Below are 72089 nucleotides of genomic sequence, written 5' to 3' on the forward strand. Positions count from 1 at the left end.
TTACTGTCCTTGTAAATTACAAACTGTCCTGTACAGAACTGCTTTATGGTCCGGGTAACATCCATAAGGTCCTGTAAAGGAGTGATACTACTGCTCTTGCAACTCCATGTAGTTCTGTAAAGAAGGGCTGATGCCTCTGTCCTTGCAAAGCCCATGCTGTCCTGTAGAGGCCTAAGACTACTGTCCTGTTAAACTCCATCCTGGGTAATAATGGTACTGTGTTCATGAGCTTGAGTTAGTCCTGTAAAGAATTGGTTACATTCCATGTAAAGTACACACTGCCCTGCAAAGAACTGTTGTAATTGTCCTTGTAAAGTTCATATGCGCTTGTAATAGACTGACGCTGCTGCTCCTTTAAACTCAATTTAAATTTTCATGAGACCTTACAGGAAAACTCCCCTTTTCAGCTGGGCCATTAGGATACAGCTCCTAGTGGCACTGAGTTTCCATACGCCCATAGTTATTGATTCCCTGGTATCAGCAGCTCCCGGGTAAGGAAATACCCGCCCATTTTCTGGGCTTAATTCTTACTCACCCGGGAATCAATGGCAAAGGACTCGAACAATATTGGAACTTGCCCTAATGGATGTAAGTAATCATTCATTGTGTGTGATGAAGAGAAGAAACTGGTTTACTACACCTCAGTCTGCCTTCCTTCATCAGTGCCAGAGAGAAGCATCACTGAGACTAAACTGATTTACTGCACCTCAGTCTGCCCTCCTGCATCAGTGCCAAAGAGAAGCATCACTGACACTAAACTGATTTACTGAACCTCAGTCTGCCCTCCTGCATCAGTGCCAGGGAAGCAGCACTAATGAACTGATTTACCACACCTCAGTCTGCCTTCCTGCATCAGTGCCAGAGAGAAGCATCACTGAGACTAAACTGATTTACTGCACCTCAGTCTGTCTTCCTTCATCAGTGCCAGAGAGAAGCATCACTGAGACTAAACTGATTTACCACACCTCAGTCTGCCCTCCTGCGTCAGTGCCAAGGAAAGCATCACTAAGACTAAACTGATTTACCACACCTCAGTCTGCCTCCCTTCATCAGTGCCAGAGAAAACATCACTAATAATAAACTGATGTAATGCACCTCAGTCTGCCTCCCTTCATCAGTGCCAGAGAAAACATTACTAATAATAAACTGATGTAATGCACCTCAGTCTGCCCTCCTTCATCAGTGCCAGAGAAAACATCACTAATAATAAACTGATGTAATGCACCTCAGTCTGCCTCCCTTCCTCAGTGCCAGAGAAAACATCACTAATAATAAACTGATATAATGCACCTCAGTCTGCCTCCCTTCATCAGTGCCAGAGAAAACATCACTAATAATAAACTGATGTAATGCACCTCAGTCTGCCTTCCTGCATCATTGCCAGAGAAAGCATCACTAATAATAAACTGGTGTAATGCACCTCAGTCTGCCTTCCTGCATCATTGCCAGAGAAAGCATCACTAATAAGGAACTGATTTACTGCACCTCAGTCTGCCTTCCTGCATCAGTGCCAGAGAGAAGCGTCACTAATAATAAACTGATTTACTCCACCTCAGTCTGCCTTCCTTCATCAGTGCCACAGAAGCATCACTAATAATAAACTGATTTACAGCACCTCAGTCTGCCTTCCTTCATCAGTGCCACGGAAGCATCACTGAGACTAAACAGATTTACCACACCTCAGTCTGCCTTCCTTCATCAGTGCCAAGGAAAGCATCACTAATAAACTGATTTACCACACCTCAGTCTGCCTTCCTGCATCAGTGCCAGAGAAAACATCACTAATAATAAACTGATGTAATGCACCTCAGTCTGCCTCCCTTCATCAGTGCCAGAGAAAGCATCACTAATAATAAACTGATGTAATGCACCTCAGTCTGCCTTCCTTCATCATTGCCGGAGAAAGCATCACTAATAATAAACTGATTTACAGCACCTCAGTCTGCCTTCCTGCATCAGTGCCACGGAAGCATCACTGAGACTAAACAGATTTACCACACCTCAGTCTGCCGTCCTGCATCAGTGCCAGAGAGAAGCATCACTGAGACTAAACTGATTTACCACACCTCAGTCTGCCTTCCTGCATCAGTGCCAGAGAGAAGCATCACTGAGACTAAACTGATTTACTGCACCTCAGTCTGTCTTCCTTCATCAGTGCCAGAGAGAAGCATCACTGAGACTAAACTGATTTACCACACCTCAGTCTGCCCTCCTGCGTCAGTGCCAAGGAAAGCATCACTAAGGCTAAACTGATTTACCACACCTCAGTCTGCCTCCCTTCATCAGTGCCAGAGAAAACATCACTAATAATAAACTGATGTAATGCACCTCAGTCTGCCTCCCTTCATCAGTGCCAGAGAAAACATTACTAATAATAAACTGATGTAATGCACCTCAGTCTGCCCTCCTTCATCAGTGCCAGAGAAAACATCACTAATAATAAACTGATGTAATGCACCTCAGTCTGCCTCCCTTCCTCAGTGCCAGAGAAAACATCACTAATAATAAACTGATGTAATGCACCTCAGTCTGCCTCCCTTCATCAGTGCCAGAGAAAACATCACTAATAATAAACTGATGTAATGCACCTCAGTCTGCCTTCCTGCATCATTGCCAGAGAAAGCATCACTAATAATAAACTGGTGTAATGCACCACAGTCTGCCTTCCTGCATCATTGCCAGAGAAAGCATCACTAATAATAAACTGATTTACTGCACCTCAGTCTGCCTTCCTGCATCAGTGCCAGAGAGAAGCGTCACTAATAATAAACTGATTTACTCCACCTCAGTCTGCCGTCCTGCATCAGTGCCAGAGAGAAGCATCACTGAGACTAAACTGATTTACCACACCTCAGTCTGCCGTCCTGCATCAGTGCCAGAGAGAAGCATCACTGAGACTAAACTGATTTACCACACCTCAGTCTGCCGTCCTGCATCAGTGCCAGAGAGAAGCATCACTGAGACTAAACTGATTTACCGCACCTCAGTCTGCCTCCCTTCATCAGTGCCAGAGAAAGCATCACTAATAATAAACTGATGTAATGCACCTCAGTCTGCCTCCCTTCATCAGTGCCAGAGAAAGCATCACTAATAATAAACTGATGTAATGCACCTCAGTCTGCCTTCCTTCATCATTGCCGGAGAAAGCATCACTAATAATAAACTGATTTACAGCACCTCAGTCTGCCTTCCTGCATCAGTGCCACGGAAGCATCACTGAGACTAAACAGATTTACCACACCTCAGTCTGCCGTCCTGCATCAGTGCCAGAGAGAAGCATCACTGAGACTAAACTGATTTACCACACCTCAGTCTGCCTTCCTGCATCAGTGCCAGGGAAGCATCCCTGAGACAGAAATACCAAATGTCATGCGAGAGGACGATGTGCAGAACTTTCCACATATCAAATATAGGAAACTTCGGACAAACTGCAGTACTTCCTTCACTCCGGAGGGGGTGTTAGCAAGAGTGGGGCCTGCTACAGAAGGACGTCTGGAGCCCCTGCCAATACCCGTCACATCATTTCAGCGGCATGTTGGCTGTTTACATGTTAGAACACTGGAATGTTGGGGCCCCCTTTGAAAACAATGGAGTGCTATGGTAGGAGCCTGGAGCTCCAACATTCCAACACTTTCATTCGCGGTTGTTGCTGTGAACAATGGCCTCAGGAGGCTCTGCAGGCCTTTGTTTTATTTATTAGAACATTGGAATGTTGCAAGCTCCATTGGAGACAATGGAGTGCTCTGAGCCTTTATTGTCTGGTAAAAGCCGGGAGCTCCAACATTCCAATGTTCTTTGTTCACAGCAACAGCTGTGAACAAAAGGCCTCATGGAGCCCGAGGGGCTTCCAGTCCCCTCTGCTCCGTGAGGACTTTGTTTTATTTATTACAACATTCTGCCCTCTAGTAGCAGAATGTTCTATTAGCTTTATAGCCCTTGCCTTCGGCTCAGGCCTTTAACAAGGAAGCAGATCTTTAATGGCCGTTATAGCCCACCATGGCGGACTCAAAGGCTATATTAGAACATAATGCCCTCTAGTAGCAGAATGTTCTAATAGCCTTCTAGCCCTCCGTAGCTCCGCTATACTGGGATTAAAGTCCCGCTCCCTTGTTAAAGGTCTGAGCTAAATGCTGGAGCAGGCCTTTAATGGCCAGTATAGCTCACTACGGTGGGCTGTAAGGCTATATTAGAACATGACATAATTTTTAACACTATTGAGGACTTGATGTGCACTATTGCCTAGTTGAAGTCTGATAACCCACCTGAGTCTAGGGCTGCAGGCCCCAGACTCTCCCATCACTTGGTGGGGTCCGCAGGGCATTGGGGCTCCCTTCTGTGGAAAGGGTTGACAGGACACTGTCCGGCATTTTCCATGTTCCCTCATTATTTGGTAAAAAGGGCGGGGGAGAGTTGAGGGGGGCGAGGTGGACTTTAAGATTGAAACTTCATCACAGAATGGGAAAAGATGTACTTTAGCTGGAAATTATTCCAATAGGAACCACCGATAACTCGAGCCAAGACTCGCACATTCACAGAATTTTTGCAAAGCTTCGTCTTAAGTTCTGTAACAAACGGTGCCTTAAACGAAGTGCCAATGGAGAATACAAACTATTTAGGGGTGGGTGAAGTTGTAACTCAGATGGCGTTTTGAATGTTATATCAAATAATCCTCGGGCAGTGCTTAATTTGTAAATAAAAACGTGCCGGTGCCCAAAGTCCTCCTCTTCAATACGCGGCTGCTGAAATTAAATGTTCGGACACGGAATACTGAGGCAGCGTAATCCTGAAGCCATCTCGGGCCTCTTCAATCCAATTACAGCCACTCCCTGTCCCTTCAGCTCACACTTGCAGCTTTCTGCTTTCTCCCATTGTGACGCCTTTTCGTTTTTTACTTCCTCTGTCTGTCCCAAATGTGTCTTTTGCTTGCAATATATGTTTGAGGCAGAAAATTAAGAGCCGGCCCTCAGAAATAAGTGCCGGTGCTCCGCACCTGAAACCACAAGCACCAATGAAGCACTGTCCTTGGGTGAAATTGATACTTTTTGCAGGTGAAAGTCCCACACAAAAGCCATTTGCAGGATGTTTTCAACAAAATACTGTACTGGAAATTTAGTCGGCTATTGGTGGATTACTCCCCCACAAAAAAAAAAACTGTTTGTGGATCTTGTGTACACTATTAAAAAACTTAACAAACTTCATGACATTTTCTACATTTTATATGCAGTTTCACGCAGTTTGCAGAAATAATGCCCTCCAGTATGTCACTACTCCAGTTTTTATACTTAACTTGTTACTTTTAAACTCTTCAAACATAAGACCTAACCTAGGCATAGGACAGTAAACATATTTCTACAAAATAAAAAATTCGGAAAGCTGGTTCTGCAACAAATATATCGGTCAAATGAAAACCCCGATTAGACAGCTTTTCTTAGCAGAAGAAAATGCGACGTTTATTTTAGTAATATAATGTAAACAGCTCCCCCTCGTGGTTTGAAACTGTCACCAAATTAAAATAGAAAAGAGGCGCATTGGGAAAAAGTTGAGAACAATATGAGGCAGAGTGGCAGACATTGTGAATGGAATGGGAGGCAATTCCATGAAGGGCCAGAAATAACTTCTCAAACATAGTTGACGAGGAGAGAGAAGAGATAATAACTTCAAAGAAACTTTGATAGAGACAGGAAAGAAAGGGGAAGAGTGTGAAACAGAAAAATGTTTTTCTCAGGGAAGAGGGCAGACACAAACGTTTACGAAATGTACCGTTTCAATTAATCTTACAATTACTTTGTGAGTTGGTCCCAAGACATCTAAATTAGGAGCACAATGGGAATATTCAGTGACTGTTCATATAGAAAAGATTGTGCCCTCTTTGCATTTTTACTACTAGGGAGTTGAACATTTAGGGCTGATTCACAAAGGTGTTTATCAGCACCTAAAGTGACATGGGCACCATGAACCCCCACTTCAGCAGCGTGAATAGGGGTGAGTGCCACTGGGTAGCTCTCTGCAACTTAAAGTATTTAAATTGTTTACATCTCCTTTTAATTTGATCCGAGATAGAACTCCTGATGAACTCATGGCACTGAAACCTCTTAGGGCAAGATGCACCCAGCTCATCACATCACCTAAAGCAAAGAACTATACCGTTACCATCAATGAAGCCACCAAACAGCAGCATGACATTTTTAAAGTCAATCAAGCACTTCATCAACCTCCTGTCAGACCCACCTGTCGCTCACTAAACAGAAAATTGAAATGCCTTCAGTGAAAAAATGCAGAATATCCCACAGAATTTCAGTAACATCAAGTCTGTTCCAAATCTTACAGCCAACTCCTTCCCATAGAATCCTGCAATGGTCATCCTTCAAAGTCCTATCGCTTGCATATCTCGTTGACATACTCAGTGCCCTGAAAGCCACTTCTCATTAAAACTAACTAGTTACTGAATGACTACCCGTCTAGCTTCAGCTCAACTGCAGTGCGGATACCGCTACCTTACACAACGTAGATGATGCCGTCCTGACCACAGATGACGATGATCCCAGTCTCCTGATATTGCTGGACGTCTCAGCTGCTTTGAACATACTCAACCATCCCACCGCCATAGGCAACCAGGAGTCTCAAATGGGATTCACTGTAAAATCCACTGGTTCTTGCCTTACTTTTCCATCAGACACCAGTTTATTTACATGGGCACCGGCAGGTCCAAAGGATCCCTGTCGCCTACATAGTCACTCGGGATTCAAAACTATCCCCTGTCCTTTTCAGCTTCTACATAGAGCTACTTGGTGCTCCACTCCCAGATAACAGCATTAATATGCAAATGATATATAACTCTACTTGAAATTCTCCTGTTCTTCAGACACCCAGTGCCTCAAACAATGCCTGTATATCCGCCAGCCCTGGATGTCCAGCACTTGCCTGAAGCTCAACCCAACCAAGGCAGAATTCTTGCTATATCTCCCAAGAACAAGAAACAGTACAAACGTGGCTCAGTAAGATGTACTTTGACGACCTCAAACCCCAACTTTCAGTGAATGCCGAACCACTTGGATTTACCTCGGCCTCCAACCCCACCCTCAAGGAACACAAGTTAAAAAAAAAAGCCTGCTACCAGCTCTCTCTTCTACAGAAAGTGAAACGATTTCTTCAGAAAGTGAATCAAGAACTTCAGTTCAGCCCTCCATGCTGTTGTCTCTTGATGGCAGTAATACCCTGCTCCATGGCCTCCTAAATTCCACATTGGTACCCCTGCAGGGCATCCTGCACATACCAGAAAATCTCATCCAGAGCGGTAAGAGGTATGATCACATCACCCCCATGCTGATGGAACTCTACGTGCTCACCCTGCTGGCCCGCACCGACTTCAAAACCAGTTGCATCGTTTGCAAAGCCATCACGATCAAAACCCCCACTACAAGCTTAGCTTTCAAACAAGTTCCACATCTCTGGTGGTTCTTGGCACACCCACAGGTGGGAGACAGTCAGGCTCAAGATCAAGAAGTGTAAAAAAGAAAAAAAGGGAACATGCCTTTTCCATCTATGCACTCAGCATCTAAAATATCATCCGGTATCCATCAGAACTTCCTCACAACTGCTCCAATTGAGGAAATAGTTGAAGGTGAACCTCTACACTACACCGTAATACCGTCCACAAACCAGACACTTCTTGCATCGCTTGTTGACTTTAAGCTTATCCTTGACCTTGTACAGCGCCTTACTGCCTTTTGGATGGTTAAACGGTTCAAAAATACAACCTACACACATACATACATAGCCAACAACCTCTGGGCTTCACTGCAACAAGAGCCGCTGTCACTATACTGAAACTGTAGCGTAAAGTGTGTCAATGTGAATCCCACCTCAATTAGTCAATGAGGATTCTTAGTAGTGATGTCACCAGCAGAAGAGTGTTGCAGAGAATAATTTTACATATTGCATAATTTTGTACTGTTGAACAATTATGTACAGTGGTGGATATCAGTCAATCCTAAATTACAAATATCAGGATCTATCACAAAAGGACACATGAGCCTGTAATACATGAGGTACACGGGATGCACAACGGTGCCCTCACGGTCTGTGCGGCAGAGGCAGTTTCATATTGCAGAAAGGGTTGCAGAAGCTTGTGTGGCCCCTTCTGTAATACAGATCATGCCCGTGCACGTATAGCATCTGCATGACCCTAAGAGGACAGTTCCCTCTTTTTTATATGCGCATAGCGGAGGAGGTTAAGCACTCGCCTCTGCGCTGTACTGTATAATGGGCAAAGGCGCAGAGGTGAAGAAAACGTCAGGTGGTGTATTAACTGGGGGGAAACACCCGGAAGAACGAGTCCGGAACCACAAGGTTGTGAAAAATGAAAGCAAAACAACGCTTTCGTTTTCCACGACTTCCTGGTTTTGGTACCTTAACGACGCATGTCTGAACAACATACACGCATGGTTAAGGTACAGAAGTGAGTCAGAGTGGACGTGGTGAGGGAGGAGGTAAGTTGGGCTGGGACTGGGGCTGTTTTTGGGGGGGGCGGCTGGGGGTGATTAGGGTTTGGGGGGGCAGGGTTTAGGTTTTAGGGGCGGGGTGGGGAATCGGGGTAGTTTTAGTTTTTGGGGTGGGGGCTGGGGTTGATTAGGGTTTGGGGGGAGGGGTGGGTTAGGGTTTAGGTTTAAGTGGTGGGGTGGAAGCATGTTGGGTCGTGCATGCTGATTGCTAATGCCTTTAGCAGGAATGCGTTTACAATGGTAAAATCGGTGTAAACTCATTTGTGGTAAAGGCATTAGTGGTTAGAACGAGGTCGTTGTTCCGACCTCGTTGTTGATCCACGGGTGGTTTAGGCACCCGTGGTTCTGAGATATAACCAACTGTGGGCTTCAAAAAGGTCATGCAAAGTTGTGTACCCCATGTGTGTCCCAGAAAGAGGAAAAGGAGTCACATGGACCTGCCCAAGTCCCCTGGCAGGTGGGTGCAGTCACTCAATGCCCCCTCTTCAGGGGGTTACTGTCCCCCTTTGTAAAGCAGGCCAGGTGCCCCCTGCTCTGTGAAAGAAGGAACTTCAGTCAGCCAATCTGCCTTTCGCTCATGAACTTCCCTCTGGGCAGAAGCGTGTTTGCAGCTGCCCTTGGGGCAGCGGATTATCTGTAATAGGGCACACTAACCATGCCTCTCCCCAGAGCACCAATTTAAAGGTGTGCCACGACACCTTCCAGGCAGTGCACCCTATACTTAAAGTAATCCCTGGTGTCTAGAATCTAATGAGAGGAGGGGCAGCAGCGAAGACTCAGAAGAAATGTCTAAGCTTGGTTTTGAATGGCAGAAGAGAAGGGTTGGTGCAGAAGAGAGTCGGGTGCTTTGAATGGACTGAGGGAGACTGGGCCAGCGTGCTAACTTTTTTGAAGACTGTGATTTCAAGAAGCAGAGTGTCAAAGTTACAAAGTAGTAGAGCACCTCCTGAAATCTTCAGTTTCCTAGCCAGATAGTGAGAGGGGTCTCAAAGGATGAGTATGTGGTCAAGCCATCCAAGTTTGTGTGTGGAGCTGCCCTCAATTGGAAGCCCTTTAAAAAAGATTTGCATGGGAGTGACGTGTTCAAAAAGACCTATTTCTCAAATCTGGCTTGCAGCTGCATGCAAGGAGGACTTAAAAAGAGTGGGGTGTATTTTTGTAATGCCTGAGAGGATGGCATTTCCATAGTTTGATCTAGAAAGTGCAAGAGATTGGTCTATGTCTTTAAGGTGCTGTCCAGTGACAAAAAGTTTGATCTCCTTCAGGAGTCTGAGCTGGTGATTAGCATTGCTTGCTATGGTGTCAATGTGATTGTGAAGGTTAAGGCAATTGCTAAGGAAGAACTCAAGAGATTTAGGGGCTGATTTAGAGATTGATGGACAAGTTAATCTGTTGCAAAAGTGATGCAGGACCCGGTCAATCAAACTCTCGATTTTGCCGCCTCATTTAGAGAAGGACAGGCCTTGAGCTTTCTGTCAATAGAGCCCTGTTAAGTCCGTCAATGGAAAACTTCCTCCAAAGGCCCAGTGGAGTAGGGGTTACTGGAGAAAGGGAATTACACTGTCTGCTCTATTTAGCATGCACAGTGTGATGTCCTTCTTTGACTGTTTGGACGTCACCACCAGGAAAAACTTGTCAGTGAGGCACAGAAAAAAATAATGACCCCCCACACCTTTGGGGAAAACTTCCATGTTTCTAATGTTATTAATGTTTATATTTTTCAAAAACAAACTCCCTAAAAACCTCCCACTTTGGGAGTGTGTTCTTGAAAAACTAAAATGTTAATACTAATGGACACCCATCAAAAGCAAGGGTGGCTCTCCATCAGGTGTTTTGCACCTTGGTGGGAACTGTTCTGATGGTGGTTCCTTTCAACGTGCAGAGATGACTGCTGAGATAGCGGTCATCTTTAGATTTAAAAGACGGGCATACCTGTTGGTGGACTTACAGCCCTCCACCACCCTGATGGACTATAATCTGTCCACAAAAGCCTAGATCAGATCCTTAGAGGTTTCAACAATTTTTATGGTGCAGCTGTAGACATTGGCGATCCAATTCCAACCTCACTGGATCAGGATGCAAGATGATTTTGGTGAAAAGAGTAGCAACCAAGAAGGATTGCATTTCAAGTGTGAGCAGTCAGCCAACACTGTATATGATTGCCAGCAGCAGACAGTAGGGAGTTGTCAGCAGAGGCAAATAGAAGGGTCCAGAACTCCAGGAGTAGATGTAGGAGCACTGGTTCCTTTAAGGAACATGAACTCATTTTATAAAAGGTTTCTCATTTGGGATTGCAAACACATGGATGGTGGTCTGCTGTTCCTTGGTGGCCACCATCTCTGTATTTGCAGCCAATCACATGGGGGCTCAAATAGCAACCTTGTTAATTAATATATATAAGGCAAGTTGTTCTGCGGCCCTCTGTGACTTGAAGGTTTGTTTTGCAATGTCTCTTAATACAACGGGCCCTAAAGACTTACATTTTGTATCAGTTACAGGGATTCTATGTCATTGGTTCTTACCAGCTCTAACCTGCATAGGGCTTCTTTTTAATATCTTTTAACTCTTCCAATCTGTCTTTGCCTCCACCTTGCAAGTCTTCTCGAAGTTAGTGTGCCAGGTCCCATGAGGTTGGTCAAAGGCTCACTGGGACAGTGCAGCTTTGTACACATCCCACCTGCAAGAGGAGCGGTCCATAGATCACTGATCATCATTTTTGAGCAGTGCAGTCACATCTGGACCATAGGTAGGTTTAGATCCAAGTGCAAGAAGGACCCAGAGGGTGGGGGTGTAGCACCTACAAGACACAGCACCCAGAGACAGTAATTAAGTATATAATTATGGGCCGAAACGGCACATTTGGGGGTGGACATTGGTATTATAACTCTTCTTATTTGACTTCATGCCCAAACCTCTGCCAAAGTGCGATATAGCCAGGTGGGTGATTTTATGAAGGAGTTTCCATCAGCGAAGGGGGTGAGGCAAGGGTGTGTTTTAGTCCCCTTCTTCTTTCTCCTTTAGCTAAATGGCCTAGAGGATCATCTGGTAGCACGCAGGGGCAGCTCCTCCATACGGGCGGAGGAGCGTCGCCCCCACCAGCAGTAGAAGCTGAAAACCTTTCACCAAGAAGGGATAATAAACTATGTTTATTATCCCTTTGTGGAGGAAGGGGCGGGGCCACAGGGTGATGAGCACCGACTCCCCTCAGAGCTCATGTGTGTTTGGCTGGCTGTCTTGGGCCGGCCAAACACACATGCGCTGTAGGCTATCTCCAGCCCAGCAACACAGTTGGCAAGGGTGCTCCCAGCCAATCCTGACGCTGCTCTGAGCAGCGCAGGATTGGCCGCAGGGCAGGCTGGGAGCCTGTGCCTGAGGGAGGAGACGGAGGAGAGGAGCGGCGCGCGAGGAGCAGGTACGTTTTTATTTTATTTTATTTTTTTTAAATTAATTTTAAGACCCACTCCCACGTGCCACCTGCCCCCCACCCCCATCCCCTTCTGCTCCCCTCCCCCTCCTAATTAGGGAAGCGAGCCGCGACTAGTAGCACAGGGGAAAGATTTGCCTATTATCAACTCACGGCATGTCCCTGTGCTACTCTATGCAGATGACGCTGTTCTTATTTCAAGGACAGCTAATGGCCTTCAATCTGTAGTGGATGCCTTTAACAATTTCATGGGCAATCTTGACCTTAGGAGAAATAGATCTAAAGCCCTCATCATGTAATTGGCGGTAAAAACTGCCTATCGCCACGGCGATGGGCGCCAAAAGACCGTCACGGCGGCTAATATCCGTCCGCCATAATATGACCACAGCCCGATTTCCGCCACAATAAGGGTGAAAATCCTGCTATGGCCATGCTGGCGGATGGCGTTAAGGTGGCACTGCTACCACCAGCAGCACCATGCCAGTAGACCGCCGCCAGCCGTAATATAAGAAATAATACGGCCTGGCAGTGTTCTGCTGGAGGGCGCCGCTGGCGGTAGCAGCGCCCCACCCCGTCCCCTGCCGGAAGACCCCCTGGATTCAGGTAAGCCAGGTTTCAGACAGGGGAGGGGGTGGGGGGTGTTGTGTGTGTGTGTGTGTGTGTGCATGAATGTGTGAGGGTGTGCATGGATGCGCATTAGTGTGTAGTGTTGATTGCATGTGTGTGTGCATGTGTGAGGCTGCTTGTATGAATGCAAATGGGAATGAGTGTCTGCGTGTAAGTTTGGATGTGTGCGTGAATGAATGGGTGCATGCGTGTTTGAATGTGTGTATGCATGTGTGAGTGATTGTGTGAATGTGTGGTGTGTGCCTGTGAGTGTGCATGTATGGGGGGACTGGAAAGGGGGAGAACGGATGGAGGGGGCGGGTGGGGGTAGTATGGGTAGTGTGAGGGGGGAATTCCCTGTCACTGGTAGGGCCTACCGCCATGGTTTTCATGGCGTTACAAACGCCACGAAAACCACGGCAGTACGCAGGGTCATAATACCGCCGGCGGTACAGTATCAGCCGCCGGGTTGGAGATTGTTATCTCCAGCCCGGCAGCTGCTACCGACATGGCGGTCGGTGTGGCCAACCCTCCAATGTCATAATGTGGCGGTATGTACCGCCAGCCTGTTGGCAGTACTACCGCCACATTACCACCGACCACTGGAGTCATAATGACCCCCAAAGTCTTTTGTTATGAAATGCTAGCTGAGGCTTACAAAGTCTAGAAAGTTTGTCCTTGAGGGATCAGAGATTCTAAAAGTTCCCAATTTTACTTACCTTGGTGTGCCTTTAGATGTAGATTTTAATTAGAAAAGTTTAATGAGCATTCACACTTTACAATTTCAAAGATCTATAGATGCTGTTTTTAGATTCTCAAAAAAATCCACGTGCCGGTGAAAGAAATGCTTACTGTTTTTAAAAGTAATTGTTTGTCCTCTGCTTCTTTTGGGCCTGGTGTACGGGGTTACACCAATAGTCAAAGTCTTCAGATAGTGGAGAATAAATTTATTAAATGGCTGCTTGCTGCTCCGTCGGCTATTTCATCATCATTGGGCCTTGCTGAAGTTGGTCTATAGCTGATCATGTTAGAATACAGCCTCTGTTGCTCTGGCTTAAAGTTTGGAGGAACCAGGAAGCCCATTTCTGCAGAGCATTGGTAGCAGATTGCTTTACTCTTGATCCAGCCATGGATATACCTTGTTCAAGTTATGTTAGGAAAAGCGTTGCAAAGTATTTTTTCGCCCCTGACTACCTGCCTGCCGTGGCGAGAGGAAGAACTAAAGAGCTATTTTGGCACTCCGTCCATGATTTGAGCTCGAAGGGGGGTGATTCAGGGCCAGTCATAGATCCACAGAAGTCTCCTCTACATCCTCCCCTGTATCTTCAAATTATTTCCTCTTGGCCCCAAATATTTTTTTTCACTTGGCTTCCCTTGAACACCGTGCATTATTTGGTAGCATTTCCTGTTCAGGCTGCAAGGCTTCACACGCTCCTTTCATGTCCTTGTGACTGTTTCACCTCCCAGAGCACAATGCACTTTCTTCTTTTTTGCAGTTTGTGTGCTGTACTGAGGAGAAGGTTTTTATGCCCAGCCCTTCTGGCCTCAGCTATCAGAACTAGTCTTTTGGCCTTTTCTTATTTGAGAAACCTGGGCTGTGAAGTTCATGCTGTGTTACATTATGTATTAAGCGCTATTCGAATTAATAATAATTATTAGTGATGATACTGTACAACTGCCCTTTTAACTTGTTTTGTTGGGTGTTATAAGTATTTTAATAATTGAGTGTATCTATTGCTTTTTATTGATGGTAATTTTTATGGTTCTTGTGAACCAAATAAATTATTAATGATGATGGTGTATAACTATTGGAGTGTGTAGTATTGTGTACAACTGTATGTTTAAAGTACTATGGGGGTCATTATGACCCTGGCGGTCTTTGACCGCCAGGGCGAAAATGACGGGAGCACCGCCAACAGGCTGGCGGTGCTTCCCGGTGTATTTGGACTGCGGCAGTAGCACCGCGGTCGCACCGCCATTTCAGCCCCGGCGGTGATAATCCACCAGCGCTGCCCTGGGGATTATGACTCCCCTACCGCCAGCCTGTTTCTGGCGGTTTGCACCGCCAGGAAGAGGCTGGCGGTAAGGGGACTCAGGTGGCCCCTGGGGGCCCCTGCACTGCCCATGCACTTGGCATGGGCAGTGCAGGGGCCCACAGGCAGAGCCCCGTCGCGCATTTCACTGCCCGAATTTCGGGCAGTGAAATGCGCGACGGGTGCTAGTGCACCCGCTGCACATCAGCATTGCCGCCGGCTCAATTACGAGCCGGCGGCAATGTTGATGTGACTTTTCCGCTGGGCCAGCAGACGGTAACTCTGTTACCGTCCGCTGGCCCTGCGGAAAGGTCAAAATAGGGAGCCAGCCATACCGCCAGCAATGGCGGTATTCTGGCGCCCGCAACCTCGGCGGTCTGCCATGCAGACCGCCGAGGTTGTAATGACCCCCTTTGTTTCTTACAAAGACAAACACTGGGCTGCACATCCACTTTGCGGGGGCTATTTGTTGATGAACTCTGATCTCGAGCATCTCGAGCTACCTCTCCATTGGTAACTTGAGAGTCGAGTGCATAAGAGGTTATACTCGGTGCAGTCTCCAGTGCCACAGTAGGACGAGCGCAGGGATACTAGTGGCGGACAACCTCAACCCCCACGGTTGAAGCACAGGAGCTCCTGCCTGCCCCGTGGCTCCTGGAGTGGGGTCTGACAAGAAGCAATAAGCAATACCAGAAAAGTCCTTCTCTGCAAATTAAGGTTCTAGCACAACTCCTTTTTTGTTGTTACTAGCTGTGAGGCTAAAGCAGGGTATTGGGATAGGACTGTCCCTGCATAGTAGACTAGATGTGCAACCCCTGCCCTGAGTGATCCCAGCTGTAGGGTATCTGGTATCCTGACATGATAACCCTACCTGCACACTTTGGCCTGAATCATGTAACTGACTGTGAGCCCTTAGCCTGTGTCTCAGTGCTGGAGTGGGGCACTCAGAGCACAATCTAGTCGACACAGGACTACTGTGGTGGGAGGTATTTTTCTGACTGATAATATGAAACAGAGCTTTTTATCTGTTGCAGAATGTGGAGAAGTGTGGCACAATGGTTAGAGCGGCAGACCCTGATGCAGAGATCTGGCCTGGGACCAGGGTTCAATTCCCGCCTCGGTGGGTCTTGGGCTCAATTCCCTTGGACCAGATAATTCTCACCTCTGTGCCTAATCTAATTAATGGGTCCCACTCTGTAACTCTGGGCAATAGCTTGCTTAATCTCCACAACAGCCCTGACAGCGCTTGGATGCCTGGCTTCACCCTGGGGGTTGCCCAGGAGTGGGTGCCTCACAGGAAAAGCGAGGAGGGGTTCCACAGCGGTATGCGTACAGCGCCTTGAGACCCTAACGGGTGAGTAGTGTGCTATACAAGTGCGAAGTTTACAGTTTACAGAATGAGTGTGTGGTACCTATGTGGCCCACTCGATTAAAATTCCACTTCGGTGTAATACCCACATTCTGCATTGACATCCCTATGTGTTTCTCAAGTGTGTGCTGTGTATATAGTGACAGTGAGCAGGGCTCCATGGGTATTGTGAATAAATGGTTACAGAGACCAGTAGGATCCATTGTGAATGCTCCTGGTAAAGCATACCACAAGATGGAGGTTGTAGTACAGCCCCCCCCCCCCACAGATAACAAAAGTTTACTGCCCACAGTCAAGTCTCCCAGAGATGAGACAACATCACCTGAAGTCTGGCATTTTCCTTGAAAAGCTGTGGGTAGGTCTAGGGGCCCGGGCCGGCTTGGTCTGCTGAGGGAGGGCCTCACCATGTGCGGAGATGACTGCCCGAGGAAGAGAATACCAGCTGCTGTGCCCGGAGTCCAGGTTGCCCATCAGGCCAGACTGAATTATATAAGTGTAACTGGTGCAGACCAGAGTTTATTAATGGATTTTTCAGCCTCCCCATAAGTTTCCTAACAAAGACTCTTTATGCCTGACCAGTCAAGAGCCTGAAAATGTGACAATCAGCACTAGTGTGATGTTGCAACTGGCTGCAACGACGTGCTTGCACTGCCTCTGCTGGAACTGAGGTTGGAGAACTTGTGACTCCAAAACATTGGGGGCACCTTTTGGTTGGCTGGTGTCACAACCTGGGCCTGTGCTGCTGCTTCCTGGAGTCAACACATTCCTCGAATGACACCTGTAACAGGGGGCGGGGCCACCGGCACTGCTGCTGTGAGCCGTGAGCAGGACTGCTTGTGCTGCTGTTGTCTGTGGTCTTCGTGCTCAAGGTTCCTGAGCGCCCAGTACTTCAGGTAGACCAACCGAGAGAACTCAAACATTGACTGTGCCTTGTCGCTAAACTGAGTCTGTATTTTCCTTCGTTCAGCTTTGAAGCCCTAAGAGCACATTTTAGAAGTGGGATGCAAGTGTACTGATCAATGGGTTACAGAACCAGAAAGTGTGTTCACATGTGCCATAGTCACCTAACACCTGGGCCATGATCTTGCCTAGCCATGACCATAATCCCATAGTGCCCGTATTAGGACCGCCCGCCTGACTGATATTGCTTTGTGTGGCATTACATCTCGCTGTGTGATAAAAGTACTCCTCTTCTATAGAGAAAAGAAGTAGGCTGGACTGCATTTATTGTCTCTCTTGCATATAAGTTTGACTTCTGAGTCGTTTAGTTTCATCAACTTTATTCGGCCAATACAAAATAGCCATAAAAGCACATAGAAAATATAAATACATATTAAACATACTCAAATCCTAATTCAAAATACAAGTACTAACTAATCATAATAATTAAAAGATAAATATATAATATATAATAACATTAAAACAGACCCCCCAAAATTCACCATTATTACCATCATAAGATAGTAATGAGGCTGATATTGTACTGATCTGCTTCCACCGGGACTAAAAAAACAAAAAACTTTTCCTTATTTGTATAGCATTTAAAATATATAATGCCACCCTGTAACATACATGTGCATTGTCAAGTCTTAACAAAAATTCCAGCGCCACCAGATAGGTCCTTATACTATTTTTTTAAAAAGAGGTTTGAGATATAAAACTCTGAGATATTCATAAAACTTACAGAGTAACATAAAATGCAGAGTACTTTGCTTATTTAACTGACTTCTGAGTCTTTTACCCCTAACACTATCTTGAGCCTGCTCGCCGTCCCTACCCTGAGCGTCAAGTGAGGAGGCAGCAGATTTGACACCCAGTTTGCAGTGCTACTCTAGATCAGGCCCTGGGACATCAGTAGTAAAAGGCCCCAAACACTACGGTGAAGGCCGCTAACCCCTGCTTACTCCGAAGTTGCCCAAAAGATCTCTGACAAAGGCAGTCCTCTCTTTGTGTTGAGCTTTGCACATGATCAGGCGATAACATGATGTCTAGGGCCTTCAACACAGACCTGCTGCAAACAAAAAAAAAGATGGCTCCCGGTCAAGGACCTTTTGCTAGAGCACCTATGGCCAGGATATTTGCAAAAACTGCTGCACCGATCCCTCAGCATCTGCAGATCTTCCAGTGGGTCAAAAGATCCAACCTCCATTGGCAGGAGCAATAAATAGAGTAAGGCATCCAAAATTGCCACAAGACTTCACCAAGTGTCCCCTCCGGTGCTTTTACGTGCACAGAGGTGATGGGTAGCCCACGGCGGTGGAAGCACCAGTGATAGCATGGTCCATTCCAAAGTTTCACATTTTGCATTTTCAGCAGCGATGGCGGCCTTCCCACCTACCTTGCTGCTACTCTACAGGCGGGGCACCGGGCAGGGAATAGAGAGACTCTGGATCCCAACCTTCTACTAAGAACAGTACACAGATGTTCTCTACGGCGAACCTCTATGATGCAGAGTCTGAGGACAGTCCACTTCTTGCTGTTGCATCCAGGGTCTAGGAACAAGAGAAAGCACCTCACACTAGGAGGCATTCCTGTGAGCAAGCCAGCCATCGGTGAGGCGGTAGCCTCATCAATTGTACCAATTATGGTTTCAGATCATGTCGCCATGTCAATAACCATACCAAATGTGCATTCATAGACTTAAAGTAACTCTTGGGGGATGGACAATGAAATTTTAGGAAAGGATTCAGACATCTATGATCTAGATAAGGAAACAAAATGATTTATCCAAGAAAACACAACTACTGACTCCTTTCTATTGATCCTATGGGATACTTTTAAATGTTTCATTAGAGGTCAGATAATATGTCAGAAAAAACAGAGGTAAAGTTTTCACTAAGTATTTTATCCAAGACTTTTATGACTTCCTATAAACAAAAGCTCCAGTGCTGATCCTTCTCTTTACAGACATGGCTTTCATCAGGACACACTGCCTCTAGAATTTATTTTAGTTAACATACACAATGCCATAGCCCTCTCACCCATCCAGGCCAAATGGATAAAACAGTTTAAAAATGTAGGCAGACAACACCCTTCGGAGGTGATATGGGTTACCATATGTAAAATAACCATACGTAACAAATGTGGTCCTTACCTCACACAATGACTACTCTTTTCTATGCACTTAATAAATTGGACTCTGGACACACCAATCTAAAGCTGGTAGATATCAGCAGTTTCTGAAACTTCATAGAGTTATGGGACGACCAAAAACATGTGTTCTTTAGTTGCAAACTAGTACAACTTTACTGGGGGAAGATGGCAAACCAATCATCCCCATTTTTAAAAAACAGAATTCAACTAAACTTCAATTTTGTGTCCCTTGGTTTGGCCTAACTCTTCAGCCCTCACGGAAATGGACATTGCCTTATTAGAGAATATATTAATCATTGCTGTTGAGTTCAGTCTTATTGAATGGAAATCAACAGAAGTGCACACAGTTCATAAGACAGTCTTCCCGGGACCCCCAGAACTTCCCACCGACCATGCAAATCATTAGATCACTTTGTTCAAGAATTTGCTATTGAATAAACCCCTGAACAAACCATCTTTCTTTAAACCAGATTCACTTGAACTCCTGCTCACCATCACACAGGCTGCCCACCTGCTACCCTCTCCATACCTATCCCGTGCTGTCCCTATCCATCCAACTTCCCTTTCTTTGCTCTTTTTTTCTTTTTCTGAGGTACACTATCCACTCATAACTAGGTGTGGGCAGAGTCCCGCTACGTGGAACTCTACGACGTGACCACATAACTCTGCCACGCTACTTTGAGTTCTGCAAGTGGTGGAGTGCATTAGGTCTCGCCGTTCGCGCTAATTTTTAGCACCGAGTGTTTGTCCCGCGCTGAAATATCCGTGCGAACCGCACCACAAGCAGCACAAGAGGGCGCTGCTTCTTTCCTGCAGCTCGAGTAGATTTTCTACTCGACCTGCAACTTCCTCAACGCAAATGGACATTTCTGAAAGCGGGCGGTAGCGACCATCCGAGGTCGCCATCGTTGTGAAATCTCACTGTGAGGTGGTGATTTTCCTTGTTCGCGCTCACCAACTTAACGTTGGCGAGTGCAAATGCGGAAAAAACTCTGCTCCACTACATGGTGTTTTTCAGAATTCCGTGCTCTAAGTGGAGCGCAGAGCGGGAAAAATTCTGCCACCTCCGCGAGCGGAGCGGAGTTCACCACCCACCCCTACTCATAACCTTCACCCAATCAGTGGGCCAAACATCTCACAGTTATAGTTATTTCCCCCAGATGTCATCTTTGGCATTTTGTTGCACCAACATGTATGTGTTTCACCTGCATTCGGCTCCACCAAATCTGTATCAAAATTACATGAGATGTTTAACTATTTTTTATCTTCAGCTCAAACCTATTGTCATCATGGATCAAATAATCATAGATCTCATTATTCTCTGTAATACTCCAGTGAAGTTTTTTTTTGAGCCGTGTAAGCAAACTTTACCCAGCTATGGGCACCCAGACCATGAGGTGGCAAACCCCAAGGCAATGGTGAGGTGGATCCAGAACTGTAGAAATCCAAAAGCAACCCTGAAAAAAGGCTGTTTGTGGCACACAACCCAGTAATAGAAGCTGAACTCGAGAGCTTGCAAAAAGGCCTTTCAAGATGCTGGATTCAACCGCAGTTTTGTACTTTTTTAATGCGTTGCATTGGTCTCACGGGATTCAGGCACTGTAAAAACAAGCATTTGCAATACAATGGGTCTCACGTTGGTTTGAGTTAGAGCTATTAGCATTGTAAATTCCTAACTGGACTTTTCTTGCCACATACATTGAAAATGAAGAGTAAAACAGTTGACATAAGCGAGCCGATTCAAAGTGCCATGGTCGCCATGAGCGGGATCGGGAAGGAGAAACACAAAAGGAAAAAGAAGTTCACTCGCAGTCAAACGTATTGGCAAACATACAATTATCCATGTAAGAGGGTCGATGGCCAAGGCAGTAACAAAACTGCCCCAATGAGGGACAAGCGTAAAGCATTTACCAATGATAACAAAGGATTTTTGAAAGGCAAGCCCATGAACGAGTGATAGTGATGGGCGTGAGGTGGGATCTGTTATATGCCCACAGATAGATTACTACAGGCCAGAGCGCTTGCACGCTCAACCTAAAAAGGCTCAAGCAAGGTCAAGCACTAGAATAGATGTCTGACTTTGCATGGAAGGTGGGAGCTTGAGAGCCGTAGGCCATGCACAGCATGGGTTGAGCAGCTAGAGTGGGCATGCATGGGTTGGGCATCCATGGTGGGTCTACTGGGAAGCTTCAGCCAACCCACACTATGCACGACTGACAGCTGTGCACATGGGTTGTTGAAAATAAGGTCAATCATGAAAAATACCAATGAAATTCTTTGGAAAAAATCACAGTTAGAGCATGAGGTATGTTTGAGGCTCAAATGCGCAAAACTATTGAAATTCACCAGTTATCTTCTGCAATGCACCCAACTTACAACAAAACTCATTAACAAAACTCAGGGTAGAAGGTCATGTAAAAAGACTTCTTTGCCAGGCCACGCATGTACAAAAACAGTTACGTTGTGAACCACAAGGCAGATGACTGTGAGTTACTCTCTGCGCCTTGCAAAACATAACTGGCTACTATGTATGTATACCTGCATTTATTTTACATAGTGGCGGTTGCCACTGAGTAGTTATGGTTCAGCCACACTTTCCATTTGAAAGGCATTTTGTGATTTGCTTATATCTTTTGATCCAGAGAATAAATTTGCATGGATCTTAGCAGCCTATCAACTAAGTCAGCATGGTCAGTTCTGACCTGGCAAGTTTTATGAAGATTCGTCCACAGGGAAAAAAAGTAAAAGGGGGAAATTTTAGCTCCAATAGGAAATGTTGCTGCAAAAACCACTGAACAGATTTACACAAAACGTATCATGAAATAGAACTTTTCTCAGAAAATGTGCTTTTTAATTTGATGTAAATCTGTCCAGTAGATTTTGAGATATTTGCATGTGAAAAACGTGCCTTGTGGGCCTTAAAGGGTTAACACTTTTGTATATATTCTTTAAAACTCACTTCAATCACAGTTTCTATTTGTTTACACAAAGCGATTGGGTGGAAGCACCCAGGGACACAATTAGAACGTGAACGTGTGCTCCAATGGCAGTCACGGTAGAGTGTGGTTACAGTGGCTAACACATGTCCTAGTTTACACACAAACCCCACTCACCCATAACATCACTCAGGGCCACGGTCAGGGACTTGAAGGGGCTCTCCAGTAGCACCAAAAGTACACAACTAATTCAATTAATCACAAGTATTGGAGGACAACAAAGGAGTAAAAGAAACAATGAGATGTGTGTGTCCAACACATGCCCAAGTACTCAAACACTTCACTCAGTCGGTACACGCTCAGGGCTACCCTCTAGAAAACTAGCGCTTTGAAGGAAAGATTGGCACTGTTAACTATTTGCTGTCTAACAAAGAACCAAGAATGCAAGCACCACCATACATTCGGGGGTAATCACAGAGAAGAAAGAAAGGTAAATTATTACCAATCAGATAAGAAATTTCTGATTCTTAAAAGAATGTTTTTTCCAACTAGTCGGTACAAATACATTGTGACTGAAGTTTACTACAAGAAGAAGGGTAAATTTATTATCGTTCAGGTAAGGTCCTGCTGAGTTTGAAAAGTATGTTATCGCAAGTGAAAAATGACATTTCGCACGTTTGAAGCCAAATCTCTATAAAAAGATTGAAATTCACTGAAAAATACAAAGTTCTGACTTAAATGTGTTAAACCACAGACATTCACCATTTGTATAGCACCGCCTTTTTGTGTTGCAAATGCCATCATTCACCACATCATTGAAGTCATAGGTGGTAACATTAATTGCATTACTTATGACGTCACCATTGACATGTCTGGTTGAAGAATTATGCCTCTCCTTGAGCTGCCTAAAATACCATCCATGACATGATTGATGACATAAATTACACAATTGATGGCATCACTGATTGATATCACTGATGACATGACTGCTTCTTGTTACTACGCTATGCCTTTTTTTTTTTTTACAATAATATTATATATTAGATCAAATAGCCTGGTTAATCTTTAAGGGTGATGAAATACATTTTATAGAACTTGTTCTGATTACTTTGCTAACTTTTTTCCCTGAATTATCAAATGCTAATGAAGATTGCCATTTTTGTTTGAAGCAATATTTATAGAGAGATTTGTTGAGAATGTGAGGAAAATTTTGAACAATGTGTGATGTTATCGTGCAGAGAACTTACTACTGTGAAATGGAGTGTGCCTCTCCCTTTGTTAATATCAGTTCTTACATATTCTATTTTTTTCTGAAGTTAAAATATATGGTCTCATACAAGTGTTTTAATGTGCATTTTTTCTTTGTATTTTATTTCTGGTTTTGGTTCTCAGTCTTTGGATTTAACCCTTTGTATGTTCAATCTGGTTAAATACCTCTTGATAACTACTACTGTGCTGGGTGTGTAAAAGTGACAAACCATTTTTTTCACATTGACAGGTTTAAAATCTGGATTTTGTTCTCAACATAGATGGGGCTGATTTATGTTGGCAGAAAGGCCACTGCGAGGCTTGCTGTTAGGAGCTAGATTAGAACAACCCATGTTTCACAGTGCCGATTTTCTCTGTTTCAACATGATTCACAACCATCAGTATAATATTAGGTAAGCCTGCCATCGTGTGGTGCATCAGGGTGTTGCAATCGGCTTCTCTTTTCGATAACAAACAATGGCCCATTGCCTGCCAATAAATACACACGCACACACTTCAGAATTTAATGTTAAAAGTCTTGTAGAAAAGACAGAGCAGGTTTCTGCAGACGCTTGGAGTTGCTTTCGGTCCTTAACCCTGTATGTAGAGTGGCACGGATCATGAATGCAACAAGGCGTAGAAAAACACGATTAACCCAGCATCAAACGTGTGCACGCCATTAGCATTTTGCTGTTAAGTGCAGTGCACGACTTCTAAACCATGTCTGTGTGCTTAAACGAGATATAGGAAAGGGGTAGGTGAACAATGCAAAAATAGTCATAGGCATTTGTTAAAAAAAATAAAATAATATATACATATAGTTCCTCCAAGGCTGCTGGACGCCACTTTGCTCCTGACCAGAGTGTGAATCGGTGACTCAGGAGCCAGCACTCGCCTTGAAACAATCACCAATAATCCTTCATTATCAATCCAACAAAGGAGCCGATGGATGCTGCGTACAGTCACCTTTTATTTATTCCACTGCTGCCAAAACCATCGAACGCATTTTGGCTACCTCCGTAGCCTTGCTCACTGACGCCGAAACTCCATTTTGTGCAATCATGTGCAGATACATTACATCACAAACAAAATAAGAAACAGACTAAGGGCTGGATTTCAAGGCCCTAGCGCTTCCTTGTGCAAAACTAGCGTAATTTCTTTTACACTAATGTGGCTCAACGAGGCAATTTTCGCCTTGCCATATTCACAAAGAGGCGAAATGCATGCATTGCGCCACTTTGCGACCCCTCGCGCCACATTATGCCTGTACCAGGCATAATGTATGCTTTAGGACGCTCGCAAAAATGGCACAGTGAGATCTACAACATTTCACTGAGCCATTTTTGGTGTAATTTTTAACGCCTGCTCAAATCAGGCGTTAAAGTGAGGCATCCATTTTAATCAATGAGCCTCCGCGCACTTTGCTGCACTAGCGTAAAAATTTGTGACACTAGTGAAGCAAAGTATCACAATAGCATCAATCATTTTGATGCTATTGGCCTAACGTGTGCAATGGTATTCCATATTGTAAATAAGGCAACCCACGGTGTGGTTAGGTGGGACAGGGGTAATGCAAGAAAACTGGTGCATGAACACTGATGCACCAGTTTCTAGTAAATATGCCCCTGAGGGCTCTACCTTGCTTGAAATGAGCTTATGGATCGGCGTACAGTTGTGACTTTTAAATGCGATTACCCAACATTGCAATTGTTGGTACACTTGAAAAGTTCTTATAATAATTTTTCAATAAAGTAATACACATTTTTGGTACACCCTACAGCAATACATAATAAAACAATTTTTAGGGAAACTTTCTAAAGTGCCTTCTACCTATGAACAATGTAGCCTGAGTGGGCGAAAATGCACATGTTTACATTAATGCCCAATATATACCAAAACTTTGACATTCTTGGTTAACACAACAGTAGTATGAATAAAGTGCTAAGTGCAGTCTATCTCAATAAACAATACAATAATTACCAGCAAAAGTTAATAAAATAGCAAAGTGCCTACTGTTGTCATTTTTTAAGGTAATTTGCAACACTTACTGGAATAATATTGACCTATTTATTAATAAAGTGCTTTATGCTATGACACTTTGATAATCAAAACAAGCCATCGTACCCCACCAAACAATCATACCCAAGTGGGCTAATATTGCTGTTCTTGTTATCTTATAATCACATTATCTCCAAGTTATGCCCTTTAAAAAATACCCTTTACAAAACTACCAAAACCATACTGAAATTAGTATATAAAATCATATGTGAACTGCTTTGTACATCAAGAAAGGTATACTCTTTTTTCTATTCTTATCCTTGCAACTATGTAAGCATTCATTTTCTTACAAATGTGTGTGCATATCCTCTTCCATATCAAGACCATTGGGACTTTTCGTATTCAATTTGATAATAAACCGTGACTCTAACCTCCTCAATGCTTTCTCCCTGTCACCCCCTCTTATGCTTGGCGGGATTGCATTAATAACAAAATATACCAGACCATTGGTGTTACTCAATAAAATTACTCAAAATGCCTAGCAACACGATACAGCCTATCGTAATTCTTGATGGCCCGTAGATGCTGCAAAATCCTTTTGTGGACAGGGAGTGTTGTACTGCCAACGTGAGCTAGATCACAGGGACATTTCAAGACATAAATTGCATACCCTGTTTTACAGTGGTAGTTGCAGATGACTTTCATACTTCTCTGAGTTAAAGGCGATGTATAAGTCCTTGTTTTGATACCATGCCCACCGGCTTTGCATCTACCACATTTTATGAACCCAGGATTTTGATCTAACCAGGTTTTATAAGTCTTATTACAGATCTCAGGACTGTTCCTTACAAGATTGTCTCTCATGGATTTTACTCTTCTGAAGGTTACACAAGGTCTGCGAGTCACCACCTTGCAATCACTGGATCACTTTGAATAGGGTACCAGTGTGTCTGCAAAACAGATCTGACATTGCCTTCTTGTCTGTTAAAAGTAGTGATGAATCTGAAGTGTGAATCCATTTAGTCTCATCTGTTCTTCCTGCTATCAAACAATTGTACCCCAACTCTTTGTTGTGCCTCCTGACTACAGGCTTTAGAATAGCCCCTTGCTACAAACCTTTTAGACAAGCTTTACAATGCTCTAACTTCCCCTTCCTGTTCACTACAATTTCGTTTGACCCTCAACCTCTCACCATATGGAACACTTTGAATTAATCTGTGAGTGTGAAAACTTGTAGCATGCAACAGTGTATTACAGGACGTTGGCTTCCTAAAAGTCTTAGTTTCCAGCTTGGTCTCTTTGACATATACAGTCAGGTCTAAAAAAAATTACCTCAGTTGTGTGGATGGTGCACGTGACCTGCAAATTGAGCTCATTGTCATTGATTTTCTTTGTGAACCTCTCCACGTTCTCGTTAGTACCGTTCCACACTATAAACAAATCATCGATATACATATTCCAATGTGCTAATGTGTACTCCACTCCTGGTGGTACTCGACTCTGACCACCTGCTCCTTCCACCAGCCCCTATGCAAATATGCATTGCTGGGGGCAAAGCAGGTGCCCATTGCCGTCCCTTGAATTTGATGAAATAACTCCTTATTAAATAAGAAGATATTGCTTTATAGGTACCATTGAATAATCTTTAATAACATTTGCGTATGTTTCCACAAGCTCAGTGATCTAGACCCCCCAAAAAACTGTACTGCCCTCATGCCATCAGCATGCTGAATACTAGTATACAAGGTTTACACATCTTTAGTGATCACGAGGTAGTCTTGTTTCCATGGCATATCCTAGATTTTTTTTAGGAAATCTCCTGTATCCTGAACATAAGAAGATAAGGTGGTGACAAAATCCTGTAAGAATCCACATATCTGGAAGTATTTTCAAAGGCACTCCCAATTGCACAAATAATTAGGTGTCCAGGTGGGTTCTTTCTGTCCTCCTGAATTTTAGGTATCAAGTATAACACTGGAGTCCTTGGTTGGTCAATTTTCAAGAATTGAAATTCATCGTACGAAATAAGGCCTTGGTCATGCCAGTTTAATAATTCCTGGTTGTACTCTCTATGTATTTCTTTCATCTTTTCAATGGTGACCTTCACACAGCAGTGTTCATTGTTGAGCTGCTTATAGGCCTCCAACACATATTTCTTCGCTGATGATCAGTACTCTTGGTGTGTTTTTTACTGAGATTGGTATATAGCCATTTTAAATCTTGAGTTACTAAGTTACAATAAATGTCAACAGTGTCTTTAGGCATTGTTGGTACAAATTTAGGCTTGGGTTTAATGTTTGTGTATATATTTTTATACATGCTTGCTTAAAATGTTTAAATATGACTTTATACAAGTGTGTGTGTGTATATACGTATTACATAGTGGCAGTCACCACTTTGTAGGTATAGATGAGTCAGAGTTTCTATACGAATGATGTTTTTATGATCTGCCTTGATATTGCAACTGCCAGCAGACAAATATGTGAGCTTCACTAGAGAGGGTCTTTAGCTCCACCCATATATTGAGAGCCAGGAGTACATGTTTTGATTGGGCAGAAGTTGTGTGCTTCCACAAAAAAGTACTTGCCCAGTTGTGATCATTTTGTTTTATTTATTCAGCAGGCTGAGCCTGAACTTTGAGGGGCACACACACATGGCATTGCAATGCTGTAAAAGTGTTTTAGATAACTAGATCATTTATGGTGTTTGTCTTTCTATGGCACCAGCAACGATGGGAGAAAGGCAGCCATGAGCAATGTAGTGCGGTCCCTGCACCCTACCCTTCTATTATTAACTTTAAGTTTAGAGTGCATATTTGTGTTTGAGAGCAATGTGGGATGTTCAGGGCTACTCTAATCAACATGGATTTTGAGGCCTTCTTGACAGTGCAGCTGTCACCTGAACTTATGCGATCAACAAAAAGTAACCTACAGAGTACTACTGAGAAAACATGTTGGTTCCCCTGAGTCCAGGATTTGATTCACATGCTGGTTCCCCTGTGTCCAGGATTTGATTCACATGCTGGTTCCCCTGTGTCCAGGATTTGATTGGGTCAAATTTGTGTGCTTTCACTAAAACAACTGCTTTTTGGCTTTTGGTACAGTGTATACTTGACACAGAAACCCAAAACACGAAAAAAGAGCTTGGGTATTAAACAACCCTGGGTAATCATACATATGAGTCACTAACACAATAGCCTCCACGGATCAAAAAGATATTTAGGCGTCGCCTCGCCCACAACTTCCCGTGGCATGCTTCATCATCACCGGCCCCCAAAGCAGAGTAGGATAGCACCACAACCATAAAGAGAGTTCTTACATATTTGTTCATTCAGGACAAAAACGTTGGTTCAGATATAGTAGTTAAAAATACCTAAGGGTGCACCTAAGAAATCTTCTGTTATTAACAGGGGCCGTTGGTGTGATTAAAAAAATGTACGTGGTTCAGTGGTGAAATCAATAGATCACCTAACCACTTGTAAATGGCAACATGTTTCCACCGATTGTAAATGACTATACCGGTCTGCGATATTCTTCAGGGCTCATGAACTCCTTTCTCACAGTTTACATTCAATCTGTGGAAAATTATGAGACTTAAGGCTCCCATACCTGTCTACTGCAATTCGTGATGACACAAGTAGGTGAACATTAAAGGCAAAATGAAACATGCTTACACAATGCTTACAATTTATAAATGCAGTGTACATTTCACCTTTGATGCCATTAGTCTATGTGGATGATGTATTTTCCAAAATGTACTAATATCAGAGTATACTCATCACTTGTGGATACTGCGTTTCTCTAAAACAAGGTGCATATTTCAAATGAGGCCTTATGAGTCACTGGAAAACATTATGTCAGATTCCTTTGGTGTAATCTGTTTATAAGGAAAATTTATGATAGAACAAGTATGCCTTATTTACTTAGTGTGAAGACTTTTAAGGGTGAATTGTTATCACACTGTGCTGAAGCCTGGAGGCAGCAATTTTATTACTTGGAATCTTGCAGATTGTCTTAATAAGCAAGGGTTTTTGGTGATGAGAACTTATCTGACAATTAGTCTATTATGTTTAAATATGTGTAGACTTAATTAAACGTTGCAGTTGAGTTCTATTTCTGATTTAAAAATGTAATCAAATACATTGTGCCAAACATACTATTCTGGTCAGGCAGGACTCCCTGACGTTCAAGGGTATTCACAGTGAGCTTATTAGAAGTGGGGTTTTTGAAGAGTATTTGGAGTCCCCTTTTGACCTTTTGACACATACTGCCAGCTAGGATATAAATGACAAAAACAGTTACTAATGGTCCTTTACAGAGTGGTTCACTGCTCCTCATTTAGTCAGCTTTTAACCAAGCCCTGTTATCAGCATAATGCATCTTTTAGTCAGAGCCTGCCCCCCACCTCCAGGATCACTTGAGGCCCATCCCCCAGTTTGAAGGCCCGTGTCCTAGGGGGAGAAGATTTGCACCGTAATAATTCTTGCGAGACCCTCTTCTTTGCTGTCTGCCAGAATCTTGTAACAAAGAGAATCATTAAATAATACATACATCATATGTAAACATACATCCATATAGGTACATCGAGGGCCTTTAGATCAGGTCTGTTCTGCCAATGGTCTGCGTGTCGTTCACACTCTGCTTCCATCCATGACAGTGTACCGCACATCAGTCATTGGCTCTCATGTACTCTGAATGACGTCATTTTCTGATCACATGTTTACATCCACCTGAAAATGAAAGTGCTTCAGTGTCAGGGCTGGTTGGCCTGTCCTTTAGTTTTCAATTTTCACCTTTTATAGTCCCCCTTTTATTTCCTTACAGCTTCTCTTTTTATTTTAATATCTGTTGAGACAATACTACAGCCCTCCAGGCAGTGCTAATGGTTCACTTGCGTGCCGCTCATTTTATTTGCAGTGCATTGTATCCTACGTGGCAACTTCTTCTAAAGCTGGAGACCATGATGAAATGCTGTTGTCCATAGTGCATCATTGCTTTAATGTTCCTAAATGGCCATCACATTGGTTCTAAATGTGGCAACCATGCTGGAACTTAAAAAAATAAATTATCACTATTTACTGTACCTCTGTCAGACATACACCTGCTTCTATGCTTAGTGTTGTTATTGCAAGCATATGCCCGCTGGTTTTAGACAGAAGCAGGTTTTCTTTTTATGGTCTGGCTTGATGTCAAAGCTGTCACCTGTCAATTATGTGTGAATCACGAGGAGAGGGGCGCAGACTTCGCAGACAAGTTGGGAGCCTGGAGGATATGTTGTGATCATTTTGTTTATTTATCCAGCCGCCTGAGCTTGAACTTTCAGGTGTGCACACATGACATTGTGATGCTATTAAAGTGTCTTAGATAACTAGATAATTTATGGTATTTTTCTCTGGCAGCAGCACAGATGGGAGGAGGGCTGCTATTAACTTACATGGATATTTAGGTGAGGCTTGGCAGTACCATGGTCACATGAGCTTTTAACCTACATCAATGTTATTCTACAGTCCTTTGCTTCCATAAAGATAGATATCCATTCCCTTGCTATTCAAAATTCCCTTAAAGCTAGACCTATTGGCATTGGCAATGCTTGTTTCTACTTTTATTCTTTTATTGTGCATATGTTGTTGAATTTGTTTGTTGTTTTCTTGTTATTGTGTCAGAGGTTGAATGCAAGAATGTGTCAGTGGATGGATACATGGATGCTTGAATGCACAGATGAGTGACAGAGTATGATGAACAACTGAGTGCCTAAACCCATCAGCGACACAAGATGCACTTTCCTTCATAAGCCAGACCAATTGGCATTGCCAATACTTGTTTATTTTGCTTAAAACGTTGGCGTGGTTAGACAAATCTTCACAAACTTTCCCCAAAAAAGTTGATCCACCCCAACTCCTTCCGGGAAAGTTTCAGAATCATCTTTAAAGTGGGGGCTGAGTAAAAAATGGATGGGTCCCTAAAAGCCTTGTCCTTCGTGCATTTTTCCAAAGGGAAAATTGAACAACGATTCACAGATAACAGCTGAGCTAAATTACACCAGATTTACTAGAAAGCTAGATATTCATTCTGAATGTGTTTTTTTGTGAATTCATGTAATTTTGTTGAGCCATTTTAGAGAAATAAAGTTTAAAAAATAGCAATATCTAGTGCTCATGAGACTCTTGTGAAATTCCAATTGGGAAAAAAAAAAAAAATCTGATTGGTGGGTTCTACTAGAGTCATGAGGGCCTGAGCATTGTGATTTGTGGCCACAAGATGAAGAAAAAAGTTTCAGCCACCCTTACAGGACTCAGAACCTGTCCTTGAGTCCTAAAAATATTTACAAAAGCACATTGAACGGACAGCCTGAGTCCTTAGTCTGGGACCCAAAGGGGCAAAATTGGAAAATAATTTGTTTTGACTCAATGTGGTTTAACAGGAGGCAGAATGGACCCTCGACTGGTCCTATGGGACCCTGTGGGACCCCCCTCCCAAAAAAAAAAAGAAAATATGAGATGGGAGGTGTGTGGCTGGTTGAAAGCTTGTGAGGGTGTTTGCCACTCGGTGGGATCCAAAAAATAAAAGAAAATATGAGATGGGGCATCTCTGGCTGGCTGGCTGGCCGCTTGTAGGCTTGTTTGCTGCCCATGAGGGTTGGGTGGACGTAGACTAGGCCCTACGTCCACAGCCCCTGCTGTGCACGGCCAAAGATTGTGTGATTTGAGGGCTTGACCTCCTGTGGGAGCTTGGGTGCAGGGCCTGGCCATGGCCAACCCCAAGCAACAGAGGCTGGCTGCAAACTTATCATAAGAAGGTATCACTTTACATTTGAAAAAACATAGAAATTCACTGAAAAAACAAAGGTTAAGGTGAAGTTCTACATGAGAAAAGTAGTAGGAATACTTATTTGAAAATGTAGCTAATTCACTTAAAAGGCACTACTGTTTGCAAACCAAAAAATCCCCAGAAATGTGCATATCTATGTGGGGCAATATTCAACAGATGTGAGGGGTGGCCCTATAGGAGTGCTAGAACAAAGGGACATGGGACAGGCCCCCATTTGGCCATTCTCTGGAGACTCCAAAGCTGTCCAGGCTTACATGAACTTCGCTGTGAGAAGGCAGGACTCGAGGCGCATTTTACCACTCTTTGGAAGTCCTGCACGTGGAGGTGGTGTGTCAGTCAACAAAAGATCGATGTTCTTCACTGAGTGCTGGTGTTCTGTGTACTAAAGCAGTACATTCTTTGAGATTATGTTGTGGGAAGTGCTCTAGCTTGACCTAGCAGCAGGCTGAACTCCTGCATGTTCCAGAGAGATGGTGACCATCTTAGATACTGGTTGTTGCCTCTAGGTTGATAGTGTCCTTGCTAGGCAACTGTGCTGCAATGTTGCTGCAGTCACAACATGCTACTTGATTCCGGGCTCCCTTTAACAGGGACCAATTGCACGTTGAGGATTGTTTTATTGGTGAGTGGATCAAAGAGAGCATCCTCTAACCGTATGGTTGATTAAATTGAATTTTTAACTTGGACTAATCTTGAGTTATTGAAATTGGGGATTAATTTACTTAACATTACAGTGAGAGCTATAAAGTCTCATTGTTCATAAAAGCATGCTTGATTAATTCTGAAAAGTGCAGATGCTGTCCAGCACTGTCACGTTGCCAAGCAATGTAATTACTAGGGATGAATGACGTGCAGAATTTCCTTTTGGATGATTGCACAAAATTTTGAAAAAAATGGACGAAGTAATGCAAAATCCACATTTGGCATTATTGGCCATATTTTAGTGTGAAAGGCATATTGCATAAATTTTAGACGTGAAGACGCACATTGTGCTGGAAAAAGGTAAAAAGATAAAAGTTCCATGAACAAGAGCAATTCGTGTTCTGTCATTTTACGTTGCTTTGGATGTTCCATAATCAAATTTCTACATGAGTAACTCCCAATTACGCCAAGTGGCATAATGGCATAATTTCACATAATATTGTGTAAAAAGCGTACAGCAAAATGCCAGGAATTTACGTGAATTATGACAGCTTAGTTAAAATTTCATCCAGCCCTAGTAATGTATTTACCTAAATGTGAGTAAATTAATTGCCTGGCCTCCTACAGTCTGTAAGAAATTGGGTTACTGGTTTCCTACTCAAGCAGCAACCACAATCCACGTGAGGGTGAAGTCACATGCAGGTCCCAAATTAACCTGTACTCAACCCTCTGGTAGTCTGACACAGAACAGTCAGATCTAACTTAGAGGCAATGTGTAAAGCATTTGGGCAATACTTCAACAGTAACACAGTGAAAACACACCACAAAAAGGATCCCACACCAGATTAGAAAAATAGAGTCCATTTTATTAAATAAACAAAGACCAAAAATAACAACAATCAAATCAGTAGAACCAGAGATATGCAGTTTAAAAGATTTAAGTGAAAATAGTGCCATAAAACCCAAAGCCCCACTTGCGCTTATCTGGTCGAGCAAGACTAGGAGAGTGTCACAAGTGAAGGTCGACTATGATGCGTTTCAGATACAGGGACCAGGATGGTCCTGCTCAAAAGTTACCTTCTCAGTCCAGTGCAAAGAGTCCTGTTCGCGGTGGAGGGGGCTGCGAGGAGCAGGGAAGCATCCAGAATGGTCATCAATGTAGCGTGAAGAGTAGGCCTGTTGTTGTGGGCTGTTATTGCTGTAGTGTGAATATCCTGTTGTCATCGTGAATGGCAGGGACAGAGATTTGTGGTGTCGCTCCCCATGTGAAGTGGATGCTTTAGTGCAAAGACTCAAGTTGAAGGAATTTCGCATTGGTGGGCAGTGCAAGTCACAAGGTTTTTGCACCGATGGTCCCATTTGTGGTTGCAAGGGGCCAACAACTTCAATTCAGTCTCTCTGAGGCCCCACCAAGGGTCCAGGACCTGAGGGGCGCCACCTGGGGGACAGGGGCTTGCTCAGCTGGATCTGGGTGCTGCTCCAGGTGATTGGGAGCCTGTTATGTCCCTGTGGCTCTGAGCAAGACGCCAGCAGACTAGCCCTCAGAGTCACTGTGGGATCCTGGGTTCAAGTGCAGCTCCAAATCCCTCTGACTCAGGTAGGAGGGCCGCAATTAAGCAGTGCATCTGTCCAGCAAGGCAGTAGTCCAGCAAGGCAGCAGTCCAGTGGAGTAGCAGCCCTTTCAGCAGTACAGCAGTCCTTCTTCCAGGCAGAGACTCCACAAGTCCAGAAGTGTATTGAAAAGTTGGTGTCTGAGGTCCAATATGTATACCAGGTGCCTCCATTGAAGTGGGAGAAGCTTCTAGAGGTTTCCCTTTGAAATGCACGTTTCCTGTCTCATCTGCCCTCCCCAAGACTATTTACAGGGGCGGTGCAGCCCTTTGTGTGGAGGCAGGACACAGGTTATTCAAGTGTAAGTTGGGCTGTGCCCAACTCCGCCTTCCTAGTCAGCCAGGCACACCTAAACTCTCAGCTACACCCAGGAATGTGACCCAGAGACAGACTGCAGGCACCAAATGGCTAAGGCAGGAAGATGCCAATTTTTTAAAAGTGGCAATTTCAAAACTGTAACTTAAAATCTAACTTTACCTTAAAAGGGGACTTTTCATTACAATTTCAAAGACACCAAACATGAACTGGTTACCTGTTCTGATTGGGAAGTTACAGTTTATTAAATATAATAAGGTAACTCCAATGCTATCCTATGGGGACAGATAGGCCTTGCAGTAGTGAAAAATGAATTTAAGACATTTTCACTAAAAACGCATGTGAAACTTAAAAGTACACGTCCTACTTTTCAAATACACTGCATCATGCCCTCTAGGCTGTCCAGGGCCTACATTAGGGGTGTTTTTTTTTTATTTAAAAAACTTTAAAGGTTTCTAGGGATAGCACATAGACAGTATATCACATAAATCTCACATTAAGCATCATGTCATTTTGCAGTTCTCAGTTTCCGCAAGTATATACAAACATCTGGAACATAAGCACGTACACATTGGCAGAAGCCGTACCCATTGGGGGTAAATACAGAGAGAAAACAAAGCCTTCGTAAAAATAATCCATGAAATGTATTGATATAGAAGGAGATCATCCAGTATGGCCTTTCCTGAAAGACAATGATGCTAATAACAAAAACAATCCTCAGTTCTTTTGTTCCTCAAAGCTAATATATAGCAAATTAAACCGCTCCACCTCTCCTCGTGTCTGCTTTCATGTTAGGCTTCCGCAGTAATGTAAGAGAGGAGTGTGGTAGATAGTCCATAAACACCAGTGGCAAAACCATCCAGAACCCAAAGTTTCCTCTGCCCCATTTCAACATTTCTAGGGTGTGAACAGTGTATTATGTATCCCCATCTCGAGAGGCCCTCAAGCTCCGCGACTCATCTTCAAGCTTATCTACCAATGGACATTTATCATCCGCACTTCCTCTGCAATCGTCCATTCAGACACATCTTTCATCCATGCCGTACATGTGGGGGGTGTCAGACTGAGCAATGCAATGACTATGTGCCTTTCGCCAGCACAAGGAGGACAAACTTCCTGCTTAATTTTTTCTTTGCAGGAGACGGGAGCTGTCCCAAAATTACCTGGCAGATCTCGATTTGCACGTCCCACCCAAGGTCCTATTTAGGTTGTGTAGTATGCCTTGCCAGTAGGAGGACAAGGAGGGGCATAACCACACCATATGCAGAACGCCCGCTGTCTGAGTCCTGCAGCGAGCACAGCAAGATGGTTGAGTGTCGTAAATACCATGTAAAGTTTGTGGAGTGAGGAAGGTCTGGTGTACAAAATTATATTGCACAAGTTTAATGCATGCATTGGAGCTGATCGTCTGTACTCTCTTGTGAACTTTCACCCAGTCTACAGGTGGTAAGGATTCCCCACATATGGCCTCTCACTTGATCTGTATAGGAGGCACCGCTGTTGGTAGATCGTCACATAGGGCCCCGGGCAATTTCAAGCAGTGTAATGAATGTTCTGGTCTTGGGCGGTTCATCAGGAAAAGACGGCCACACCTCACGAGCCGAGCTCGAAATTTTGAAATATTGGAAGTATTGACACTTGCCTAGGGAAAAATAGTTGACAGCCTCCTCCCTCGTGATGAAGCACTATCCAGGATATAGATCCCCCATAGTTTCACACCCTCCATCTTTCCAGCTCTGCTCTAACATAGAGTCAGTGATTCTCAGGAAGGGCTGCAGTGCCCACTAAGGCATGGCTGAGGCGTATGGGGCATGTTGGTAAACTCTTCAGCCCACTCCCTCCCATACCCCCACCACCAGTTGTATAACATAGGGGAAGGCGGAGGGGACCGCCGAGCCAGACATCAGTTGGACCGGCAGGGGCCTCCCTTCATGAATGCCCTGCATAAGCTGCTTCTCTCAATTGCCATCTGTGTCAAGCCAGTGAATCGCATATTGCAATTAGGCTGCCATGTAACAGAGTTCCAGATGTGGGACCTCAAGCCCCCCACCCCGACTCCATGTTCTCTTTCGGGTGGCAAACCTAATACGTCACCGCTTGTGTCCCCAGAGTAGGTCCACTATCAGACTGTTTAGGGTGAAAAATAACATCTAGGGATCGCAAAGAGAATACTCTGTAGGGCATAGAGGCAACATGGCAATATTATCATTTTCACAATAGCAACCCTGCCCATTAAGGACAGGGGCACCTCCCTCCAGAACCTAATTGAGGTGCACAGCCCCTCAACCACTCTTCCAACAGTAAGCTCAAGATACGTAGGGGCTGTGTGGGTCAGGCAGATCCCGAAATAGCAGACATCCCACCTAGGAAGCTCATCGTCTGGAATCCCCACAAGTCTTCCCAGTGGAAATAATTGAGATTTGTCCAGGTTAACACAAAGACCTGAGAGCTCCCCAAAAGCCTGCATGACTGTGAGTAGAATAGTCACTGAATAGGTCGGTTGCATCCGATACACCAGGGCATCATCAGTGTAGCGGGAGACCACATTGTTGGTCTCTCCCAGTGATATTCTCCACGGCCCCAACGTCCACTGCAGGGTCCCTATTAAGGGCTCCATGGTAATGGCAAACAGGAGCAGTGAGAGAGGGTATCCTTGTCTAGTACCTCTCCCCAGCTGGAAGGACTCTGAGACCACTCCACCCGAGTGAACTCAGTTATATAGATCACAGTAGAGGAGGCAAATCCAACGGATAAACTCAGGGCCCAAGCCCATCTTCTAAAGCATGTGCCACAACTATGTCCAGTTCAGGAAATCAAATGCCTGCTCTATGTTGAGGAGCACCAAAGCATAATAATCAGTCAGGAGCTGCGGGAAATGATAAACATGGGCCATGCATCGCATATTCGTAATGAAGCCAGATTGATCTGGGTGCATTGTGGTGGGCAACTGAGGAAGTAGGCGCACCGTCAGCACACAGCTAAGGATTTTCATATCCATATTTAAGAGAGATATTGGCCTATACACATAACCACTGGATCCATTCCTGGTTTTAATATCATGACAACTAATGCCTCCTGCATGGAGGCCAGGAAAACATGGGTACCTAAGGCCTCTTCACAGAGTCCAGAAGCCAGTCAGCCACGACGTCCGCGTATTTATGATAAAACTCAGTGGGCACACCATCGCTGCCTCTGGTTTTTGCGGTTTTGAGGCGTTGAATCACGGTTACGATTTACTCTCTAGAGAGTGGATCATTTAGAATCTCCCTGGTTCCAGGATCAAAACTCTGGAGTGGCATATCACTAAAAACCTCCGCAGAGCTTCCGAGGGGGGTGCAACCATTCAATATATACATAACTGAGATGGGTGCAAAATACCCTTTTGATTGCCCTTTGTGTGCAGACCAGCGCTCCTGTATCAGTGCGTAATATCAGGATGGGGGACTCAGGGGACTCCGACTGGGCCAGCATCGCTCCCATTTTATCCCCCTCCATATGCAGGCACTGCCTGTAGGAAGTCCAAGTATGCTGTTTGAGCCTGCGCCAATCCACCAGCAACTATGTTCTAGCTGCACACCAAGCGTGTAGTTTGTGAGGGCAAGAAGGAAGCATAGCCTCCGGTTTTCTCAGTTTCTGTTCCTGGACACAAATACCACACTTTAACTGGCACTGGACCCCGTAGGAATGGTTTTATATAAACCCCCTGCAGGACGACCTTCATTGCCTCCCTATCCAGGTCCTTGCAAATCGCTGAGCAGTTGCTGCTGCTGGTGGAGGGGGGGGGGAGTTGGTAAGGGAGCAACGCTCCTGCTTACATCTGTGACCTTAGCCACCAGCTGGGCAGAGATGAAACAATAGTTCAGTCGACTATGTGTGTCCATCGCTGGGGTATGACAAGAAAACAGTTTTTGTGATGAGTGCCTCTCACACCAACTATCGCACAGGTGCAGACCACACATCACATCTCGGAGCGCTGCTGTGAGGCCCAGGACGTTCCCAGTCCAGTCTTCAACTCAAGATAATTATTAGGGTGACATATGTGTTAAAAAGGAAGGTTTGAGCCCGGCAAAAATATTATTTTGCCTGGTCGAAATGGCAGCTAAACACTGCACACATGTGCTGCACTGGCAGGCCTGAAACATGTTTAAAGGGCTACTTTAGTGGGTGGTGCATTAAGCTCTGTTTTTTTATTTGTAAAGCAATTCTGCACCTGTGAAGGCCTCATAGTGCTATAGAAAAGACAGGGTAACCATGAGCCAGAGAAGACTGTTGGGGAGTGAAAAGCTATTGGCCTGATTCACAAAGGTAACTTACACTTTTCAATAAGTTTACAGTTTTGAGTAAGGTCACTGCGTTTTGGTATTCATATTGTAGTGACTTACAGTTTTGTGGCAATTTTCATGTGTTACTTACTCCTTTGTGGTAAACCCAGCACTACAACTGCCATCCTTGGGTATGCCGACACCCTCACCTTGAAAATAATGAATGTTGGGAATTAAAGTAAATCCCCATAAGAAATAATGTTAAATTAATTTAAATTAGATTATGTAAAATAGTTACAAATTTGAATAAATAAAAATGAATTTTAAAAATACATACAACTAGTACGTTATTATTTAATTATAAAATATTAATAACCTATCTGTAATTTAAAATATAATGCCACATTACATTGATTTTCATTAATTCCATACATCACGTTTGATGATTATTAATGCACATTACAATTTTTTTTTTCTTCAGGTAGGAATTTATATTAATAAACATAATTTTAATATATTTTATTATATTTACAATAATCAAAGTTGTAGTTTAAAGTTAATTTATCAGTGCTGTATCATTTTTTTTCTTTTCTGTACTTCATTTAAAGTAAGTACATAAATTCATTACACAACATTAAACATAATATATTTTAATATGTATTTTCGAATTAAGTACATTTTTTCACATTTCTCTGTACTTTACCAAAGGAAGATTCCACAATGAGGGAAGAGATCTCTGCATAGAGAAGTATTTGGACATCTTTTAAACTATTTAACTTGAAAGTAAATATAAAAAATATTATTAAGTTCAATATTAATCTAAAGTATTACGTTTCTAGGGATGACAGCACTCTGTCTGGATGTTACGAAAGGTAGTAGATCCGACCAGCTGGTAAGTATAGTATCCGAGCTGGACAGCAAGAACAAATAACAACTGAAACAAGGCTTACTGGTTTCAGCAGCAGATGGTGCTATGATGAGTGGAATCCGGCTCATGCCCCTGGACCTTGCTAAACACACTCAAGTAAGACTGTAGGAGAAATTGGACAAGAGACAGTACAGCCAACAATACAAGGCAGAATGAGACTAAGGGAACCAAGGTAACTGTAACGGGAAAAACAACAAACAGTGTAGGGATGCCCAAATGGGTGCATACTAAATTGAGAATCAGAAAGCCAGTGCAACTACGCAACATGTTGTGAGGCAGAGGACTGAGGGGGTCATTCTGACTATGGCGGTAACTGAGCCGCTATGCTACAGGTGTAATTTCTCCGTTCCTACTGCCAGGGATCTGGCGAGCATCTCTGACATGGCGGACCTCCCAATACCGCTGGTATTCCAAGTCCCCTTTCGGCAAAGGATTCTGTGGTGGCAGCACCGCCACCAAATCCCTGGCGGAAAGGCTACCGGCAACAGGAATTTGCTTTCCTGTTGACGGTAGATGACTCTCCCACACCCCACTACCATTAGTGACCCATAGTAGTGACCCTCCCATTGTCCCCCTGATTCCCGTACTGAACCCCACCCTGCATACCCACAGGCACCCACAAACATGCACACCCTGACACACAGTCACCTACAACACCCACACACTTGCGCACACACACGCATCACCATCAACACAATTACACACAGACACACACGTATGCACACACAAACATTCCCCTATCACTCCTCCATTCGTGACACACATACACACACTCACACACACCCATTCACACACCCCACTACCCTCCCCTTGCGGAGGACACTTACCTCATCTGACTAGGTGCTCCTCCCTGAGGGGACGGGACCCGGCTTTCCCACCACCAGGCCCGCCCCGCCATCAGGACACCACCAGGCCGTATTATACGGCTGGCAGAGACCTTTTGGTGGGGCAGGCTGGCGGTGGAACCTCCTCTGCACCGCCAACCGCCAGCATGACTACTCAAGGATTTCTGCCCAATTTGAGGCGGAATTCCTTCAGTACTCGGAATATGGCAGAAGCAAAAGACAGCCGAAGTCATAATGAGCCCCTGAGTTACTAAGATAACTAAATAGAGCTCTACCTCTCATGACCAGGAAAGGACTGCAACCCAGGAAGTGTGTGCATGAGTCACTGACAGTGGTCTAATGTTCCTTTCTCACCATCCAAAGATCCAGCACCTCCAGCCACTGTGGTTCTGATGTCTCACATGAATCCTGACAACTATGTTGGTTACTAAAACATTCCTTCCTCATTTGGCGGTTTGGGCTTATAATTTAACAGTGAAATAAATTGCTTGTGAAAAACCTCCCTCCGACATGTCTCCTTACCAGGTTCAGGCGCACAATTTCATTCTTCTCTGCGTAGGTAGCAGGACTTGACAAAGAAAGTGGATTGTTAATAGAGAAACAATGGGCAGGATCTGCAGGGACCTATCTGCCAGAAAAGTAAAATACTTAGGGTACTTGTTAAGAGACGGTCTCATTCAACCTCCGAAAGAGAACATTGTAACCATTCTCAAGATCTCCTTTCCTAAAACATAAAGAGACCTTAGGGCTTTGTTTGGTGGGTTACTATTCAGTTCTATTCTATTGGTTCTTATAAAGTGCATGTCTTCCTGGAGGTCTCCCAACACTGAGGCAGAAAACCAAGGACAAGGGGACTGACCACGATGTTACCAAGGATAAAGCCACATTTTAACAGCCTTATGGTAGGACAATTCATTTGATACCATATGTATTTCCAAGAGAAGAGAGTTCCAAAGTCTGGGGGGCTGATAGGAAAATTACTGACCACCCCATCGGGCTCATCTCACTTTAGGCACTTGCAGCAAGTGAGCCAAAGAAAATCTTGGATACAGGGGTAGCCAATGGGACAGAATTGTTATAGGATCTGTGCAGAACACAGAGTGCTTTGAATTTAATCTGATGCTCAACTGGCAGCCAGTGGAGATCCATCAAGACCTGTTTAGCAGATTGACTCCTTGGGAGATTCATAAGGAGTCGAACAGCCGCATTCTGGAGCATTTGAAGCTTTTTCAGCACAGATCGAGGGAAACGGAAATAGAGGATGTTGCCATAGTCCAAGCAAGAAATGACCAAAGCCTGGACAGAAGCCTTTTTGCTAGTGGGGGCAGTAGATTTCAGAACCTTTCCTAAGGTTCTTAGGATGTCAAAACAGGTAGCAGATAGTTTAATGCTTCATAGTCAGACTGGAATCCAGCCAACAATCCAAACTCTTTATTACCTCTCTGGGAGGGGGAGGCCTGCCAAACAGTCAAGAGGGAGGGAGGGCAAGGTCCTTCCTGCTGACATTATTGCCTAGTACCATGACCTCTGTCTTATCCTCATTGAGTTTAAGCTTACAATTGGTCATCCAGCTGGCCTCTTTATGTAAACAGGGGGACAAGTTACTATGGTCAGAACTAATGTCTGGGGCAATGGAAAACACCAGCTGTGTGTCATCTGCGTAGGAGACAAGGGACTGCCCAAAAGAATGTACAATTGTAGCCGGAGGGAGCATATAGAGGTTGAAAAGAGTAGGGCTCAAAGAGATTCCCTGTGGCACTCTAATGCTCAAAGGGAGAGTATCAGAGTACCAGGACTCATGGAGCACCTGAAAAATCCTATTCTTCAAGAAAGAAGAAAGCCATTTCAAGGCTTGGCCTTCGATACCCACTTCAGAAAGCCTTTGAATCAGTATAGAGCGATCAACCGTATCAAAGGCTGCACTAAGATTTTGTAAAATGATTGCTGCCATACCTCCATGGACCAAGATAATTTTAATTCCTCCATAACAGCAAGCAGGGCCGTTTCCATGCTATGTTTAGGCCTGAAGCCCACTTGAGAGGGATGCAGAATGTCATTAGACACCAGAAAAGCAGAACTGTGATTATTTGCATACTTTTCAAGAAGTTTAACCAGGCCAGGTAGAAGTGAAATAGGCCTATAGTTACTGAGACAGAGTGGATCCAGTCCAGCTTATTTTAGCGAGGGTGTCACAATTGCTTGTTTCCAAGGCTGTGGAATGTCTCCACTAGAAAGAGAGAGATTCAACAAGTGGACTAATGTTGAAACAACATGGTCCCCTTCCTTACAAATTATGTGGGGAGGAGCAGGGTTGAGAGGGGAGCCTTGTTTCACTTCATCTAGAAGAGCCCTCGCCATATTCACAGAAAGTTTGGGGAAGATTGTAAGAGGTTCCCATGGGTGCCCACTGCTAGGCTTCCCTGCTGGAGAAGAGCATTCCGCACCAGATGCTGAGGAAAAAGATGAGTAAATATCTAGAACCTTTTATTGGAAAAATACCGCCAGCTTGTTAGTGAACTCAGGAGAGGCTTCTGAGACCCTATCGACAGCATGTGGCTCAGTAATAACCTTCAATATATGAAATATCTCCCTAAGGGACTTTACTGAATGTTCAGTTTTCGTAGAGAAGTATGTTGATTGAGCAGATCTTATGGCAGCATGGTAATGTCTGATAGCGATCCTATACCTTAATTTACTTGCATCAGTATATGTTTCCCTCCAAACTCTCTCCAGCCATTTACACTCCTTTCTTAAGCTGAGAGGCTGGAACCAAACCAGGGGGTCTTCTTTTTTCTTTGCATAGCCTTGACCCTTATCGCAGGCAGAACCTCCTCTAAGGAGGTTGCCACCCAGTCATTAAACCAGTGGGTGGAAGGGGTGATGAGTCAATTAGATCAGGTTTGATAGACTGTAGAATGTCCAACCAGGCTCAGAAATTGAGCCTTGACCAACGGTGTTCCAGTGTCCCAGTGGGCAACACTGTACACGGGTACACGGGTACACGGGGAAATTGGCACTAAAAAGTGATCCGACCAAGATAATGGAGTACGCATCTGCACTTGGAGAGAGTCCAGGCTACTGAACAACTAGTCTAGGGTGTGACCTTTTTCATGAGTGAGTCCTGTTACGAGTTGCTTTAATTGTAAAGAAGCCAAGTCCGATACCAGACATTTTTCAGCCCCACTACAGGAGGTTCATACCCAGGTTCTCTCACATTAGCTACCCCTCAATCAGATCTGCTGCAAAAAGGGCAAAGAGACTGAGTTAGGATTACATCATCCCTCCCAAGCGGTCCTAAATGCTTTCCGTACCTTACAAACTGTTCTTATTTCAGAGCCCGTACTTCACAGCCTGACTTTTCGAAACCCTTCATTCTCCAAACGGATGCCGCTGGGTTGGCCTGGGTGCAGTTCTGCCTCAAAAAGACAAAAAAGGAGAAGAGAAACCCATCTTGTATATGAGTCTCAAACTATTTCCCTCAGAAAAGAACAATGTGACTCTGGAAAAAGAAGCCTTGACTTTAAAATGGGCTGTCGAGGCCTTACAATATTATTTGGAAGGATGTGGAGTCATCCTTTATACAGATCACGCTCCACTAGAATGGCTTGATGCAACAAGGGTAGAAACACCCACATATTAAGATGGTTCTTATCCCTTCAGCCCTTTCCTTTTACAAAACAACACCGTAAGGGAGAAGAACAGGGCAATGCTGATTTCTTATCTCAATACCCGATAAACTTATTACTTCATAGGAAGAAAGTAGGGGAGGATGTATGTGAAAATCCTCCCTCTCGACCTATCTCCTTACCTGATTTGGGCGCATGACGTCCGGCTTCTCTGCATAGGCAGCAGGACCTGGAAAAAGAAAAAAGAAGCGGATCATTAATAGAAAAACAATGGGAAGGAATTGCAGGGTCACCAAGACTAATGAAGGACTTCTTATTGCAGGAAAGGAGGGGTGGGATCAACCTACCTCAAACGCTGGCCAATTTGATAGAGGGGAGGAGGGTGGCAGAACGTGACATGGAACAGGGAGTAGGAGATGAGAGGAAAATGGACATGAGGGAGTGAGACAGAAGAGGAAAGCAACAAAGAACCAGGATGCCGAGGGAGACAGAAGAGGGAAGCGACGAAGAACCTGGACGCCGACTGAGTGAGACAGAAGAGGGAAGTGATAAAAAACATGGATGTCGACGGAGTGAGACGGAAGAGTGAAGCGACAAAGAACAGGGACGCCGAGCGAGTGACACAGAAGAGGGAAGCGACAAAGAACACAGACGCCGAGGCAGTGAGATAGAAGAAGGAAGCGACAAAGAACATGGATGCCGAGGGAGTGAGAGAGATGAGGGAAGCGACAAAGAACACGGACGCCGAGGGAGTGAGATAGAAGAGGGAAGCGACAAAGAACAGGGACGCCGAGGGAGTGAGATAGAAGAGGGAAGCGACAAAGAACAGGGACGCCGAGGGAGTGAGAGAGATGAGGGAAGCGACAAAGAACAGGGACGCCGAGGGAGTGAGATAGAAGAGGGAAGCGACAAAGAACAGGGATGCCGAGGGAGTGAGAGAGATGAGGGAAGCGACAAAGAACACAGACGCCGAGGGAGTGAGATAGAAGAGGGAAGCGACAAAGAACAGGGATGCCGAGGGAGTGAGAGAGATGAGGGAAGCGACAAAGAACACGGACGCCGAGGAAGTGAGACAGAAGAGGAAAGCGACAAAAAACATGGACGCCAGCAATGTGGAGCAGAAGAAGGTAGCTGACAGGAACGCCAACCTGGACCTCGCAGCCGGGAGGATGGAGAAGAGAGAAACCCCAATGTGCACGAGGAACACGGGGAAAGCCAAGCCCATACCCCTGAGCAGAAGGAGACAGCAGAGTGGTGAACACCACCAGAGAAGCTGTCATAAGCTGCCACAGCTCAGTAGAGCTGTGGCTAGTCTGATGAGTGACCGGAGCGTGGGTGGGGGACCCTCATACCAGAAATAAGGGAGCACGATTGGGACTGCACACAGACACTAAACGAAACGCCTGGAAACACCAGAGGGAAACGTCGGAAGTACATGTGGTGGTAAACAGAGGGGTCACTATGGAGAGCACCCTAGAAACACCCCTCTTCCCCTAACTGTTGGAGTTGGTAAAATAGAACCTTACTTTTCCGTTTTCTTGGGACACACATTATATATTTTCTTTTTCTTCCTACCTGAATCCTCACTATATTATTTTGGACCCTATAAGTAAAGAGAAGAAAGAAAATCGGTCAAACAACGCCTGTTAAGACAAGTAAAGATGCCCCCTCCCATCCCCTCCTGAGACAGTGTCCATTTAAATAGTACAATTTTACAAAAATACATACATATATATATATATATCCTCAGCATTATCCAAGTATTCAGAAAAGAGACAAAATTCACCAAACACCCAATCCTCCGAAGCCATATTTCCGCCCTTCCCTCCCACATTGCTATATACAGGCATTCTTGTTGTTACGTAACGCAGTGCAATGTAATCTATTTAAGTACCAGGATTACAATTACAATTACATTTTGTTTGACTTTCCCATCAGCTGAAATAGCCAAGATAGAGCTGCTCAACATGCTTATGGTTTTTAGACATCTGTATATTTGGCGGCGTACGTCAATGAAGATATCCCTATTACGGTTTAAGAGCTCTACTCACTACTAGTTGTTTTGGGAATGACCTATGAGTCATATATATTATTATTATTAATACTTAGGCCCTGATTATCCACCCAATTTAGAGCAGACGATCTGATGCTTTTTCTGTCTCGAAAAACCTGGTGATCTCACTCAGAAACAAAATGAATGACCTCCACACCCTGGATGAAAACCTCCCAGGGCTTTAGTGTCATTATAATTTGGTGTTCAAAAAACAGCCTCTGCTTTGGGAGTTTGTTTTTGAAAAACAAAAAAGTTTGGTAAGTGGCCGCATGAAACATGGTCACAGCTCATCAAACTTTCAGATCTTTCCCAGTGGCTTTAGTGGCTCTTGTGAAGGTACAGAGATCCCCGCAGGGCCGGAGACAGGCCAGGGTAATGGATGTAATGACCTCTGCCATACTTTAAATCAGCACCTTAGACTCTCATGGGAAAATGGTGGAATGCCAACTAGACACTTTAGGAGTTAGTATTTGACATCCCAGCTGCAGTATTTCGCTCCATGTTTGGCTGGTGGCTCTGACCTCAGCACAACATTGATTGCAGATTTGCTTGCACCTGAGATTTATTGGTGTTGCCATTACCTGTCTAGCATACTCCATGCAACCGTAAATATCCATGCCCACAGTGTAATCAGAGTATGGAAAGCGGCTACTAGACCTCCTGGCTGAAGTGATGAGGCAGTGTCATCATCATTTATTTGTGGTTAAATAAAATATTAGACTGTGACTGGCATCACCCTACCCTACCTGATTTACCCATTATGTATTTATTATTTATGCATATGACTTTAACATATTTTTTCCATATTGTTTTATATTTACATTTAGTGGGATGAACCATATATTTTGCTCAACTTTACTTAGCTAATATTCAATTAAAGTTGGCATGAGTAGGCTAGGTGCCTCACTCCATTTTGAAATAAGCGTAGTATTTCTGCTTGCTGTGTATAACACTTTTCTTTTTCAGACACCAGAGTCACTGACTGCTCATTAAAATGTTATTCTTTGTTAGCTTACATATTGAAGGTTGTAGAGGAACAACTAATTGGCTTGGACAGTGACTTCACACCTGCAGTCAATGAGAATCTGAGGAGGTGAAAACTCCTTTGTGAGATATTGTGAAGGTCGTAGTGGGAGGAGAAGACGTTGGCATTGTATTATCGATGAGAAGGAAGCCAACACAAAGTATGGAGAGAACACTGGGTTTTGATTGGTCCCTGCTCTGTGGGAACCTGAAGAATCTATAATTTGGATGACACATTGGGCCTGATTACAACTTTGGAGGAGGTGTTAATCCGTCCCAAAAGTGACGGATATACCACCAGCCGTATTACGAGTTCCATAGGATATAATGGACTCGTAATACGGCTGGTGGTATATCCGTCACTTTACCGTCACTTTTGGGACGGATTAACACCTCCTCCAAAGTTGTAATCAGGCCCATTATGTTTAACTGTGTGCAGCTCTTTAGGTAGTTACATCACTTGCCCCTGTCCACTTTTGCAGGCGGATGTCCATTCTGTTCTCTCAAGACCGATGCTCCTTATTTTTCTGCTCATAGAGAGTCTTGAGAGCAAGTACCTTCCTTCCTATTCTAATTGGAACCTTTATCTGTTTTTTCTTTCCATGCTATATTTGTTGATCCTTGCTGCTTCTGAATTTCCCCAACCTCCCCACAATCCCAGCTTAGAATTAGGGAGTATCCTTTATGGAAACAAATCATTGCCTTGATTTACATATGTTACCTTTCATACTGCAATATTTGCATTACTGATTGAACTACTTGGATTCTATTCAAGTATGCTGTATTCAGGTGAATATCGATTCCTATTTGAGTTTATCGGGGATTGTAACTTTACTAATTTGCTAATAAACCTTTATAGTTTTGCAACTTGGTCCTCTCTGTCTTTATTGTGGGTCAAAATCTGCTTCACTGTGAATGCAATGTTAATGAATTTGTGATTTCAGACTCACTTTGAGATAAAGATCCATCCGGGTGGACTTAGCAGAGTTTCAAGTTTGCACCAAGTTAGCAAATACCATCCTTATCTAATCCGCTATCAACAGTCAGCCAATCAGAAGATGTTATGTTTGCCTGCCCTGAAACCTGGCCATTCCTTTTGCCAGATCATGAATTAAGTGAGCTGCAGTAGGGCAGCTATAAACAACATCTTTTTTTTTTTTGCACTCATAAATCAATGCCCATTATTCACCTCATTTTGAGCCTTATCTCGCAGCGGGGCACAGTGCCCGGGGTGGCACACACTGTTCCAGGGAGAAATGGTCAGCAGTACACACTGAGTGCTAGGTGAGGAAGCTGTCAGTCCTTCTCCTGCCCACCTGTACATGGGCACCCCCTATCTGAAGGAGTTTTTGGTAGCCGAAGGCAAGTCCAGTATGCTTCGATCCACCAGCCTGTAAAGCAAGACAACAGTGCTCAGCAACATGATGCGCCTGCTGAAGAGATATATCTAGCCAGCAAGTCATAGGTTCAAGTCCTGGCAAGTATCATTCCATGCTCAGTGAAATAGGTACCTCTGATCTGGTAACAATACCAAGATCTTTGGTTAACATCACTAATTGCATGTCAGTGCAGTGTGAGTAATGGGCAGGCAGACAGGGGCACTGACTGACTTCCCGGTAATACTGCAATAACAGAGGAAGAGGAAGCAGGAGTAAAACTGGAGACCATGCAGTATCTGTGTGATCAGGGTAGGCAAGGATATTGTTTCTAATATAATGTGGTAATCCTCAGGAATTTGGTGTCCGGGGTGGAGGAGTTGTATTATATATCAGCAACCTCAACAGAAAGTGCCCTGTAGACCCTTGCTCACCACACATGTAGGGAGATGGGTGGCACGGTGTAGTGGAGATGCATTGCTTAATTCTGGGCTCCAGTCTCAGCTCGCCCAGTGTAACATAGTGTGATCTTGGGCACATTTTAGCCACTCTGCCTCAGTTGCCGGATCATTCAGGCAACATGAAATGATGTTCCTTCACCCCTATTTGCCCTCCCACGTACCTCCTCTTGTTTCTGGTTTGCATGCCTCCCCTTAGCTAACAGAATGGCCCAATGCCCTGATCAGGCATCCGTGCAAATATTTTGGTAGTTCCATATCTCAGCAGACAGTTGTACAAGCCATGGCGATGGGGAATGTGAAACTATCCATGTTAGAACCACAGTGAGCACATGCAGTGGACCCATTCGAAGATCTTGCAAGGGGCATGGGTCCGCTGATAGAGAGTGTCGTGGGTAAAAGTGGACTCTGAAATTGTTTGATAAGCGATTGACACTACTGTTTCCTACCTCCACCCCTGTGTTACATGATGTAAAATGAATATGATCAAGGCGAGCTCTAGTGATCTTGCAGTCCCCTCTACTTCCTATAGCAAAGAGGCCAGCAGGGAATCACTTCTTGGAGGTGTGAGATAGGAACTACCTACAGCTAAACTCTTAGTACATTTAAAAAAAATCAAACTTCATCCCTTCACATGCGTCACCACGACACAGAAATTGGTGTCTTTATTTTTGGGTGAGGTTGTGTGAATTACAGATGTTACCACCTTATATAATCCTGTTCTCCATTTTTTCATATTACAAGTCTTATTTTCCATTAATTTAGTGAACTGTTAAAGCGAAAACTGATGGGTGAAATGCTTTAATTTATTGCAGCTACTGGCCAGCATTCAGGACTCTGTTCGATTCCATCTTTCTTTTGCTCACTGCACCTCTTCAGGCAAGGATCAGTCTCATGCAATCTCTCCTGCCCCATTGAGAACAGTCCAGCCCATGTCACTGAGCTGTATCACATCTCTAAATGACCACATGCATCCTGAGACTCGTTTTGGATTTGTGGGCCTCATCAACGAGGAGCAATGTGAGTCCTGTTGCACAGTGATACAATGTGCGGCACACCCTTTATGAACACAGTAATATAAATAAAACCCCAAAATGAGTAATCTTAAAGAAAACAAAACATCCAATTTAATACAAGTTCGAAATGTCCAATCCAATCCAATGATCCAAAAAATCTTCAAATATTTGGTAACCCATCCGTGGTATTACAACTCAAGCTGTAGTATAGTTCAAGCCAACATGTGTTTCTTCATGGATTCTTAAGAATTTACCTAATTTTGAGCCCTGAAGAAGTCGTTCGCGATCTAAAAAAGAATTTCCCATGACGAAACACATGTTGGCTTGAATTGGCTTGAACTATACTACGGCTTGAGTTGTAATACCACGGATGGGTTACCAAATATTTGAAGATTTTTTGGATCATTGGATTAGATTGGACATTTCGAACTTGTATTAAATTGGATGTTTTGTTTTCTTTAAGATTACTCATTTATGGGTTTTATTTGTATTACTGTGTTCATAAAGGGTGTGCCGCACATTGTATCATAGTCTGTTGGGTTTCTATTGAACCTTTGAGGGATGGGTGTTTTCCCTTGTGTAGGCACCTCTTATTTCGCTGCATAAATTCGCTGATTAGGATCCTGAGCGCCTTGTTACCCTAACAAATCGCCCCATAGGTTAGATCCTGTTGCACAGTGAGCTAAGGGACACATGCTTGGGGATACCTGTCACGGTGTGGTACTGGAAAAAAACAAATAGTGAGGGGTACAATGCTTTGTTTAGTCTCAGCCAGTGGGGCTTACAAATATAGCAAGACATATAGCATGGAAAGAAGAACCAGATAAAGGTTCCAATTAGAATAGGAAGGAAGACACACACTCTCGAGAGTCTCTCTATGAGCAGAAAAATAAGGAGCATCGGTCTCGAGAGAAGAGAAAGGACGTCCGCCTGCAAAGGTGGACAGGGGCAAGTGATGTAACTACCTAACGAGCTGCACACAGTAAAAACATAATGGCCCTCAATTGGCGATTGGCGGTAAAACCCGCCTACTGCCGCGTCCACGGCTGCCAAAAGACCATTGCCGCGGCTACCAGCCATCCGCCGTATTATGACCACAGCCGGATTTCCGCCACAAGAATGGTGGAAATCCGGCTGTGGCCATGCTGGCGGATGGCGGTAAGGTGGCGCTGCTGCCACCAGCAGCTCCACGCCAATAGACCGCCACTAGCCTTAATATGACCAATAATATGGCCGGGCGGTGTTCTGACGGCGGGCGATACTGGTGGCAGCAGCGCCTCGTCCTGTCTCCTGCCGGAGGACCCCCTGAACACAGGTAAGTCGGGTCTCCGACAGGGGAGGGGGGTGTTGTGTGTGTGTGGGTGTTTGTGAATGTTTGTGTGTGCATGGATGTGGGTGTGTGTTGCGTGTTGGATGCGTGTGTGCATGGATGGAGGTGTGAGTCCGTGTATGTTGTGTTATGTGAATGCATGTCTGCGTGTATCTATGAAAGTGTGCGTGGATGTGTGTGTGAATGGATGTATGCATGCGTGGATGCATGTGGGAATGGGTGCGTGTGTGAAGGGGGTGTGAATGTAGGAAGGGTGGGGGGTCTTTGGAGAAGTAGGGGAGTGGGGGGGAGACCACTATCAGTGACAGGGAAGGAATTCCCTGTCACTGATAGTGCCTACCGCCATGATTTTCGTGGCGGTAAGAAAGTCACGAAAACCATGGCAGTAGGCGGGGTCATTATCCCGCAGGCGGAACAATGACGGCCGCTGGGCTGGAGATGGATATCTCCAGCCCAGCGGCTGTTACTGCCGTGGCGGTCGGAGTGGTACATCCAACCCACCGATGTCATAATATGGCGGTAAGCACAGTCAGCCTGTTGGCAGTACTTACCGCCATATTTACGCCGACTGCCAGGGTCGTAATGACCCCCAATGTGTCATCCAAATGATAGTCTTCAGGTTCCCACAGAGAAGGGACCAATCAAAACCCAATGTTCTCTCCATACTTGGTGTTGGCTGGATTCCTAAAGGTAGAGGTGACTGTGAAGCATAGTGAGTATTGTGGATCAGGAAATAACCAACGCAGGTATATTTTGGCTCTCTTTTGCCTATTGCACCCTAACATACATCAACTGCGCCCTCTTTTTTCCAAACATTTGTAGTAAAAAACAACTTGCGCCCATTTTTAGGTCGAAGTCTACCAGACCACACAGCTGTCTGGTATGCTAATGACATCTTGGGAACATTCGGAAGCTTTCCTGGGAATGCATTCTGCCCATTGCTTACCATTGGCTTTGTAACTCACATTTGCTTGCTTTTTATTTGCAGGATTTATTCGTTTTAGGCTGTCCAGCTTGACGTCATCTCTTTCCGTGCCCAAACCATATTTAATGTATTCTTCGACCAGTACTGAATTTCTGTAAACAGGTCTGTCTTTAAATCATGTTCTTATCTTGTCACGTTTGCAGTGCATTCAAAGACAGAGGTCAGATATCAGGCTCTGTCTTCCAGGGAGCGTGGTGTTCACTTTTCTTTCTCTGACTACAAAGTGAGAGGATTTATGTGACAATCATGTCAGCTTCTAGCGCAAAATAACATTTAAATGTCTGTAAATAAAAAGTGGAAATATTTCAAAATATGGAAAGCACAAATTAAGCAAATTTTTTGGTAATTCTGAAGTGTGGTGGGCACAAATATTTGAATACAATCAAAACGAATCAATACACTAGGTGATATTTCCACACATTATCGTTTGTGCGCTGTCTACTTTAAACTGTATGTCTCTGCAAATGTAATGGTCATTTCATTTGAAGATGTGGTGCCTGTAATGGTGGTGCGCTACCACACTATGCATTCTCCACTTTATACCACTCCATTCTACTTTGCACCATGCCACACTATGCAACTCCACACCACTCCACATTACGTCCCTTCCCTCAACATCTCTGTACTCTACACCACTCTACTCTATGCCAATGCACTCTATCCCACATTACGCTACTATGGACCACTGCACCCTTTGCCATTGCATTCTACTCAAATCCACTCGAATCTACTCTGCACCACTGCGCTCAATGACACTAAACTCTATCTATGCCACTGTACTCTATGCCACTTCACTCTACTCTGAAACAATCTACTCTACCCCACTGCACTCTAAGCCACTCTAGTCTACGCTGCTGCATTCTACGCTGGAGCACTCTACGCCAATGCACTCTACACCACTTACTCAGAGCAATACACTTTATGCCAATCTACTCTGCACCTCTGCACTGTATGCAACTTTACTCTACTCTGTAACACTACTTTATGCCACTGCACTCTATTTCACTCTACTCTACACCATTGCACTGTACACCACTGCACTCTACAATGCTGCACACAATGCCACCCTACACCACTACACTCTAATACACTCTACTCTGCAACACTACACTCTCTGCCACTGAACTTTGCATCACTCTATGCTGCGCCACTGCACTCTATGCCACTGAACTCAACTCTGCACCACTTTACTCTATGCCACTCTACTCCACTCCACGCCAATGCACTCTCTGCCACTGTAATCTACTGTGCACCACTGCACTCTCTGCCACTTCACTCTAAGCCTCTCTACTTTGCACCACTCTACTGTGGAGTCCCTCAGTCCCGTGATCACTGTGCCACTGAATTCAAGCTAGCCTGGCTGATGACGGGTGATACCCTGAAACCGGCCCCAGGATGCTTGTTTCCAGTCCAGGGAGGACCTGGCTTGGCAGTTCCGGCTGGAATGTTCCCATGAGGAACAGGGTCAAGACTGATTTTCATATGGCTGGGTCCAAACTGGGGTGGCATAGTGAGCTGAAGTACGATGGATTAAACCCAGATCTGTGACTGGGCGTGAATGTTTGCATTGTTCAGCACTCCGTCCATCATCCTTTTGTGTTGCTAAAGTTGCCCTAAGTGGGAAGGGTATGCCCAGACGAGTGTCAATAAACAAATGCACAATTGATGAAATATTGTATCTAATTCACAAACCAATAAAAAAATGTTGTTTTTTTCATTGTAATGGGAAGGATGTATCTTTTCTAAATTCAATCAAGGCCCCTCATCATTCATACTACATTCTGCTTGCTGCAGTTGCACTGCTCACACAAATCAATCCAATAATGCAAACTTAATTTTAGCCTCCAATTTCAAATTCCTTCACATTTTCAGAACGTTTTAGAATCAGTTCTTTATTTTTATACCCTTTTCTGTTTGATTTTCTAAGCAAGTGTGGAACCCCTGAGTAAGCTTTGTGGTCCCCATAGGGGTCCCTGGACAACAGGTTAAGAACCACTGCTCCATGACACTCCACTCTACGACAATCTACTCCGCTCTATGTCACTCTAGTCTATAGCCCTCTACTTCACTCGACTTAGCACCCTCTATGCCACTCCACTCTGCCCTTGCCCACTCCATGCCACTCTGTGCCACTCTACTCCACTCTGACACTCTACTCTGCTCTATGCCACTCAACTCCACTCTACGCCCTTCTGCTTTAAGGCACTCTACTCCCTCAATGACACACCCCAAAACTACACTAGTATGTGCCCCTCTATGACACTCCACTTCACCTAACTGTACTCTACACCACTCCATGCCAGTCTATGACTCTCTATGTCACTCCAGAACTCTCTACACCACTCTGCAACACTCCACTCTATTCCACTTTACGACACTCCACTCCACTGTCCTTTACCCAACTAACTTTTAGCTATGCTGAATAGCAGCCACACTGATGTGCAACATGGCTCAAACATATTAGGAAAGCCAATAGCTCTTGCACAGGTGAGACATATTGGCTTTGCCAAATCTTGTTTCAAAATGTTCTCTTTCATTTTGTTCTCGCTCACACACTATACTTGGAAAAAAACTTTCTACCCCACCACTTTCAAAATCCACCAGCTGCCCCTGCCTGAGCATCTCGCACAGCGGTGATACCTGCAGGCCCCAGGTAAATCGAAAGCATGGTACCAGAGGTGTATTAAAACAAAACACAGAATTCATGTTTTCAAACAATGCTTTGAAAGGTGCTGAACCTACAAAGCACTGTTTGTGAATTAATTGTTTGCAGGATGCCTGGGGGTCCTCCTTCTGCCCTGCCCCCCACTCCGTAACTGAGACACCAGTGTGAGGCACTGTGCACACACGACAGATGACATGTACCACCCAGCCCTTCCATGGTGCCACAGGTGAACCTTGGCCTGCATAGACATGTTCAGGATTCCATAGCCAGGATCAGGTAAGAAGTAAGCATTGGTGACAAAATGGGCTGTATGCTTGCGCCAATAGGAACGCTGCTTATTTGTTTTCATTATGGCTTGAATCAGACATGTATACAACTCTGTCTTCAAATCCTCCGGATCGGGAGCTTGCGGGTGTTTTTAAGCATTTCCATCACATCCATGGGCACTGGAAGTAGGGGTGCTGGGAGTGCTGCATCACTACCAAAATATCCATGCTGGAGTTCAGAAGGTGAATAACAAATAAATATGCCTTCAAAGTTTTGTTTTCTTTTATTCTTGTCACATTTTTGTGTGTTCAAAGGAAGGACGGATTTCAGGTTATATCCTCTAACAAATTCCTGCTTATTCTTTTAAAATAGAGATTGATTTTATTTAAATGTATCTTTTTTGCCATTTTATATAGCGTGGACATGGCCTGAAGGCATCAGAGCCCTTTACAACACACTGAATACAGGTTACATTAGTAGTTGAACTCAGATGTTTACATCAGTGTATGTATACAGGAGTTACCACAAGAAACAGTTACAACAATAGAGCCGAGGCCACGAAAAGTTAAACGAATGTTAGAACAGAGTGCATTGGAGAAAGTAAATAAGTCTGGTCCAGGGTGAATTACCCAAGATGTCTGTCAAATGGGAGGAGCTTGAGGTCCTGTTTGAAGGTTGCTAGATGGTGATTGGACAGAGTGAGGGAGGCAGAGAGTTCCAGATTCTAGTGGCGCTGCCAGAGAAGGGCTGATTCATGTATCGCTCTCGTCTGAAGGTGGGGGGGGGGGGGTTCCAGGAGCAGGCATTGGGCATTTCTGGAACCCCTATTTGCTCCGTAGATTTTTAGTTTCTCGTTTAGATAGGAGGGTGAGGAGGAGTGCAGCGCTCAGTGAGTGAAGCAGGTGATTTTGAATTGGGCCTGGGCTTCAACGGGGAGCCGTTGGAGGGTTAGCAAGACAGGGGAAATGTGGTCAAACTTCTTGATGCCTAAGATGAAGAGTGCTGAAAGAAGGGCAATTCCATAGTCAATCCAGAGAGAACGAGAGCCTGCACCACTGTTTTGAGGTATTGTTCTGGAATCAGTTCTCTGATGCCCCGAAGCTGTCTAAGTTGGTGTTGTGCACCGTTGGCCATGGCTGCTATGTGGCTGTGAAGATTGATATGATTGTCCAGTCTGATGGCAAGTGATCTGGCACTCGGGCACTCTACAAAGGCAGGAAAGTTGGCCATCCATTCTTGTAGAAGCGTTTTTGCTTTCGGAGGTGAGTTCAAAAGAAACTCTGTTGTATTTGAATTTAGTTTTAAATGGTGGTTGAGCATAGAGTTTTGAATCTTTTAGAGTGTATTTGAAAGCAGAGCAACTTCCATTGTGGATGGGATTTACAAGTATATTTGGGTATCGTCAGCATAGAGGTAGAAGAGATTCCTGGAGTCTCTGAGAAACACCCCTGGTGGTTCTAGGTAGAGGTTCAAGAGTGCTGGGGAGAGGATTGAACCTTGGGAGACATCTAGTCTGGAGAAAGAGTTGCCTACTTTCACAATTTGGGAACAGTTGGATAGGTAAGAGGAAAACCACTGGGGGACATCCCATGTGTAGTTCAAGAATACAAAGGAGGTCATGATGGTTGACAGTGTTGAATGTGGCGGATACATCCAGGAGGACCAGGATGCAGGAGTTTCCGGAGTCGAGGATTCTAAGGAAGTCATCGACTATTTGGAGGATCATAGTGTCTGTACTGTGACCCTGGTGGAAACCTGATCGGAGAGTGCCTAGGAAGTTGTTTGTTTGGATGTGTGAGGTTAGTTGGGATGCTACACACCTTTCAATGACTTTGACTAATAATACAAGTGAGGAGACTGGGTGGAAGTTGTTCAGGTTCTCTAGATTGAGAGGTTGTTTTTTTAAGAGCGGAGTGATTTGACCCATTTTTAGTCATTCAGGGAATAGGGACAGATTGAGAGAGGAACTGACCAAGGTGGTCCAAATGGGGAGTATGTGTGTGGCAAGAGATTTGCTGATAGATCCTTGAATAGCGTCCTGATTGTGGTTTGAGGCTTTTACTTTGGAGATAGTATGTAGTAGGTCATGCTCAGAGATTGGAGAGAAAGAAGACCGTGATTCTATTGTTTTGCACAATAGAGACTCAACCGTTTCATGGGAGTCATTGATGGGAAGCGAAATATGGATGCCTCTAACTTTTTTATCAAAGAAATCCATTAAGTCATTGCAAAGGGCCACGGATGGCTTAGGAGCCGAAGTGATAGCGGGGCTAGGAGACTATGCAATAACCTCAAACATGCACTTCGGTCTTTTCTTTGCATAATTCATAAGGGCTCTGATATGGGAGGATTTGGCTCGGGGATTTGGCATTTGTATTGTTTTTCTTGTTTTGAGAAGCGTAATCATACTCCGCAAGGATGATGCTTTTCTCCATCCTTTCTTGTTTTTCCTGATAAGCTTTTGTTCTTCATGAAGCTCTTTAGAGAACCAGGACCTAGAGGGTTTTGGTCCGGATAATTTGCACTTCAGTGGTGCTCATTTGTCAATCAGGGATTCCATGCAGGAATTGAACTTGTCGGTGGCCTCATTGATATCAAGATGAAGTGTGATTACCATTATGGTGGGAAAGGCCATGATGGCCTTGGCTCCTGTGTCAATGTTGGATGTATCTCTAAACCATATTTTCTCTTTCTTGGGTCGCCCATATGTTTGATGTTTACTTTTCTTTCTCCAACTTCAAACTTAGAGGATTTTGTAATGGGAACTATCTGACAGTCTTGTTCGATTACATGGAGTGTGAGAGGGAAGGATGTAGGATGTCATTGCTTTTTCTAGCACACCACATTTAAATACCTATAAAATACAATACCCGAACCAATATATCAGCAGTGAGGAAAGCACAAATGAAGCATGATGTTTGTGATTCTGAAAGTGTGATGGAAGCAGAGATTTGAACAGGATTAAAACAAATCAAGACCCTTAACTTGGTGATGTAAAAATGTTGAATCTTTTGCTGAAAATCTCTCCCCTCACATTGCTGTTAGTGTGCTATACAGTTTTATCAGTAAAATGCATGGGTGTGCAAATTTAGTGTTCATTTCAATGGATACCGTAAAACTAATAAGGCTTTATTAGCTGTGAAAATGGGCAAAGCCCCAGGCCCTGATAAAATTCCCGGCGATCTACTAAAATATGATGTGGATGTGTGGGGGCCCTATATAAATTACCTGAGTAATTCTATTGTGGCAGGCACACCGATCCCCGATTCTTGGAAAGGGGCAGAAATCATAACAATTTTTAAAAAAGGTGATCGCTATGATCCAAGTAATTACCGCCCAATAAGTTTAATAGACATTTTTCAAAAGATATATGCCAGACACATTTTAAATAGGCTTTTAGATTGGATTGAAGAGACTAAAATATTAACCAAATATCAGGCTGGTTTTAGAATAAAAATCAGTACGGTTGACCAGGTGTTTAGGTTTATGTGCATCTGTTGGAAGTATATAAACATCAGGAAGGGTAGTCTCTATGTGGCATTTGTGTATCTAAGGGCCGCCTTTGATCTTGTTCCGCGCAATTTGTTGTGGATTACATTAAGGAACATGGCGGTCCCTGGGGAACTACTTAAAGAACTTATCAAGCTTCACACAGGGAACTATGCAAAAATTAGATGGGGAAAAGAAGGTGAAACCTCAAGGGCCATACCTGTAGACCGTGGTGTGCGCCAAGGTTGCGTGTTAGCACCTACGCTCTTCTCATTATATGTTAATGATATTCCGAGCTATTTAAGGAATTGTGTACATGACTCCCCGAAGCTAGGTGGTGAGCCGGTTACGGCATTATTATTTGCCGATGATACCATCCTTATTTCCCAAACTCCGAGAGGTTTGCAAAATTTGGTGGATTCATTCCAGAAGTATTGTGTGGGGAAGGGACTAGAAATAAATCCTACCAAAACTAAGTATATGTCCATAAACCCCAAGAAATCCCTCAGGATTAATCTGTCCTTGGAGAATCAAAAACTGGAACAGGTAGGGAGTTTTAATTATTTGGGGTTAATGCTGGATAGTAACCTGTCCTGGAAAGGACAGATGGATAAAAGCATCTTATCCCTTAAACAAAACTCAATGCCTATTTTAAAAGTACACGGAGCTAGTTATTCTAAAGCAATCTCACCGGCACTTGAAGTATATAAAGCGAAGGCCCAATCGGCCGCCCTTTATGGTGCTGAACTCTGGGGCTACTATTGTAACAATAATTTTGGAAAAACGGAAAACCACTTTGTACGAAGGCTACTTAAAATACCGACAAGAACTCCTCTAGTCCCTGTTTTCCTTGATATTAACCTTAAAAGAGCAGACTATCAAGCATTATTAAGACCACTGCTGTATTGGGTCAGGTTATGGGTAACCCCGGAGTTGAGTGACTACAAGAGTGGATTGACTGAATTAACTCAGATAGATGGTCATATGAATACCCCTTGGTTAAAATATGTATCTAAGTGGTATGAGAGATTAGGGTTATCACACCTATGGGAAGTTCCTCAGAACATGACAACACGTACCAGGAAATATGTAAAGGACACCTTTTGGTCTTATGTCAACGGAGAGCTATTGCATAGTTCATCGATTGGTATTCTGACTTTGAACTTTTTGAACATAAAAGATACACCTAAATTCGAACAATTTTTGGATGAGATCGGTCCCCCACTGGCAAAAACACTGTATCTGCAGTTTAGGTATGGGGTCTTACAGATTAATGCTTACACATGCAATTGGGGAGGGGTAAAAGGTTGTGAATTGTGCACTCTCTGTACTTTAGGGGCTAAAGAAGATGTTGTTCATCTACTCTTCTTTTGCCCAGTATACAAGAAACCAAGGGATTGTTGGATCAAACCCGTTTGTAAATATGTGGGGGGTAGATCCTACAAAGAAGCAGAGCGCATATTTCAGTCTAATACTTCACAATTAGTGGTGTTTGGCACGAGTAGATTTTTATTTAATGTGTACCTTATCAGAAAACGACTTGGTCACAAGCTGTAATATTTTGTTAGGTGGCCCGCTCTTTCCCTTCCTTGTAAAGGCGTATGATGCACTGTTTCTTCGACCCAAGTTAATTAATTTTTCTGTTCTGGCTTTTAATTAATTTATAAACTGTTATTTATATTTTTATATGCGGTACTGCTTAATCATGGAGACACCCATATATTTCTTGACAATTGTATGTATTGTATCTTATATTTAATTGTGAAATGTATATATGTATGTTGTATTTATCTCTTGTCCTGACTTTTATGGCAATATTTGCCGAAATAAAGTTTAACGAACGAACGATACCGTAAAAGACAGTGCTCTCCCACCCCATGCTTTGGTAATATTTTGAGACAGGGTGCTCCAAAATGCACAATCGGCTACACACCACACCCTCACCACTCCTGCTGAGTGGGTGTGGCTTATTTGCCATGCTTGTTGTTTAGATTTGCAATGCCTATGACTTCAGTCATATAACAATGGTGGCAGCACTGACCCCTGTCACTGCCTGTGCGACCCCTGTCTCTGAGGTGGTAAAATCAGTGCCTAGACCACTGGGGCAGCTCATCCTAATGGACGTAGGTTGGGGCTCCCTTCCCTGGTTTCCTGTCAGTTTTTTATTAAACAAATAGTGAATAAAAGTATTCACTACTGGTATAATAGAAAACTGAGTACAGTTTGCTGGAATATGGCAATATATGGCAGCTACGGTAAGTAAGAATGCTTTTAAATGCATGGTTATGTGCTTGCGGGTGAGAGTTGTTTATGTGAGAGTTTGTGAGTCTGTGTGTAGGTGTAATCATGTGTATGTGTGTGAAGCACAGTAAAGGGCAAATGGCGTGTCATGTCATTTCCGCTACCCCTGGCATTTCAGGAGCACCTCCACTCTTAAAATTGTTCCAGCACACTGATTGCATCGGTTAATGTTTTCTGTTGTTTTGAAGTTTTACATGAGGAGCAAACGTTACCAGGAGGCGCCAGGTTTGCCGAGGATCACAATATTGTGCCGACGCCGGGATTCATAGCTGGGTCTCCATTTCCAAAGTTAGCCGCTGTCAAGGATAGGCCACATCTCTGCCTGCCGTGGAGAGAGCTATTTTCTGAGGCACAGAATGCCCCAAGCAGGATGCTTGAAATACACAAGAGAGTTATCTCATATTTTTGCAAGTCATACACAAGCAGTACTATATTAAACTTTCTCCAGAATCGAACATAAGGTAGGTCACGGGTGTCCACTGTAGGTCTAGGAAGGCCAGGTACATTCGTGGTTATCAGATTAATCTTGATTGACTACTTAAATTCTATTTAGAGCAATTGATTGTAAAAGCTTGTTCCACATCTGACCTGGTTCCCACACTTTTAGCCCTGTGTTGGACCCTGGCGATTATTATGGACAGCTGTTATCTCTGACCTGAGCAAGTATTCAAACTCGAGCACAACAGTTCTCTATGAGGCAAGTGTTCTAGATGATGTGAACAGCAATGTATTCCCACATCATTACTTGAAATTGCACTGTTTAGGCAGTGCTTAATTTGTAAAAAAATAAATAAGTGCCAGGGCCCTCTGCAGGTTCGCCACCCACTGCCCCTGCCAGCGCCCCCATGACAGAATCAATACAACTACTAACCATCACACCCTACAAGTGTTGTTACAATTCTGACTATTCTGTGCCCCCAAATCTATAAGAATGGCCTGGGCAGCAGGTATTAGTAATTTTAAATGTATATTGAATAGCAAAACACTGTTGTTCTTTTCATCTCCAATTTAGACAAACAGTGCCACCATGTGGCAGACTATCAAATGTGCCAGTGTTGACAATTAAGTGCCGGTGCTGAGCACCAGAAACCACCAGCTCAAATTATGCATTGTGTTTAGGTGAAGTAGGGGAAGGTGCATGCTTTCTCTAAGCTCCACTTTCTCAGATGGTACACATGCAGATTTGTACCACACACAAAATGCAGAACCTCTACATCTGTCATGAATCTGGATGCCGGAGATGGGCAGAGACATAAGAAGAACATGAAGAGAACAGTACAACAAGAGATGAAGCAGAGGAGGTAGAAATAGAGATGAGATAGAAAGATAAGTGAGGTAAGCAGAGAAATCAAGTGAATAGAAAAAGGTGAGGAAGCCAGAAGGAAAACTAAAGAGAGGGAGAAAGCGGAAGATGTAGGAGAGCAAAAGATGTTGTCAAACAGGTAAAGTTTTAGAGCGTGGGCAGCAAGGTAGGGAGAGATAGAGATGGGGAGAAGGAATGTGGAGTCAGTCAGAGGAGTACAGTACTCCAAGGTGTGAGGTAGAAAGGTAACATAGAAAAAGAGGTGAATTAGAGAGCAATAAAGGCAGTGAAAGGTAGAGATAGACAGCGAGACTTGAGGAACAACAAAGAGATGCAGGATCAAGGGAGAGTATAATGCAGACGGTAGAGAAAAACGGGCCAGGTAAAGAGAGTAGTGTGCAAGAGAGAAACTAACAGAGAGCGGTAGAGGTTTGAACCAGAAAAGTGGTGTACAGTGAAAAGAGGAAGTTGAGAGACGTGAAATAGTGAAGGAGAGGTGAGGTTGATACAGAGGTAGGCAGTTGTGCGAGGAAGTTGTGGTGAGGTAGGGTGATCTACAAAGAAAGGTAGTGGGAGTGATAGTCGAGGTGTAGGGAGTGAGTTGAAATGGAGAAGCAGGTCCAAATAGAGCTATGTGTATCAGAGAGAGAGAAAAAGAGAGAGGAGGAACAGAGAAAGAGATAGGGAGAGGGAGTAAGACATATTTCCATAGCATCATTTTTTTTACGCTAAGGCGTGCTTTTTACGCTAAAGCAGCTTTTTACAATGCCCATATTTACAAAGTGGCGCAATGCATGCATTGCGCCACTTTGTAAGCCATTGGGCCACATTATGTCTGCGCCAGGCATAATGTATGCAAGGGGGTGTTCCCCATTAGGGGGGGCTGAAAAAATGGTGCAAGGAAATCTGAGAAATTTCCTTGCACCATTTCTTTAGGCACTTTTAATGCCTGCTCAGAGCAGGCGATAAAAGGGGGCATGCGATTGGATACAGTGGGCCCCTATGTACTCTGCAGGAGTAGTGCTATAATTCTGTTGCTACTCCTGCAGAGTACATCGGTAGCGTCAGGAATTCTGGAATGTAGAGGTCTGTGCATGCCGTCTAGCATATCCTTCCAGTACAAAATCCTGTGCCTAGACAAACCCCTAACCATTCCACACATTGAGTGTGCTGTACAGTGCCTGCTTCCAGGAGGCATTATTGGTTGACACCAACTCTCGTCTGGCTAGCTTTGTAGACCCGGCTTTAATTAAATGAATCCATGTGTGCTTGTGCTAACCTGACCAAGTGATACCCAATGACAGCCCCTTGACGCAAACTGACACAAAGTTTTACACAGCAATGCAAAGCATTATTTGCACATATAAAAGGGCAACTTCAGAGCAAAAACATACTGGAAAGTAAATACCCATTAAGAGTTTATGCGCTTTGCCCCAGTGCAAGCCCTTGGTAAATCAGGTCCTAAGTTTCTGTTATGCAGGCAGTGATGTCAAATTAGGAAAATAAACTGTTTTTTAAGCAACGTCATTATGGCAGGAGTTGAAACTGCCCCCCTTAGTTTACCAGGGAGGTGGGGGCCTTGGGCACTGTCCTACTTTGCCCATGCCATAAAACGTCTCTGACCCCTGGTGACCCGTAGCTGATGTCTATTTTTCCTCTGCCACACACAGCACTTTACGAGAACAAAAATCAATATTTTAATGCTATTTGCAGTGAACAGCCATTGGGTTTCAGAGGCAATGCCTCAGAACGCCTCTGTGATGTCGATAGGGTCCGCCTTGTCATCTAAGCAAATATTAAACATGCTGTGAGTGTCTCCTACCAGTTTAGACATAGAGACAGCAACAACCACAGACTCCCATCTGATGCTGGAATCCTCCTCTCTATGGACCCAGATGTTTGTCACGCGCCTATCTGAATGGTAATTGGCCTGCCATTTAAAAACATTAATGGCTAGGCTTTGCAGCAAATGATCGCTGAGAGAACTTGGGTGTATAATAAAATTGCTGGCAAACGAGTCTAAATTGTCCAATAAGGGGATCAAATCTATGAGGAATCCTTCTCCATTGCCCACATACGTGTTGGAGAAAGGAATATTATTTTTACTAGATTTATTGGAAAAGCCCATGTTAAAGTTTGTTTTGAGGAAGTTAAGACTGCTGCCGTGGACCCCGTGCAAACAATGGGTCTGTGGGCTCCTGCCTACATCTAAAAGGCCACAAGCATCGCAGAACAAACTAAGCCAGAGATGGACATTAAAAGCCCTCCACACCAGGCCCAAATCTCTGCCACATTTTATTGTGAGGGAATATATGTCCAATTCCAACCTAGATAAAGCAAAGCCTCCGTTAGCAGAAGGGAGGTTGGTGATGCCCAGCCTTGTGCCATACCTGAATTTGAGGCAGAGCAACTGGTAAGAAGGTGATTCAGCTTTATATAAAAAGGTTCTGGTGTGAGCCATGAAAAGTAAATTACATTGCCACCTACTGGGCATCCAGCGAGATGGAGAGTCTTAATTCCATTTAGATGCACCGGCTTTACTGACCAGAACTCTTGCAGGCAAGCCATTGCAAACGTATCCCTAGAGCTAACCCAGAAATCATTTCTGAGATTGACCCCGGGACCCGCCACAGTCCAAAGACAGAATGGTCAACTTCTGTGGTTCGGAAGTTGGCATGATGGGAGACCCTGATGCATAGGGATCTATATCTGTGAGAGAACCTGATGCATAGGGATCTATATCTGTGAGAGAACCTGATGCATAGGGTTCTATATTGGTGAGAGACCCTAATGCATAGGGATCTATATCTGTGAGAGAACCTGATGCATAGGGATCTATATCTGTGAGAGAACCTGATGCATAGGGATCTATATCTGTGAGAGAACCTGATGCATAGGGATCTATATCTGTGAGAGAACCTGATGCATAGGGATCTATATCTGTGAGAGAACCTGATGCATAGGGATCTATATCTGTGAGAGAACCTGATGCATAGGGATCTATATCGGTGAGAGAACCTGATGCATAGGGATCTATATCGGTGAGAGAACCTGATGCATAGGGATCTATTTCTGTGAGAGAACCTGATGCATAGGGTTCTATATCGGTGAGAGAACCTGATGCATAGGGATCTATATCTGTGAGAGAACCTGATGCATAGGGTTCTATATCGGTGAGAGAACATGATGCATAGGGATCTATATCTGTGAGAGAACCTGATGCATAGGGTTCTATATTGGTGAGAGACCCTAATGCATAGGGATCTATATCGGTGAGAGAACCTGATGCATAGGGATCTATATCTGTGATAGAACCTGATGCATAGGGTTCTATATCGGTAAGAGAACATGATGCATAGGGATCTATATCTGTGAGAGAACCTGATGCATAGGGTTCTATGTCGGTGAGAGACCCTAATGCATAGGGATCTATATCGGTGAGAGAACCTGATGCATAGGGATCTATATCTGTGAGAGACCCTAATGGATAGGGTTCTATATCGGTGGCATTAACAAATTGTTCCGGAGCATCCCCGCCGTATGGAATGACAGGCCCTAGGTCTTTTCCGAGTTGCTCTTTTTTTAACAACGGGGAGCTCATGTTGGTTAGATGGTGTTGTTACTTTCGAGTCTGTGTAGCCGTTGACTGTCATGGCAACATGTCATTTCACCCAGCCTGAGACTAGAGCTGACATATGATTTTCCAAACTTCAAGGGCAATCGCAGGTTTCATGCATGAGAGAACCCAAATGTAGACCAGGTCCCTAAGCCGCCTTCATGAGGGACGGTAGACAGAGTATTAATTTGGTGGTGGGGACCATTCAAGAAAGTGATAGTAATTTGCAGGCATTCAAGACGCTCCTGCAGTGTTCTGAGCCAACAGCCACTGTGTGGTGGAACAAAGTTTATAGGGCTCTGAGATAACAGGGCAGGATAAAGCAGGGGGCCTGATGCAAAACCTCTATGCCCCAAAGAACTAATCCCTGAAATGCCAGATCTAATTGGCTAGATCAGGAAGCCACAGTAATGTGCTTGCCTCGCCCTTTAATGACCAATCAGTTTGAGTGTAGCACTTCTGTGGAGAACATCATGTTTGCCTTTGGACATGTAACCAGGGAGCATCTCAAGTTTCTTTGTTTGCAGGCCAGACCTACTGGTGGCCTTGGGCACTGCTGGAGTTGTTGCTCTAGTTGTTGGCCACGGCTCCCGAGGGCAGATCTAAGAGTCCCTAGGGTTTTTTTTTTTAATCTGTGTGCAAGAGTTGATGCTGTTGCCCCAGTTGCAGATATAGGCCCTCATTACAACCCTGGCAGTCGGTGATAAAGCGGCGGTAATACCGCCAACAGGCCGTCGGTAAGAAAAATGGAATTATGATCACGGCGGAAACCGCCAACACATACACCCACTTTAACACTCTGACCACCACGGCGGTAGCAACAAACACTGTGGCGGTAACCACCAACAGTCAGGCAGAAGAGAATGTACCTCCCACACTATTATGACACACCAATCCGCCACCTTTCCCGGGGTGGTACCAACGCCATCAAAAGCACGGCAGAAACAGTACACAGAAGGGAAACAACTCACCTCTCGACAGACAAGGAAGAACCACGATGCCATGGAGCCCGAACTGCACATATTTCCAATGCTGGCCTACCTCCTCCTACACCAGGAACACGAATGGCGGCGAAGACGACCACGGTGAGTACTGCACCTAGCACACAAGGGAGGGGGGAGAAGAGAATGACACACACAGACAACACGCAACACCCCAACCCCCGCACCCGCCCCCAACACCATACACACAAACAGATGCAACAACATCACATATACACCCCGTAACCCTCAGGAATAATGCAAGGACAAAAGGAATTGATTGAAGTGAGTGTAATATTACAAATGTAGATATATAGGTCCTTAAAGCAATAAACAGAATGTACAATATGTACAGATGGAGGGGCAATGCCCACTCCAAAATGTCTGTGGCCCACAGGGCCATAACACATAGGCCAAGGCCACACTTGACTCCTGCCTCAATACGGAGAGATCACTGCAGGGGCATCAGGTCGAAAACACAAATGCACCTCAGGGGGATGGGGAATGGGGGCAACTCAGCCATAAGATAGTACAACGCCACTGCTCCTGGAGGGGGCTACATGCCCTATGCGATGTCCTGGGGAGTGCAAAACCACAGTCTCTCTAGTGGGTGGTTTGCCCACTGCTTGGTCCTGGGGAGTGTAAAGCCACAGTCTCTCTGGTGGATGGCTTCTCCACTGGGTCTGGAGGGAGCTTTGTGCCCAGTGTGCTTCATCCTGGCAAGGAGGGGGTGAGTAGATGCCTTCTTCCACTGGTTCTGGAGGGGGCTTTGTGCCCAGTGTGCTTCATTCTGCCAAGGAGTGGGTGAGTGGATGCCTTCTTCCACTGGTACTGGAGGGGGCTTTGTGCCCTGTGATGCTGATCCTGGATGGTGCAAGGTCACAGTCTCTCACCTGGGTGTCACACTTACAGGTGTTGCAGGGGCCTGGACGCACTGCAGCCCATGTAAGCATGACTACACACTGTTCGCCGGCTGTGACGGCTGCTCAGTGGTGGCAGTTGCAGGGCTGGCGGCGGTGCTGCCAGTGGTGGGGGGAGGCTCCAGCCCTTCCCCTGCAGCCTCGGACGGCTGCCCACTGGGGCTGCTGTTGCTGGCAGTGGTGCTGCTGGCGGTGCAGGTGGCGGTGCTGCCAGCGGTGCAGGTGGCGGTGCTGTCATTGGTGGGGGAGGCTTCAGCCCTTCCCCTGCAGCCTCGGACGGCTGAAGTGCTATGGCTGGTGTTGTTTGCCCAGATACTGCTCCATCCCCAGGCACCAGATCCATCCTGCCTGCGGCGTCGGTTCCCTTTACATTGGCCTTGGCAGCTGTTGTCCCCTTCCTGCCCCTGGCAGATGGTGGTGTCTCCTTGCTTCTGCCAGCTGGTGTTCCCTTCCTGCCCTTGCTGGCTGGTAGTGCCTCCTCCCCTTGCTGGCTGGTGGTGCCTCCTCCCCTTGCTGGTCGGTGGTGCCTCTTTCGTCTTGCTGGCTGGTGGTGCCTCCTTCGTCTTGCTGGCTGGAGTGCCCTTCTTGCCCTTGCTAGCTGGCGGCCCCTTCTGGCCCTGGGCAAGTGGTGCAGGCACACTGGCTGTGCTGACGGGTGCCTCCTTGGAGCCTCTCACACCTGCAAGCTGCAGGAACTACAGTGGCCGTGGACTGGGTGGCTGAGGTGCTGGCCTGGGTTCTGCCCACCCTGGCCCGAAGTGAAGGACGGGGGGAGGGGGAGAGGGGCAGGGAAGAGGTCAAGGGTGGAGAGGAAAAGCCTTTTACGGACACTGGGGCTGGAAGAGGGTGAATGTTTGGGAGTGGAGGAAGAGGGAGTGGTGGTATGAGGTGCAGTCTGGTGTGTTTGGGTGCAGGTGCATGGGCTGGATGCTGTTGTGAGGTGGATGGCTGTTGGGTGTCTAAGTGCTTGCGTTTATGTACGTTAGGAGGAGGGGGCACAGACACAGTGGGAGAGGACACAGGGGACGTGTGCATGGATGTGGGGGTTGTGACTGCCAGTGAGGGGCCTGTTGTGATAGGTGTGCTGGTGATGGAGGTAGTGGATGAGGATGTAGTGCATGCAGGTGTGAGTGTAGACATGACTGGGAGGGAGGTGGACGAGGAGGAGGAGGGGGACACAGTGGAGGCAGTGGATGTTGGTGTGTCTGCATCTGGATGGTGCTTGTGTAAGTGCCTGTGGGATGAAGTGTGGTGCTTGTGTTTGCCTGAGCCACTTCTATGTGTTGATTTGGGTGCATGCAGGTCTGAAGGTGTGCTTGAGATAGGCTGGGGTTGAGGGGAATGGGACTGGGTAGAGGAAGTTGGAGGCGGGAGGCTAGAGACAGGGACAATGGCTGCCATCAGTGAGTTGGCCAGAGCCTGGAATGCTCTCTGTTGGGCTGCCACGCCAGAGTGAACACCCTCCAGGTATGCATTTGTTTGTTGCAAATGCCCTGCTAGACCCTGGATGGCATTCAGTATGGTTGACTGCCCAACCGAGAGGGATCTCAGGAGGTCAATAGCCTCCTCACTGAGGGCAGCAGGGCTGACTGGGGCAGGGCCTGAGGTGCCTGGGGCGAAGGAGATGCCCACCCTCCTGGGTGAGCGGGCACGGGAAACTCGCTGAGGGGCTGCTGGGAGGGTGTTGCTGGTACGGGGGTGGCGGCTGTACCTGTAGTTGGGGTGGGCACAGAGGTGTCCGCCACCGCCAGGGAGCTTCCATCAGGGGAGGTGTGCGTTTTAGAAGTGACGCAGTGCGACACTGCCAATTTTGAGGCAGGAGCTGCGCTGCGCCACATCTAGTAATTATAGGTTTGCCCATATAGAGAAATCTATTTTTCTGTAGGATGCTACGTCAACCCCAGCTAAATTCATCGAATGTACTTAGCTTTGTGGGATGGCCAGCATAGCGGCCTGGCGAATGCACAATGGCTTGTGTTGCTTTTAACCTTGTAGTTGCAATATTAGAACTATCCATCAGGTGCTAGTTAAGAATTCCTGGATCGCTTACTGGGTTCTAGTAACAGGCCTTGTGGTACTTATAGGGGTTGGCCCAAATGTTAATGCCAGGCTTCTTAAAGCCCTTTCTTAGCAACAACGGAGCTCAGAACACCCTGCATCTGAGCGTCACTTGTGACCACCACCTCCTCCAGTTATTGGCTAGTATTGCTTTTGTTTTTGTTTCTGCCTTTATATTTTACTATGTTGGCTGGGTTGACGGTGCCGCAGATCTTGCCGAATCTCAAGACTCTCAATCTCACGTGCTAAGTGCCCCTCTTACCACCACTTGTTCAGCCTCAATGAGAGCTCAATAAGAAGCATAAAGGGGCCACGCAGTGCTTGGCAAAGGAAATAACCATATTTCGCCACCTTTTTCTTCTGCTGCTGATCTTGTGTCAAGCATTGACTCTGCCAGGCACTGCTAGGGTGGGCTGGGCAGATCACTGCTGTGGGAAACTGGCATCTTGTTGCAGTACCCCCCAACTTTTTGCCTGTTTTTTTAATGCAATTTGGACTGGAGTGCACTGGGATCCTGCAAACCATGTTCCTAGCACCAGTGTTCTTTCCCTAAAACAATGTAAAGGTAATTGGGTATACCGTTAGCTACAACTATAAGTCCCTAGTAAAAGGCTCTTAGCTGCCCAGGGCATGGGATACTAAGGGTAAGTCCCTGAGGGCAGCAGCACTGATTGTGCCACCCTCTAGGGGACATGCATCCTGATGCACTCAGCACTGCCATAGCAGGCTGAGTGTTCTGGTGCAAACTCAACACTCAAACACGACTTGGCACACTACCTGTGTGCCCTGTCCACCATACACTGCATTTACTATGGGTAAGACACCCCTCTGGCAGGCCTTACAGCCCTAAGGCAGGGTGCACCATATTATATGTGAAAGCATTGCTGCATGGCCAATATGCCCCCACTGTGTCCCTGCCAAACCTGGGACATAGAGAGTGAACAGAGCAGCCATTTAAATATATATGCTAGACACTGGTCAACATGAGTTTCCCAGCCACATAATGGCTACTCTGAATCCTGGGTTGTTTGGCATCAAACAGCTCAGAGTGATAAATCCAAACTGGTACCAGTACTGGATTTATTATAAAATGTACCCAGGGGTCACCTTAGAGGTGCCCCCTGCAAAAGCTAACTATCCTGGCATTATTGCTGACTGGTTCCAGCTAGCCTGCCACATCCAGACAGCCAATACACAAACCTTGGGGGACAGCCCTGTCTCTCTGGTTTGTAAAACAATGCCCTTCCTGGGTGGAGGAGCTAACACCCCCTCCCTCAAGAATGTGCACTGACCTGGCAGTGAGCTTCAAAGGGCTACCACCCTTGAAACTCGACCTCCAGACCTGCTGCTAGCAGCAGATAGCCTCCCCTTTTGCAAACCCCACTTTTGGAGGGAGCAAAGGTGGGAAACCACACAAAGGGAAGGGGGAGTGGCCTCACCTTGCATGTACCACCGCTAAGGTTCATTTTCCTCCATTTTGGATGGAAGGAAAAAAGGCAATCAGGTTTAGGGAAGTGATCCTTCCCACAGGAAGTGGTCACTATAAAGGGTGTAGCCACCCAATGGTAAGTGTCCCATTGGACACTACCAGGTTCTCCCTAAAACGCCCACTAAATTCAGTATTTAGAGGACACCCCCAGACAAAGAAATCAGACTCGAAAGGACAAAGAAAAAGACAGCCCCAAAGCAAATGAACTGAGGGCCGGCTGCATCAAAAGAAGATCCAAGACCCTTTCTGCTGTATCTGTTTCCCGACAATCACTGCTGCAGAGGAGCTGACCAAAGGACTGACCTCAAAAGACGCAGAGGACCTCCAGGCTTTGCAAATAGCCCATGATCTCCCTCCTGAGTGGAGGCACCACTCAAAAAAGCAACAGGAAACCAACAACCCACTGAGGGTCACTTCACTGACTGGCCAATAGCTCTGCAACCAGAAGTCACAGCCAGACCCAACGGCACTCTGACAACAGCCCAGACAAGACCTG

At 44.9% G+C, this 72089-nt stretch overlaps 1 protein-coding gene across 1 annotated transcript; it reads right to left on the reverse strand.

Moving 5' to 3' along the window:
• Positions 1–24158: 24158 nt before the first annotated feature.
• LOC138258796 (uncharacterized) lies at positions 24159–45396 on the reverse strand. Its single transcript, XM_069206031.1, has 4 exons — positions 44612–45396; positions 44447–44493; positions 43950–44050; positions 24159–29937 (listed from the first exon to the last, which is right to left on the reverse strand). Exons 1-3 carry the CDS (start codon positions 45361–45363, stop codon positions 43983–43985), a joined length of 867 nt encoding a protein of 288 aa, XP_069062132.1. The 5' UTR covers positions 45364–45396; the 3' UTR covers positions 24159–29937; positions 43950–43982.
• Between the last annotated feature and the right edge of the window lie 26693 nt (positions 45397–72089).

Source organism: Pleurodeles waltl, chromosome 9 (genome assembly GCF_031143425.1).
Source record: "Pleurodeles waltl isolate 20211129_DDA chromosome 9, aPleWal1.hap1.20221129, whole genome shotgun sequence".
NCBI lineage: Eukaryota > Metazoa > Chordata > Amphibia > Caudata > Salamandridae > Pleurodeles > Pleurodeles waltl.

Coding starts and splice junctions, on each gene's coding strand:
- LOC138258796 (XM_069206031.1), bottom strand. CDS start 45,363: ATGTTTTTTGTCGCTTTCCTCTTCTGTCTCACTTCCTCGGCGTCCGTG. Junction 44,494..44,611: donor CAAATTGGCCAGCGTTTGAG/GTAGGTTGATCC, acceptor TTCTTTTTCCAG/GTCCTGCTGCCTATGCAGAG. Junction 44,051..44,446: donor ACGTCATGCGCCCAAATCAG/GTAAGGAGATAG, acceptor TTTTTGAGGCAG/AACTGCACCCAGGCCAACCC.